Here is a 72,089-nt window from a genome sequence, read left to right on the forward strand (position 1 = left end):
AAAGTAAAAAAAAAAAAAAAAATTAAAAAGCACACACATAACCCCCCCAAAAAAGCACAAAGAAATGAAAGTGGGAAGTAGGGTAGGCAAAAACATCTGCACACATGGAACTAAAAGGAGTGCAAGGCAATGCTGTGTGCTGCAGACAGACACTGGTAGTGTGGCATGCACTGAGTTAAGACTAACAAATAAGAAAGGGCACATGGCAAAAAGCACTACACACAAATGAAATTTAGCAGTTTTCTGCATGTCTGCAGGACACAAGCTGAGGGTGTATGCTGAACTCTTAAGATTATGCACAGCAGTCCAGTAGCATATTTCCTCTGCTGCCTGCTGGTCTGGATCACAACCTGATGATGTGAGTTTCCAGCTCAAACATCATCCACATATTTGCCATGGTTTATATGCCTGCTATTTCTTTCCAATAATAACTTCCCTTTAGGCACGGTTATTAAGACCTCTGTCACTGTGAAATAGCTTGTGTTCACTGAGGCAGTCTTTTAATGGGATGTGATGCTGTAGAGCAGAGTTTCATCTACTACATTCAAGAAGGTAAATGATAGATTGTTTATTCCCCTAATCCATCTAATTATGGCAGTTTACTGAAAACTGGAGAAAAAGAATTTGTGCTGGAGGTGATGCTGAGAGAGATCTGAGAGCATGTTGATTTAAAAGGCCATAAAGGCATTGTCTAAAATATATACAGAGTCGCTTGTTGATCTCACTATAAGAGACAGCACTGATAATTCAGTCTCCCCTGGGAGACAGCTTGTTACCAGATACTGCAAAAATGTTTAGCCTCTTTTGTCTTCCTTTGAAGGGTGGGAAGCTGTAGAGCTGTCCTTATAAAGCTATGACGGCATTGAGCACGATGCTCCACAGGCTGCGTGCCGAGATGTTTCCAGGTGAAGACAAGATGAGAATACTCTTATTGTGAAAGGCAAAAGCATTTATTGCAAAAGTATCTTTGCAAAAAACCAAAAGCACTAAGCACTAAGCAAAAAGCACAAAGCAAAAGCAAAAGCAAAGCATTAAACACAAGCAAAGTCAAGCCAAGCAAAGCAAAGCGAAGCAAAGCGAAGCAAAACAAAGCAAAGCCAAGCCCCTGCTGTGTTACGTAGTCAACTTATATACTTGTCTAATACAAAGCTGTCACATCCCAACTGGCTTGTCCTTCCACTGACATGAGTCCAAGCAAAGCATACAATAGGTTAATATTGACAACCAAACTTCTCAACATATCCAGTCAACTTCTGCCTAGTCTTTCTCTTCAGTTACAAGATGTTTACATTCTTTCCAACTCAAAGACGAAACATAGCCCTCTCGAAAGCTGTTCAAAGGTTGCTCTCTTCCTACATAAATCTGCATCCAAGTATGGAAGGGAGAAGGTGTGGAAGGGGAGTTACTGCAGTAAAAGCAGTTGCAGGACTGGAGCATGCTTGTGTAGAAGCACAGAGGATGTGCCTACCACTTGCCTTCTCTCATGCCCCTTCCCTGGCAGCCGGCCCAAAGTATTACAGCAGCCACTGGAGGGATCATGTTTTTTGATGCCCCACTGATGTCTCCTGGAAACACAGCACTTCACAGAGCAAAGAGAGAACTGGTGCTTTTTTTCTTGCTGATAGCTATGTGAGTAAAGGGAATTATTTGTTCTGGGAGCTCTGGTGCACGTAAAGCATCATGTCTGTAAGGACACCTTTCCTTGACTGCCAACTTTGGTGTTTAAGAAGGCAGAAAGTCTGCCTGAAGCTTTTTGCCAGGCATTCCATGCCTGCATGTGGATTGCCTGGGGTTTTGACTCATGAGACACAAAAAGGTCTTTGCCCCAGACTCTAAGGGACATGCCCTCATTACAGAGCAACCTATTTCAGTGAAACTGGTTGGCACTTGCAGCACTGTGTTCAAAAACTACTGGGGAGTGGAGGAGGAGAGGATACTTCCACAAAGCATGGTGATGTAAACTTCTAATAGGAAACCAGATAAAAATACAATTTTATTTTATTGCACCAAATTAACTGTTGAGATTTAGGACATGCATCATTTATCTAGAATGCTCTCCTTTTTGCAGCCTTATTACTTTCTATGCTACTATGAGTAGCAGATCTGTTGATTTATGTGTTTATTTTCTTAGTGTTGTTGCTTTTTGTTTCTGTCTTCTCCCCACCTCTTCACATTTGCCATTATTGAGCAAGGTCAAGTTCTTTTAGAACTAATTGTATCATAATTATCTACAAAATAATTAATATGTCTAATAGAAACAGCTTGTGCTAGTTTTCATTGGGGTACAGGAGAGCAACAAGGTAGTTTGATAATAAAAGTTTCATTATAATGTTCTCCCCTTTGCATTCTTTCTTTAATAAATCCTTCGCTGCAGAAATGGATAGAGCAGAGCTCCTTTGAGATGAACCATGTGAAGAGCTCAGGATTAGTTTTTCATTTGTTTTGAACTCTTCACAGGGTAGGGAGAGGGGAAGAAGCTTAATTTGAAAAATTGGGGAAAATAGTAATATAGAAAAGATTCTTTCTCCTTACAACCTGCTTGCCAGATGGCCTGCCAGACACAGATAACAGGCTGAGAGAGAACTTTTTTATCTTCTTGTAAATCAGAACTCAAAAATATGTAATCTGTGGAGTGTGTGTGTAAGAGATACCATTTCATTTACCAGGACTTGAAACAAGAGCTTCCAGAAATACAACAGGAAGGGCTCCAGCATGCATTTCCATGACATGTGGCTCTCAAATCCTAAAAAGAAAACTTATTTGTAACAAGCAGAAGGCAGAAATATCATCCTTTCTATTCTGAGGTTGCAAAAACCACCAACATGTTGTTGCTTAGCTTGCAAGACATTTACAATGGTTTCCATGTGCTGGTGAAGAGGGATGAGGGTGCAGGAAACTTTTGCTTTTAGGCAACAATACAGAACTATTACCTGTATTAGGAAAACATCCTACATTATTTGTACATCAGTGAAGCTGTGATAGTTTACACCAAGGTGCAAAAGACCTTTAAGTTCATGTCTGAGCTTAACTACACTTTCAGAATGTGATACAGCCCTTTATCCTGAAGAGTGTTAACCTTATGTTTCCTGTCTTGATGAAGCTGTATCATCCTGCACTCTCCTTTAATTTGGGCTTTGTCCCTTCAGGCATAAACTATGAAGTTAGCAATTGCATGAGGAAGGACAGAAAGGAAATAAAAAGACTCACTGAAGTGCAGCTTTGCAAAGGTATTTAGATGCCTAATGCTATTGGTAGACTATGTTATTATGTCCCCTGGAATCCCAGCTTCCAAATAAATCTCTGTGCCTAGTCTTTAGAAAAGGCAGGTTGTCCTGAAGAGAGGTTTAAGGGGCTTAATTGGAAGTGCTGGGCAGGAGGCCATCTAGAGAAAACCTAGAGAAGACATAAACCAGGGATATTGCATGAAATTCAGCATGTCTGCAAGTGTTTGGGTGAGTTGTGGTCCAACTTTCATTCTAGGATGGCAAACACGAGTAGCAGGAAAATGGAGACACTAGTAAGAAAAAAAAACATTTACTTTTTCCCTAGTACCTATTGAAAAAACAAACAAACAAAACCCACAAAAAAACTGCAACAAACCAAAACCACAAACAAACAACAACAAAAACCCCAATAAAAGAAACAAATAAAACAAACAAATAAACCACAATTTGAGGGAAAGTAAAACTGCTGGCTCACTGGGGGGTTAATGGGAAGGTTAGAGCAAATGAGCTGATGGAAGAGCCCACTATCCCCTGCAAGTCCCAGCTGCTTACTCTCTTCTCTCTAGTTCCTGAGCAGTAAAAGCAAACACAGTAAAAATCAGCAGCTGGGACTTTTTTTTTTGCAAGGCAAGAGCATCGAGTAGACTTCCTCCCTCCATATTTTATAATTTATCTGAAGGCTACAGACATCTGTTCAGATGGCCAAGGGGAAAAAAAGCACGAGGGATTTGGGCTAAATTCAGCACCACTTAGGAAAGATGCACCTGGTCTGCCATTTGTTATGTTCTCTCCTCTCTGCTTTATGATTTATATTTTATAAATCCTTCCCATTGTGGCTCCCTCTGCTTCCCTCCTTCTGTTCCAGTTTGATCAGATTGTAAAGGTTCAAAGTGTACTCCTGTTACTTTAATTAAAGTCACTTCCCTCTACCCTTCCTGTTAGAACAGATGTATTGGAAATCCCCAAGCACCTCCTCCTTGGGCAAAATTGGACACTAAGCCGTAAAACAGCACCGAGACAAATTCCCTGTGCTAGCTGCTTTTCTCTGCAGCAGGGATATGCAGGAGACAAGGTGATTCTCTGTGCTAGCAGATTGATTTTACCCTCTGTAATGAGTTTACGGTAGCTATCAGAATGACTTCTCACAATGTCTCCCTGTTTGCCAAAAAGGCTTAAGATAATAGAAGCTACAACACCCATCTGGCATGATTTGGTACCTTTACTGCTTCTCCCACCCACATCCTGGGGATCCCATGCCACTGGCTGGTTTCTGAATTTACCACTCCATTTTCAGTGGAGAATCAGGCCTGGCACATGGACAGTGTTTAGGAACCCTTATCACTCAACTAGGTTTAAGGCTGAGAGTAGGAGAATATAGCAGAAGGTAAAATGAGACTCGCAGTATAAAGTCATGAGATAAGGAAGGAAAATATATATCTATGATTATGCTGAACAGGAAAGTGCCAACTCTTGCATTTAGCCAGCTCATGAGGCAGTTAATTAGCCTATAGGAGCTTGTCCTGGAGAGCATTTAGAGCTATATCTTTCCTGCTATTAGACTTAGCTGCCCTCTTAGCTTTCCCCTCCCCCTTGGCCCTGCTTAATGGAGATTTATTCTCCATATGTTGTTTATAATCCCATGTTCAGTCTTGATGCTAATTTCCCTCTCTTGCAGCATCTTGAAAACACTGCAAATATTATGCTGTATGCACCTTTCCCATATGCTCTAAAAGGAACAAAAAAGGATTTAGGCACAGTCTTGACATTTTTAGGACCTCTGAGAGGTGAGTTCGCCCTCACAGGAGAAAAAAAATCCATACATCTACAGAGAGCCAGTTCAACCTGGGCAGCAGATGCCAAAAGGCCTCAGCACAAACACCAACTGACCCAGCCACCAACTGACCCAGCCAGTAAAGGAAGCTCTTTGGCCAGCAAAGATTACTTCAGCCAGTCAAAGCAGTGTTGGTATGCTGTGGAGGACACTAAGGAGCTGTGTGCCATGGACCATAAAGCTCTGCTGGTTTTAAAGGAATAACTTGTGCAGAGGTTAAAAGGGAAGTACAAGACTGTGCAGTTTGTCCTTACTTGCATAAATAGTGGCCTTCCACTATCTGAAGGGGGCCTACAAGAAAGCTGGTGAGGGACTTTTTAGGGTATTGGGTAGTGATAGGAATAGGGGGAATGGATCCAAGCTAGAGGAGGGGAGATTTAGATTAGATGTTAGGAAGAAGTTCTTCACCATAAGGGTGGTGAGACACTGGAACAGGTTGCCCAAAGAGGTGGTGGAAGCCTCATCCCTGGAAGTTTTTGAGGCCAGATTGGATGTGGCTCTGGGCAACCTGTTGTAGTGGAAAATGTCCCTGCCCATGGTGGGAAGGTTGGAACTAGATGATCCTTGAGGTCCCTTCCAACCCTGAAAATTCTGTGATATTGTGTCTCTACTGGCATGTCCTGCAGCACTAGTTGTGCTCCCCAGGTGATACTCCCAACCTGAGCAGATTCAGTAATTCTGCATGCACGACAGACTGTATGTTAGTGAAAACTTCAAAACCATCCAACCCTAGCAGCAGTCTCCTGCAAACACCGTGCTTAACGTGTGAGTAGAGCTGCTCCTGGTTCACAGCCACACACCACTTCAGAAAGGTCCATCCCTCTTAGCATCATTGGATCCCAGAGTCAAACTACTCCTTCATCCTCCACCTCATCAGAAATGCAGAGCAGTGTAACTCCATCTCCTCCCCTAGAAATCTAGACAGATTCACAGTAAGAAAGAGAGGTACAATATTAACAAAGACCTTTCTCCCTTCTCTGTGATTTCTATTCTAGAGACAGTTTTCCTCTCTAATTTTACATGGCATGCTAGGACTTACCATCTGTTTCAGAGAGCCCTCAGATGAGTGAAAACCAGGCCATGTCTTATAGCAGAAGATGAAATCTTTGAGCACAACACAGACTTCTGACAGAACAAAGTTTTGGAACACATTTTAATTTAACGTTACGAACAGTTCTGTCCCTCCCTAAGTGCTTCCCACAGAACAGGCAGGTTTTGCACTAACAATTCCCAGGCTTAGCTCCCCAAAGGATGACATAAAGTGGAAAAAATCTCATTTCTCTCTCCTTCACAGCTTTTCTGATGAAAATATTCATTACACACCAGCTCCATACCCATCTCCATGCTGCGTTCACACAGTGGTTGACACCTAGATTCCCAGCCTTCCTATGACAGTCAAAGTATCATTTCTCAGAGGTCCTAAAAATGTCAAGACTGTGTCTAAATCCTTTTAAAGTCTTTCCAGTCTTTTATTAAAAAGAGCTCAGACTGGACTGATCTCTGGTCCCTAAGCCAAAGTCAACATGCCCAGCACCTAGTCTGTACACTTGCAAATTTAAGGATATTCAGACTGTCCATCAATCTTATGCATTTTATATTTAAAACATCTGGGATTGCAAGCAAGCACTCAAGACAACACAGAAAACAATTTTTAATGAGGACTCATAAATTAATGAGATTAATCAAATATTGAAATCCCATAGCCTGAAGATGACTGCTATAATAATGAATAAATATAGTGGAAAATTCAGTCATATATGGTACAAGAAAAATGAACTCAGCTGGAAAAGGTAGTGAACAGGCAAGGGTAATGACCATTCAATGGACAGATATCATATGGGATTCCAACAGGAAGCACGAAATGTGCCATCTAAAAGAATGCAAAGACAGAAAATAAGAAAGAAGGCATTCAGGTATGAATTTTTTACTAGAAATCCCTTAGGCTAAAATAGGTAAGCAATTCCCTGCTGCCAGAAATTTCATAAACTATGGCGTGCTCCACCAGTAACTCCAGGTCAACCACATCAGGCCACAAAACTTCATTGTTGGACATGGGTAGGTCTCTGATTGCTGCTTTTGAATGTGGAAGGTATATGCAAGTAAATTGTATTTTTTTTTTTTTGTTGCTAAAGCCAATTGTCATTCTAGAATTAGGGAAACACAGTCAGAAGTGTGTGTTTGACAGAGAAGAAAATGCAGATGGGGGCATGCTGTGGAGCAAGCACTGCTGACAGATTTACAGGATAACTGATGAGGTTTTGGAAAGCAGGTTGCACAGGATACAAAGGACACCTTGTGCCTGTGAGGGCTGTGAGCACCGATGAGTGTGCTGACAAGGTTTGCACAGCTTGCTTGTGTTTACGTTTGCCTTTGCCACATTCTGTTGGAGGTGAGGAGAGCCTGAGCTGGCATAAAGACATGCAGCTTAAACATGACACAAAAGAGAGCTAGTGGTCATGTATTTGCTGGAGGATGCTGCAAGCTTCAGGCATTTCTGGGCCTGTGCAAACTGATTTAATTGCTACTTATGAATTTGCTTCTTGCATTTTTTTCCTTTGGTTTTGCTTCATGCTTGGTAAGAGATGCTGCTTCTTTTTTTTTTTTGTTTGTTTTTAAGTGAAAAACAAACTCTCAGAGTAATTGAGGTGTCTAGGGGCTGCATTGGATGATAAGGAAGGAAAGTTCTCGTGGGAAGCAGAAGAAAATATTCAAATGCATGGATGTGCAGGGCACTCACAATTTTGCTTCTTCTTCTTTCTTTTTTTAGAGGTATACTAACTCCTTGATGCTTGTTTTCTGCTAAGAAAAGAACTGTGTGCCTTACTGGTTTCACCTACCTGGTGTTGTATAGGTAACAATCATAGGGAATCATTGAAAACTCCGCTTTCTGTTTTAATGCAGGTATCACAGGACTCAATGATGCTTCCAAAATGTCCAGCTTCATGGGCTGAGAGAATTTCTTAACAGAGAGGAAGCTGGACAGAAAGGAGCCACTTGGATTATTTAACATACACTGCATCCTGTGTTCACCACTGGCAACCAGGCTGTAATTTCTTTTTATAGACTCAATGATCAAATAACAATTTTGTTAAGGGTTGAGGGTTTTTTTTTTCCTTTCCCCAACCACAGATGGACTAGGGACCATCCTCCAAATCAAGAGAAACACCCTTTGGGCTGCTTAAGAATTACGGAAGATCTATATCCTCCCCTGGAAGACAAATCAGAGCCGATCTGTTGGCTTTACTAACTCTCATTTGTTTCAGCACATGATTTATCACCAGGGTCACCTCTCACATTTCTGAAACAAATGCCAGATGCTTTCCACACTTACTTGTTTCTCCAGCCACTTCACATTCAGCCAGCATCAATTCCAGTAACTCTGGGAGGGCCCTGTTTGTGCAGTCTGACAACAAGATCTGTATCTTTATTCATAACATTTAGTGAATTCCTAAAATGAGGTCAATGGCATCCTAATGGCTATTTCATCTCTGGGTCAGTTTTGAGCAGATCCTCAGAGTACAGATGGATGCATGCCCTAGGGAAGCCCTGACCCCTATCACCATGGTGGCAGAGTGAACAAGTGGCATGCAAATTAGCAAATGGGGCAAGAAAGCTGATCTGTAAGCAAATGGTGCATAAGCACCAATTCTGACTTTCCTCTTCAAAGAGGTGGAAAGAAAAAAAGGGTTTCAGCAGCCTCTCTTTCTGAGTTTTCCCCCATCAAGGTGGAAGGTTGGGAATTAAGTGCTGAAGCAGACTGGGATTGGGCTGAGAGGTGCAGTCCTGTGTTTCCATGGCAGGAACACAGTAAAGTGTGCACCCTTTAGAATGAGGGACTGAGATAAGGAGATTTTAGGAGTAACAGGAAGGACTAGGAGCTTGTAGCCTGCTTTCAGTGTTGTGTATCCTATTCAGAATGTGCCATGCACGTGGGCCTGTGAAGCTGTGCATTCAGGCTGGGCTCTCAGACTTCCTTTGGGTCTGAAAGCATTCTGTGATGGCTGAGGGAGTGCTACTACAGCAAGGGCAGCCTCCCTTCCACAGCTACCTCTTCAGTAGCTGTGGGTGTTACAGCCTCTGTCAGATCTCCTCATCTCTCTTGCACTGAAAGATGCAGTTTTGAGATGCAAAGAAAGAAAGGATCCTAAGGGAAAATAAAGCCTCCTAGGGTGTGAGGGCACATAAAGGTAGTTTCAGTTGTATAATGACTCCTCATGACTACCCCTACATGCTTCCTTTGTGCTATTCATCTCCTGGCACACCTTATGTGTGGGTTTTTAAAAAAATAAATTAAAAAGTCATAAAATGTAGGATTGATTTTTGGAGAGAAAATAGGAAGGAAAAGCAAAAGGCAATACATCAAAACAAGCAGACACTCCTGAAGGAAAGCCCTCTAGAAGGCAAGCAGCAGCCAAGCTTCCCCTTTGCTGAGAGTGAATTGAGTGAACAAACCTCATATGATGACACCACTAATTTACCAGAACTTTTCAGCTTGGGAGCTGACAGTGCTCCGAGGTACAGGCTATGAAGACATGCCAGATGCAAAGTAGCAAGTGGGGAACTTCTAGCAGTGTCAGTAAGTACAGTCTCTGTTGCTCCACAGCTCCTCATCTGCTCTACTGGCCTCTCTAAGCCACCATCCCTTTGTTTGACCACTGTCATTCCACTAGGAACAGTTCTTTTCGTAGTGTCTAATCATAATTTCCTTTATTGCCTCAGAAGTACTGAGCAGAATGGAAAAACATCCTCCCTTGACCTGCAGGCTACGCTCTCACTAATGTAGTCCAGTGTCAGGTTGGCCTTTTCCACAAGGAAACACAACTGACTTGTGCTCAACTTGCCCATTGAGATGGACACAGCTCCCTCCTTACACCAGGAGATACAGTTTAGGGTACTCATTTCTGTAAAGTGAACAAGGAAAGGTTGAGTAGGTGATAAGCACCTCTTTCATGTTTGTCCTGTGAGTTTGAATCCACATCCCCTAAAAGAGAGGAATTACCTTGTTCTTCTGTGTGCTCTGAGAAAAGATTTCAAGAAACTTTGTTATGTTGCTCTCGTTACAGATCTGGAGGATTTATACCTTTAAATGCCTTTATGTAGGGGGAAGAAAAAGGAAGCAACAATAGCGTATTTTTAAAGACATTGGAGTGCTCTTTCATCTCCATTACTGAGAAGCTGAGTCATCTTTGCTCTGTATAAATTCTCTCTCTGAGAGCTTTTGTTCGAATGATATTTGCTACTTAACGAAACTTGATTTAGGGAGGAAGTATGCATAGAAGAGATGGAAGGGAAATATTAGCATTTTATTGGAAATTTTAATATTGACATTAAATGGCACCAAATCCAAGACAAGTTGGTGCTTTTATTAACTTAGACTCCCAAGGATTAAATGCTTTTCTTCTACCATGGCTGCTTCTTTCCCTGCTTTCTTATTACTCTGACTGTACACATCGCCAGCGCTTTCTCCTGTCTGGGATCTCTAAATGGTATCATGCATCATTTTTTCCACAGTATGTACACTGGTTTCATGGGCAATGTGATGTCTATGAAAAAATGAAAGACAAATAGCAATGAGTACCTTCAGGCAGAAAGCAGATGAGGCTTTCCCACATGGCTACAGAAGGATAGTGCATACCATACTGATGAGATGAGAGACTACCATGAGCCTCAGTCAAGGCAAAATCTGTTACTTCTGCCTGTTCTCTAAGAACTTCATCCAGTCCTATTGGTCCCAATTCACAGTAAAGATCCCAGTCAAAGGCTCCTTTTCATCTGCATGTGTCCTAAGGGTCACCCAAGAGCACGTATTTGGAAAGAGCACAATGGACTGTGAAGCCAAAGTTCATGTGAATGGGATTGGGAATGTTACCAAAGTAATGCATAAGAATGATTTCATTCCCTGTGAATGAATAATAATACATTTCATACCCTATTCTGATCAGCACTTTCATCTTGGTGACCATAACTTTTTTTCATCCTGGGGGAATTATAAAAATGTGAGTTTGCATAAAGTGAAGCAGCAATATCAGGCCAATACCAATAGGGAATGAATCCGTGTGAGACTATTAGGAATCACCAAGTTTGACATAAAACTAGAGATATGGAACTTCTCTGAGCAGTCCTGGCTTGAACTGAGGAAAACTAAAATTGAATTTTACTTCAAAATTTGCAGAAATTAAGAAATTACCATCAGCTTTGGTCACTGTTCCCAGCTGATAGCAATCCTCAGACTTCCAAGCTACCATCTTATTTTCAACCTGACTGTATTCACTCCCTGCTTCCAGCCAACAGAATTTGGGGTTTCTGCATGAAACCTAGTGAGAAATCCCTATGCAGGTATTTTCTCTTTCTCTCAAAACCAAATACTTTGCTTCTCTGTTTCAAGCTCGTAGGGAGAAATAGACCTTTGGACACAAATGAAAAATGAAAAAAAAAAAAAAAGAAAAAGAAAAAAGCCCTCTGTTCTGTGTTTGTCCTTTTTGAGTTATTTCTTGCTGCTCTGCCAGGACTCAAGATAAATTCTCCATCGACTGTGCCCCCGAGTCATTGATCTTTATAGCAGTTTCACCCACAACCTGTTGTTGTCACTGAGACACATTTACATCACTGGTGAAACAGCTCAGTAACTACTCCTGAGGGAGTCAATGATTCAAGGTGTGATACAATGGAGGAGATTCCACTTTTAAGTAGTTTCCAGTGTTCACTTAGGTGTCTATGCTAAGCACTACTAAAACTGAAAAGATGCTGAAATTTAAAAGACAAAACTGTAAAAACCAAAAATACTGGCGTGGGGAAAAGAAAATAAAAAAGAAAATGCATTCTTTAAGAAGAAAAAGAAATCAGAACAATAAACAAAACACCAGAAAAACAACACAAAACCAAAAGATGAAGTTAGAAAGTAAGAATTAACAGGTTCAAATCAGTTCTCCAGCGCTGTATAGTTCTCCATAGCTCACTATCACTTTATTTACACCTCCCACACTGCCTTTCCTTTGCCTCTTCTTTTGTGCTGAAATGGAAATGCACTGTTGGATTTCTACTGTTGACTTTTTATGTTGTTTATTAAGTGTGTAGAACATATTTTGAAAGAAACATATCCCAGGGTACATCAAGCTATGTCAAACTGTGATAGGTTTTCTCAGACTGTGCTAAGCTGGTGAAGCAGAAGAATTTGCTTATGGAGAAGGCTAAAATGATTGATCTGTTTTGTGGCTTGAAATGTGTTGATTATAGGGTGTTGTAAGCTTGTGTAGGTGTGTGGGCAAGTTCCTAGCTAGCATTTTACCATATTGTATAAGCTTATAGCATAAGCAACAGGAATATTTTTAGCTTGTACAATTATGTCTGTTTGAACTTTAGCACATTAAAATCCCCTCTTTCCTGTTTAAGGGATCTATTTCTAATCACCTAGTAACAGCCTCTTTTGATATCCACACATCATTTAGAATAAATTTGAGAATCAACACATAATAGTTGTACTTCTGAGGTGAAAGAAAAATCAGACTAGAAAGGATATTTTTAAGGCACCATGAAACGAAGGTAATTAACCCTTAACCACTTTCCACTTAACTAATTAATTACTTACCCCTGAAGTATTTATAGAAGAAATGTGGTAGAGCCTCTGGTGATCTGCAGATTTTAAATTGCATTCAAAAGCCTTTCTAAGAAGTACCCTCCAGGTAATCAAGTAGCTATGGACTTGCTGAAGGAGGTGCAAAGACAAATTCCATATTTAAGTAGGAGTTTAGGGAATCAAATAACATTCTCTGTAATTCTATCATTCAGAACTGTCAAACAACCCAAGAGCTTTCTTCTGCAGCTCTTCAAGCACTTAAAAGATGAACACATTAAGTTTAATCATGAACACATCATCCTTTTCTCAGCTGGGCAAACTGGGGCACAATGAAGTTACAGGGCTGGTGTTTTTAAGTAGTGGTTTGGAATGCTGGGAGCCATCTCTTCATTATTTGGTCTTTGATGCATAAACAGGGATTAGACATCTCATAGTAGTGCAGTGGAAGAATACATGGCAGCAGAAGGCTGATATTCTCACATAAAATTCTTTTCTTTTTTATTCTTCTCCTACAGTGATACACAGAGCTTAGCACACTGTTCTGTGTGCTGGAAACTGTGATTCCAGATGACTAAGTGGATATGCCAGTGTGCTTCTCAGCCTGCTGAAAAGAGAGACTCTGTTCAATGGGTAGATCAAAAGCCTGCCCAGTAGACTGAGGAAAGTCAAGGAGAGTCACAAAAAGTAGGAGTGCATTGTGAGGTGCCAAAAATGTGGTTTCTGCTGCCAAAATCTAAGACAATCTTCCCCTTTCCCCCCTGCCTTTTAGCCAACAGCAATTCACATATCCATAACACATGAGGCTGTGCCAGTCATTAACCTCTGGAAACACAGAAATAAATAATGGAATAACCTGGAGTCCTGTCTAGTTCCATGCTTTGACCTCTTAGCCTGTCTCACAGTGCTGTCCCCAAGCACAGACAGATGTAGGGCTGCCTGCATGACATTTTTGGCTTTCTCCCCTGAGTAGCCGCTCTAGCCAAGTTTTCTCATCAGTGATCAATGATCACCAGACCAGCAAATGGAACACATGCACCCAGCAGCAGATGGCAGTGACTGTACTCAAGCCATGACAGCTCTTTGCACGCAGAACTGGCTGCAGAGGGAAGCAGACTGTTCAGGCCACCTAGATACAATTCTCCCACTGTTCTGAGCCTCAAGTAGAAAGCACTTTGCTACCTGCTAAGACATCTGAACATACCACTGAAGGTCTGGAGCATTCTTTGCTGTGTGCTAGAAATGTGCCTAGGAAGCTAGAAGAGTTTCTCTGGAGTTTCTTCATAGATGCCCTTCAGTTGAGTGAATCCATTGCGTCCAGCACATGTGAGCAGTCAAAATGAGAAGCCTGGCTTCTGTAGAACTATCTCCTATTCAGCCCAGAGATACAACATCAGGAGAAGTAGACATATCTGTGATCCTACTGGAAGCACTATCCTTTGAAGGATCTTCAAGATGAGAGCTGCCAAAGGCTGTTTATGTGCTCTGTAGTATTCTATTTGTTCATATATCCCAATTCCAAAACCTCTTGGAAATTCTCAAGAGCTGTCTTCAGCATGTGCTTCCATGTTTCTCTGAAGGGGCTAATCAAGCTCACTACTAAGGGAACTGTTCCTTGTCTTCATACTAGGACATTCTGAGAATCATCCACCATTTCATCCAATCATACTCCTTTTGAAAGTGGTAGATAATTCCTCCTCTCCTAGTGCTTAATACCTGTGAATATAGTGGAAGCATTCTCTTTGTTTGTTTTAATTTGGGTAGCAGCTTCAGATAGAGCCTAGAGTCCTGTTATTCAGGGAGTTGTAAAAACAGCACTCACAATAAGCTTGTAGATGGTTACCACAGGATCACAGAAACACAGAATAGGAGGGGTTGGAAAGGACCTCTGGAGGTCATCTAATCCAATCCCCCTGCCATAGCAGGATCACCTAGGGCAGGCCACACAGGAACATGTCCAGAAGGGTTTTGAAAGTCTTCAGAAAAGCAGACTGCAGCCTCTCTGGTCAGCCTGTTCCAGTGCTCCATCACCCTCAAAGGTGAGAAGTTTATCCTCATGCTGAGATGGAACTTCACCTGTTCTAGTTTGCCCTTTGTCCTATCACTGGTCACCAGTGAAAAGAGATTGGCCCCATATTCTTGACACCCACCCTTAAGGTATTTGTATACTTTGATCAGATCCCCTCTCAGCCTTCTCTTCTCCAGGCTAAACAGCCCCAGGTCTCTCAGCCTTTCCTCATAAGAGAGATGTCCTATTCCCTTAATCATCCTCATAGCCATCCATTGGACTGTCTCCAGTAGTTCCCTGTTTCTCTCAAACTCAGAAGCCCAGAATTGGACACAATACTCCAGATGAGGCCTCACTGGAGTATCCCTCAGGTTATTACATCCCTCAGGCATTTGGAATCATATTCTTTCAAGTGGGGGAGTTTCAAAGCAAAGCAAACTAATCTGCCTTATGATTCATAACTTTAGACAATTTTGGTGAACTCTCATAACAATAAAGTTCCAGAGCATCCCCATGGAAACAAAATCTGGAGCAGCTTGTCTGCATGCACCTCATAAGAAGATATCCAGAACAGTAGCCAGAGTTCTCAATATGCTCTCTGCAGCACCTCTCAGGGTGTTGCTAGCTCTGCCCTGTGACACAGCATCTTCATTTGTCAGGTGTTTCCTGACATTAGCAAATAAGATATGAGTTTATATTACAAATATTGGTGCAAATTTCATTGTCCCAAATTTAGATAGGCTCTCCCCTTCTCATACCTGCTGGAAACTGACATGCAAGTGAACTACATAGCTACACTATTTAAATCAATATGTTATCATCTGCCATTAACCTTTGCTTTGAGTTTCAGCATTGCTCTTTGGCAAGCCTCTTGGAATAAGGTTTGTGCATGAGCTTTCCAAAAGGAGTGCAACAAACTTTGTGAAAAGCAAGCAAGAATATGTGGTGTGGTTCATCTCCTCATAGGCCTACAGTTATTATGACCAAGAAACTGGCGAGGTGCTTACAGCATAATATTTGGGAACACTGTGGGGACTTGGGAACTTGCAGTAGCCCTGTGCTTTTCATCTTGCCAAGAGGAATAAGGGATCCTGGTTTGGTTGAAGATGAGTGTGAGGTAAAGTGTGAGGCAGTTCTGGTCTTGTAGGATGGGAAGTAAATCAGAGAGATATGTATTCTAGTTGGAGTTTAGAGTCTCCTTTCAAAGAACTTGGGAAGTTTTGTTTGTTAGCTTGCTTGGTTTTGTTTGCTATCTTGTTTGGTTTTGTTTAAATGTACATTTGCCTTATATAGGACCTCCTATGACAGAGAGATCCTCTGTTAGGACTCACTGCAACAGAAGTAATCTTCCATCTGCAGAACAGGAACATAATACAAAACAGACTGAGAATCCCTGCTGTAGGATTGACTAACTTGGATGCATCAGGGTTATTTTGGTGATCCATCTGTATCATCTGTAGTGATAGTTTGTTATCCAAAGGCAGATTAACTTAAACTTCTCCTCCTCCCAAGTGGCCATTCCTTATATAACTAGAAAACAATCCCAAAGGTAAAGGAATAGAATATAAGACTTATTACTCACATTTTTAACTTTTGTACAAGCAATAACAGAGAACAATCCAACTAGAGAACTGAAATGTACATTCCAGTGTGTGCAGAGAGACACACTTCCACTTTAGAGGGGAGAAAATGTCTTGAAAAATAACTGCTAAAACAAAGCTTATTGGTCCAGATGTAAAGTAGATTGCAAAAATAATTCTCAATGGCAATAACATTGCTTTTATTCAGAGTATGTAAGTAGGAATTGTATATAAGAGGTAAAGTTGTGCCTACAATCTTGTTCCACTTGATATGGTGAAAACAAACAATGGAGACCCTCTCTTCCCAAAATCTGCAGTTTAATGGCTTTCTCTGATGGAAGGCATAGTTAATGATTTGAGACACATCAAAATTACCTGGTCAGTTTCTTAAGCTAGTGTAAATGGTTTAACATTCTTGCATGACTGCCCTCAATCTTGTCCCAGTATAAAACCCCAGACTCAGATTCCTACTGTCTCCACCAGGAGGAACAGGGAGATGATCTATATTCCTTGGCAGAAGCTCCACCTACTTATCCAAACAAGGACAATACCCAAGAGATGAAAAAGCAAAGCCATCAGTCAATGTCTTACCTCAGCTATAAAATTGCTTTTGAAATTTGCATTTTCAGTCTTATAGAAACATTTACAGGGTGGACAGGAGAAAAGAAAAAAGCAGCTGAAATGTCCATCTTAACAGCTTTCAGAGCTTGGGAAAATGTTTTATTCTGACTGTGAAGCACATTTCAGTACTCTCTTGAAAACTGCCTTTCATGATGTGTTCCTGCTAACACCATAACAGGGTTTCAGTTCTAAGACAAGGTCCTGTTGTCTTGTCCTTTTGGAAAACTGCTGTGTTAAATATTTGCTTCCAAATTGACATTTCTTTTAGCTTTTTCTCAACACACTACTCCTGTGTCATCCTCCTCATTTTGGCTTTCTAGAAACAGTATGTACAGTTTTGCCTAGCTTGCTTAGGTCACTTTTGCTGTCAGAATCTACTTATTGAATAAAACTGATTTCCCCCCCCCCCTTCCCCCCCCCTTCTCCAAATACAGTGAAAAATGTACAAGAGCTCCCAGTACAGGGATGCTGGTTACTAGGAAACACAGTCTCCAGAGAGCAGAGTAGGGCCACAAGTCTTAGACTACAAAGATTTATTTTGGGGAGGATTCTACAGCACGGGTTGGAATTAAAATAATAGTAACCTACAGAACGTCTTTGCCAAAAGACAAGTTTAAAGACAGAAATGGGTATCTGTAAGAGTCTTACAACAATTTTTTTCCTCTTGTTCTAAGAAGATGATTTATGTAATGGTCCAAACTTCTGTATTTGTCTCAAGAAAAAAAATTGAAAACACTGTTAAGTAGAGAAAAAAAAAATTAAAAAGTAAAGGTCTAGGGATTCCACTTAGGGTTTTTCTGTTCCTTGCCAGGAATAACTCTGCTGCTCAGATCTGTGCATGGTCATGAGAAATACAAGACTCTTTTTTTCTTCATGGGCTCATGCTGTTTAATACCTTCAACCTGAAGTGGTGAATGGGTCCTTGAATGTGGCTATAGAACATGCCCTTTGTCAATATTTGTGATTTTCTTGCTCATTGTCAGATAATTGCCAAAATAAGACTCCTAGGGTAGAGTTGGAAAAAAAAAAATAAAAGAGGCAAACCCAAAACACAACCCAAAAGAGACAACCATCCAAGAAGGATAACAGGATTTTATACAGCTTGCAATTAATGTCCACTCAAAAAGTAGCAATATAAGTTAAGTGGAGCCTTCTGGGAGGGCAGGGATGTGGATGGGGTGATCTAGACTGGGGTGCATGGCAGGTAAAGAAAATAAGGCACACAGGAAAGGGTTCATGGAGATACAGCGAGACAGATGAGAAGAACATGGGAAAGAGCCACAGACAGGCTTCAGACATGATGGAAAGAGACACTTCTCAGGCACCAGAAAATACTGCAAGATCAGCTGTAGATACAGAAGGTATTGTGCAGATTGAAACCAAGCACTGAAGCCAGTTCCTGCACTGCAAAATCCCCATGATCAAGGAGGTGGTTGGGTCTAAGCATTTCTAGGCAGTTCTTCCTAGTCACTGAGTTAACTGTGTAACTGTTTTGATTAATAGCCTAATAAAATCCAATTTCCTTGAGTTTAAAAGGTGTTTGGTCTTTGGGATGGCTTCTTACACGGAGCAGTTCTGACCACAATTGCATCTGCCTGTCTAGTAGCCCTCTCACAATTATGCATTTGAGATACATTATCCAAAGCTTTTCCTAAATGACTCTTGGCTCCTGTATGAAAAAGCCCACAGTGGGCTGAAATTCCTCATTGCACCCTGAAAAATAAGCAAAATAGGAAACAATCCAGCCAGGGGTCACTGAAGACAAACTTAATCCAAAATATTTACATTACTGGAGCATGACACAAAGCAATGATGCTTCTGTATTACTTTAGATCAACATATTTTAGGACAAGAGCAGCAGGGGAAAGAGCTTTTAGCTTCTTGTAGATTCAGCCATTTATCACCAAAGGGCATAGTACATGTCCCAAGGAGATCTGAACTGTATGAACAGTGCCATGTTCAAGTTGTAAATGCAATCAGAGTAATAAGTAAATCCCTACTGGACTATTCCCAGAGTGGCTGTTAGTTGATAACCTCTTATGTCTGGTCTGCAAGGACCATGTGAAAAAGCACTGCCTCTGGCTATTTGTCTTAGATGTAATTAATGTGTGTGGGATGCTTCCATGTTCCAAAACACAGAGCAGAGGTAACTGCAAGAGCCAGCTGGAGCCTGGCCTGACAAGGTTGGTGCCAGGCAGTTTGAAAAACTACTTTTTTCCCACCCAGCAGTTTCAGTGCTAAACACATCAAAGACAGGCAGGCAAGCAGCCAGAAGCAGACTCATGGAGGTAAACACATATGATGGTATGATGTGCTAGATACCAGAAAAGGAGGTAGTCTTAATCTTGACAAATGGTTCTGAGGTGAACAGAATAGCAAGCTCTCCTACTCTTGATTCACAACAAGATGCAAATAAGGTAATGGAAAAAAAAAAAAAAAGGAAAACAAAATTTTTAAGTCTGTGATCACCAAGATAACAGTTCTGAAGATGTTCATGAACTCTTTTGGAATAGAACTTTGAAGACTATATCCTGTGAAGGCCTTGTGCATCCTTTGTGCTTAGGAGACTGAAATGCCTCTAGAATGACAAGAGGTTTTTTTGGACTACGACCTCAAAAGAGAATGTCTGGAGGAGTCACAAGAAAGATGGGTTTCTACATAGCACTGAAGACTGGTGATGCACTCCAATAGTAAAGAAAAGTCCACAGTGGCCCCATGAAAATTAAGGGACATCAGCAGGGCAGTTATGCTTGGGTCTGTTGTGGTGTAGTTTATCTCTTGGATACTTGCAAACATGCTTTCTTGGTTAAGTCAAAGTACCAAATTGTGCAGGAAATCTGAAGGATGTGCAGCTCAACATAGAGGCCAGGAAAGAAAATATCCTTAAGAGAGGGACTCATGAATATGTAAAAGATACAGTCAGTGTCCCATGTGCTCACCTCCTGGGGTCTCCACAGAAATGGCCTAAGTTAGCACATACTCAAAAGTTAAGAGGTACAGAAGCATGCAATCAACTTGCTAAATTCCAGCTTTGATATCAAAAGTGAAGTGCTCCTTTCCCAAGCTTTCAATCTGATATTTCATTCATTGGTTTCCAAGCTTGAATTTGAAGGCGAAGTCTGCCAGTTTGGGGAGAGCAAAACCACTGAATTAGAGTTTTGCTGGTTGTTTGACCCTGCTAAATAGTTCTTGCTACAATAAATCAAGAACATCAGCATAGTAGAATAATTTTTCAAACTCTTCTGTCTCAACACCATGAACCAAAGGAGGGCCACAAAAATGGTTGCAAGGCTGGAGCACCTCTCTCACAAAGATTGGCTGAGAGAGTTGGAGTTGCTCATCCTGGAGAAAAGAAGGCTCTGGGGAGACCTTAGTGTACCTACTAGTGAATACTTGGTTTAGTAGAATATGATAAGCTTCTTTTAGATAACTCTGAAAGCTTGAGCTGCTTCCTGTGTCCATCAGTCATGGACTCATGCAGGACACATAAATGTGAAAATCTGAGGTGCTAAAATACAAAGGGAGATCAAGAGATGGCTTTACCAGCTTGCACTTGTGACAGCTTACTGCCATCAACTGTCATGCACAGTGCATTTTGAATAGCACATTTGCAGGTCACTGTGAGGAGCTGGCATTTACATGGTGTTGTGGGTGGACTCTAAGCACACATGCAGCTATTCCTGTCTCCTGTGAGACAGAAAGAAAACAGAAAGGAGGTGAGAAGGCTTGTGGATCAAGATAAAGATAGCTTAACAGGTGAAGCAGAGGTGTGAGTGCAAGCAAAGCAAGGGAGGATTTGGTTCACTACTTCCCAGTAGCAGGCAGATGTTTAGCTACTTTCTGGAAACCAGAGCCTCTTTGATCTAGCAGTTATTTTGAAGGATATCTCAGAAGCATTCTTCCTTTTCTCCCCTTCTCTTTGAGCTTTGATTACTGAACATGGTGTGATGGGTGTCCCCTCCCAATTCATTAACCACTCCAGCCTGCCCACTGCAGGAGCTGGAGTGGGAGAAAGACAAGTACTTTAACTCGTGCAAGCACTGCGGCAATAGTGAAACACTGGTGTGTTATCACCACTGTTCTAATCACCACTGATCCAAAACACAGCACCAGGCAGGCTGCTATGAAGAAAATTCTCTCCATCCCAGCCAGACTCAATACACAAGGATTCATAAGATTATCCTGAGCAGGAGAAACAAGAAGAGAACAACAGAAATTGTAGTTGTCAAAAGGAGCTAGTGAGGAGCAAAGTGTTAACATCTTCAGTCCTAAACCAAACACTATAGTGTTAAGGCCAGCAAAGAAGACTGGGTGATAATTACTTACAAGATACGGATTTCAGACCTTGAAAATGGAATATCACCACATCAAATCATTGTAACAAGCTACAGAATCAGGACTCTGGAATAGGACATCCTGAAAGAATTCCACTAGTAACAACTGCATTAACTGCAGTAAGTGAATGTTTAAACATCACCTGCCAGCGGTGTTCTAATTTTGTGCTTGTTTCTATGCTGGGAGGAATTTTCAGATCATGGATGAGAAAGCATTGCACTGCTCATTTGGTGGAGGGTCTTGCCCAGAGAGACAATTTACTGTATCTGCTGATGTATCAGTACCTACAGATCTTCTCCCATCTTCATCAGTTAGGACTAGACATTATTCTGTGAGTCTTGTCTTAGTGATAGCATCCAGAAGTTCAAAAAGCCTGACAAATTATTGTTAACAACATTAAGGCTCAGTGATTGACTTAGCAGGTCAATGTGATAGCCAACACAGTGCTATATTACCAGGAAAAGCTGGGAAATTGCAAGGATTTAACATCAAAGTCTTATCAACCTTGTCAGTCACTTGCTTTGTCCTCCCAGAAGGAATCAGAGTAAAGTGGCATGAGTCCAAAAACCAACTTACTTTTGAAACTTCTGTCTGTCCTAGACAAGGACAAGTTGCCAGATTGTTCAGCTGGAGGTCTGCTGTACTGCACAGGCATTTGACATGTCCTTAAGTGTGGTAAAAGTAAAAATAATGTGTAACATTTTATCTAATACACCAACTGCTTTGGCTTTTAGTTTTCTTTTTTTCCACCTCACCTATCTTCTCTGCACCCAAGTTATCCACAGCTTTATTGCTTTCCTGCCTGCCTTTCATGGATTATTTCTGCTGCTATGTAGCCTAAGAAAAAGCCCAACAAAAGTTGCTAGTTTTGGAAGGTGGACCACTAGGTAATTTATTCTTTCAGTCCCATGTGGAGTTTGTGAACAACTTGAGGGACCCTCTCAATAGACTCTTTCCTGTCAGCCACTCATGGAACATGAAGTGGCTTCTCCCCCTTGGTTTGTCCTTCATGCATTAGAAAAACCTTGGCTTAGTTCTTTAAACCTCACTTTTCCTGCCCCCAGCACCCTCTTTTTCCTTGTAGACCCAAAATGTCCCCAGGAAATCCCTACACTACCTCAAAACCTTAGACAACTCCATTTCTGAGAGCTTTACCTAAGCTCCACCATTCATAATATCACTGTCATTTTAATATTTAACTACAAAATTTTGCAAGAAAATAATTGATGAGCCTTGGAGAAGCCATTACTTGTCATTAGGAGAAGGAGTATCCTGAAAAGAAGACAGTAAAGACTTCAAAATTAATTCAGGAAAGCTCAGAGGGAGTGGCCTTAACAGGTTGAAAATAACCATAGAACCCAGAGAAATATTAGAATCATAGAATCATAGAATCAGTCAGGGTTGGAAGGGACCACAAGGATCATCTAGTTCCAACCCCCCTGCCATGGGCAGGGACACCCCACACTAGAACACACTATTCTAACACAGAGAAGTAAGGTAGGTATAGATAAGTGATCAACAAAGGTTTAGACCAGTTATGCATGCTCAAGATCTGAAACCAAGAGAAGGGGACCCATTTGGGGCAGTTGTCAGGAACCTCCTTTTCTGCATGTGCTGTATTGCTCCCTCAACTTTCAAAAGGTGCCTGAGCTGTTTGTTAGCTGAGTCATGGTAACTGTTCATGCATATTCCTGCCCTCTGGCAAATGCAAGTCCATGTGCAATCTCTCAGCCTTCACATACTGAAGCAAAGCTCCACTTATTTTTCATGAGCTGCAGGCTAACCATGCACACAGATGATAGCAAAGGGATCCTCTAGTGCTATTACCTTGTTCACAAGCCTGGAAGCGTCCATTCAGGCACTTAAAAATAAAGGCAAAGTGACAACTGTCAATAGTTATTAGTATCTGCTTTTTCAGGGATGATGATGAGGTGAAGAAGTCAGATGTCACAGTACTAAAATCTCAAGTGAGCCACAGGTTTGGATAAATCATCAAAAATAAATCAAAACTCCCCATTTCAAAGCGAGCCATTTACAGACAACTGCATCTATGAAACTCATTGGAAGTACCCAGATTGAAAGTCCTTTGGACTTTGAAAAAGGCTATTGATTTTTCCAGGTGGCTCTAAACCTCTCAAATAATAGATCAACACAATCTCCTCCTGTACCCTTGACACTCATGCCAAGAAAAGGCAGAGGTTCAGAAAATGTTCCCTAAGTGAATGCTTACTGAACTGCATGAGCTCCTAGTGGGTCCAGGACAGACTGAGGCACTGCTCTAGTAGATCTCTTACAGGCTAATGATTTTGCATCATTAAGCAGTGGTAGACTGAGCCTGCCCTGAAGATCACTTTAAACATGGCCTGATGAGACTATTAGCAAACACCAGCTGAGTCCTTAAGCTGTACCATCACCTTGTCCTTCTAGGGAGTGGGTGTGAATGATGCTCTGCCAAGGAGGGTCACCTCCTGTTTGATTGGTGTCCTGAGAATCCTGAACATTCCTAAGCAAGGCTGAGGATATATTGCATGAGACCATCATTGTAGAGAAGCACTTATTCACACTGTTTCACTTGCTATGCAGGGAAGGGGGATATATTGGTGGGACAGAGCTGGGGTAATGGATGTGAAGCTGCTCCTTATTTGAAAAAGCTGATTGTGGAATACAGGTTCTCTGTGCATTGCTGATCACTGGCTGTTGCAATAGCCTTCTGATTTCTGCAGTATGATAGAGCAGCCCTTTTGATTTACACTTATGAGGGGCTGGCTGTCCACACACACTATCTGATGTTCAGAGAAGAGTCCTTTCTTATATATTCCTCCTTTCTTCCTAATATGCTCCATGCCCCTCAGCTGTAGTCATGCAGATGAGGACCCTCTCTCTAAATAGAAAATCTTCAGGGACCTGTTATAAGCACATAAATCAACAAGCAAACATTACATGGTGTAGAGTATTATATGTACCTGTGTGTACATGTCAAAGAGAACACAGCTGGGTTGGATAATCTCTTCTGCTCCATAAATCTATGAATAAGAAGCCATTGACTTCCCTTTCCCTAGCAACCCCATTTTTTTGATGTCAGTAATGAATCAATATGGATATGGATCCCTTAAGCACTGACCCTTTGCACAATTTAATCACTCTCCTCCAGCCCTTTTACTGTTTGCTTTTGCACAGGGATCCCAATCAGGGCTCAGATGTTGCTTCAAATACATTCAGGAATTTCTCACCAAGAAGTGTGGTATGTGATTTATTTTTCTTCATGATCTGTTTTCACCAAAGTCTCATTAGAAGTGCAGCTTCCATATCTTTCAGACACTGGTTCAGCTGACTTCAGTGGCAGTAGGGTTTATGGAGTTGTTCATTACAGAGTGAGGAATGCTGGAGCTAGTCAGTTCTTCAGATTGCAATACTGTTGCTCTGTTCTGTGTTGGAGACATACTGGGCACATTGCAGAATACCTGAAATCTTACAGAGATGAGCAAGGGGCTCCTGAGGTAATAGGAGCCGAGAGAGAAACACCAGTGAAATACCTCAAAGGAACTAAGGAGACTGCCTTTAAGAAGGTGACATGACTGACAGTCCAGCTGAAGTGCTTCTGTACCCCAGGACACATACCATGGACAGAAAACAAGAGGAGTTAGAAGTGACCATGCTACTAAAAAGCTATGATCTAGTTGATTTTACTAAAACTTGGTGGGATGAACAGAGATGGAACAGGTTGCCCAGGGAGGTGGTAGAAACCCCATCCCTGGAGATTTTTAAGGCCAGGCTGGATGTGGCCCTGGGCTCTGATCTAGTGTGAGGTGTCCCTGCCCGTGGCAGGGGGGTTGGAACTAAATGATGCTTGAGGTCCCTTCCAACCCTAACAATTCTATGATTCTATGATCTTTAAGGATGGCTTCTACAGACCGCAAGAACTTTAGGCCCCCAAGGGTAAGAAATCAGGCAAGGAAGTCAAGAAGGTTGTCTTCACTGATAAACCTCTCTTCTCACACCTTTTGAGTGGATGGACCACAAGATGGGGAGTGGGGAGGCAAAGTCCCTCCCATCGTAAGACAACATCCTGTTCATGATCACCTGAGGAAGAGAAAAATAAATAGATCTATGGGACCTGATGAGATGCATCTCAGAGGCCTGAGGGAATTGGCTGCTGAAGTTGCCAAGCCACTTGCCATGAAATTTGCAAAGTCCTGGCAGTCAGGTGAAGTCCCTGCTGACTGGAAAAAGGAAAACATTGCACCCATTCTTCAAAAGCATAGGAAGGAGGACCCTGGAAACTACTGATGTGATACTCACCTCTGTGTCTGGGGAGATTGAGGAACAGATAGGATGAGTGGCAATGGCTTCAAACTGTAGAAGAGCAGATTTAGATTGGATGTTTGGAACAGGTTCTTTACCATTAGGGTGGTGGAACACTGGAACAAGTTGCCCAGGGAGGTGGTTGGGGCCCCATCCCTGAAGATATTCAAAGTGAGGCTTGGCAGGGCTCTGGGCAGCCTGATCTAGTTGAGGATGTCCCTGCTGACTGCAGGAGGGTTTGGATTAGGTGACCTTTGGAGACCCCTTCCAACCCAGATTCTGTGATCCAGAGGGTAGTGCTCAATGGCTCAATGTTAAGATGGAGATGTGTGACAAGTGGTGACCCTCAGGGGTCCATACTAGGACCAGTACTGTTTAAAATCTTCATCAATGTCATAGACAGTAGGATTGAGTTCACTTCCAGCAAGTCTGCAGATGGCACCATGCTAAGCAGTGAGGTTAATGCTCCTGAGGGACAAGATTCCATCCAGAGGGACCTGGTCAAGATTGAGAAGTGGGTCTGTGTGAGCCTCATGAGGTGCAACAAGGCCAAGTGTAAGGTCCTGCACCTGGGTTGGGGAAACACCCAGTATCTATACAGGCTGGGGAAGGAAAGGACTTGGAAGTACTGGTGAATGAAGAGCTGGACATGAGCCAGTAAGGTTGGCTTGCAGCCCAGAAAGCAAGTTGTGTCTGAGGCTGCATCAAAAGAAGCATGGCAGCAGGTCAAATGACATGATTCTGCTCCTCTACTGCGCTCTGGGGTGATAACCCACCTGGAGTACTGCATCCATCTCTGAAGCCCTCAGTTGAGGAAATATATGGCCCTGTCAGAAAGGGTCCAGAGAAGGACCACAAAAATGATGAGGTCCTTTCTGACCTAAACTATTCTATGATTTTTAGATAAGTTTTTCATCTGGGACCTCCTCAGCTGTATCAGAGAGCATGAACTAGATAGCTGTCATTAGGGTTCCCCTAGGTGAGGAACTTGTCTGCATGGGAACTTGGAGTTCAGTAGACAGTCCAAGGACTGCTGTGTTAGAAACAACAGCAACAGCTGCCAGCTCTCTTTTGGAAATGGGAATGAGTTGATACAGCTTTAAAGGAAGACACCATCCAAGAACAGGTGCTCAAAGAGCTTTAAGATTGCCTCTCTAATTTCAGCTGACTGAGATGATGTTCAAACTAAGTCCAATTCAAAGCCACTTTAAATTCCTTCAGACTTCTTTCACACTATTTCTTGCTCAAATTACTTGGGAGAAGAGAGTCAGAAGCAGTTTGTGTTTGTGAGGATTTTTAAATGCAAATAGACTTCTTTCTGGAGTCCTTGGAGAATTCTAACTCTTTGTGACAATTACTCTGCAAAATTGAAAATTTTAACTTATATTTTCTTATAAGAAAATCGTGTGCTCAAATGGCAAATAATTACCCCCAAAAAACCCCATTGGTTTATTATTGTAGTCCACCAGCTCTAGCATAATATTATCTCATTCATTTAAATCCTTCCCCTCAGAACATCAGTGTAAATCAGGGTTCATCAGCTTCAAGTATTTCTTTTAGAGCTGCAAGAGCAAGTCATCCCTGTGTGCTTACTTGTGACACCAATAATCTCAAGCAATTCGTACCTGTGAATTTCAGCTTCCCTTCAGACTTTATCACCAAAGATTGAGATCGACTGCCTGACGGGGTTTAAAGGATGTAATCAGCCCCTTTCCCCCTTCTTCTCAAGGGCACCATACAGCAATGGCTCAGATAGTGGCTGCACTACATACAACTGCAAAGCAAAGCCTGTACAAAGCTGCATACCTGATAACAGGAGCATGGCACAAGCAAGAAGAAATGTTGATTTTTTTTTCCTAACTACTAAAGAGTAATCTTCCATATCAGCACAAAGCCAGTGAAGGGAGTGAGTGGCTGAGAATTGAGTTTTAATTCAAACTTGACAAATGTCTGAAACTTTTTACCACTAATACTCTTTTGCACTAATGCTTTTTAGCACTCAAACTCTTTATGCATTAGGTAGTTCATCACCTCAATGCCAGAAAGCCCTGACCAGTTTAACTACTGGGTCTTTTACTCAACAGAAACAGTTTTATGCCTGTATTGTGGGGCAAAGCTAATCTGAAGGTAGACTATGAGTCTTTTTTTTTTTTTTTGTTTGGATGGTGAATCCTTTATACACATAAAAAATATTATGATATTTACAGTCTGCCTAGATTATCCATGCCAAGGACATGGCTGGGCAAACAGCTGAGCCATCATTGTACCAAAGGATCCCTCGGGTGCTGGGAAGGATGGCTGCAGGGGTTTTGCTGAGTGGGATGAAGACTGAGGAGAGCTCCAAAGCTGATCCAAGCCACAGGATTGCTTTTCGTTTCTATTCCCTGATGGCACAGAAAGAGAGTTTCACAAATATTTTAAAACACAGGAAGCTGGCAGCTGCTTCAGTGTGTCAGCAAGTCTCCCACCTGGAGGGACAAGTCATACCGAGGATGGGCATCTGCCGCACAGCAGGTAGGTAGAGTTTTGTCTCCCTGAGCCACCTCTGTGCTTCAGAGGAAGGGACTGTGTCAAAAAAGGGAAGCAGCATCTGTTCAGTATCAAAGCAGGACTCTCCAAAAGAGAATACATGTCCGTTAAAGAAAATACAGAAATTTTTGTAAACAAGAAAGATCCAAGCCAAAGAGTCTGAATTTACAAATAAAACATCAGAGTAAAGTTTGTTTTCAGCAAAGGAAATGTATCCCCCACCTTAGCTGTGTATTAATTAACCAGGTTTTTTTCTTTGGGGAATGAAATATTGCCCTTAGCTGTCTGCAGCACTTTCTGTTAACCCAGTCTCTTTGTATATCCTGAACCCATTGAGCAACTAAAGCTTTAAATTGACTGCTAATTTTGTGTTGGGTCAAGTTAATTTTGAAACGAGATTAATTAAAGCAGATGAAGCTTTGTTTATCCATTATTCATGAAGCTCATTGGAACAGGAGAGAGTGCATTAGCTTTATTTAGGATATTACTTTTCCTTAATGAACTCTTTTTTTTTTTTTTTTTCCCCTCCTAATGCTCCTTATGAGAAGAAGTTTAGCTTTGTGTTGTTGGCTGTTTTGTTTCAGGTTTTTTTAAATGATTTTCTTTGGTGGTCTAGTGCAAACAGTGTAATTAGCAGATTTTCTTGCTCCAAAAAATCTGCAGCTGACAATCTCTCATCCTCTCCTGCTGCACTTGGAGGCTGCAGAGAGGGGTGGATATGCTCACTCAGCATCAGAGCCACAAAATCCACTGATGGTCAGAAGAAGCTGCTGGATAAATGAACTAGAATCACCTAACTGTGAGCATCTAAACATCACTGTGGATAGTCCAGTGAAGAATTCTTGTCCCCACTGAGCAGTCATCTATAAAAGCCAAGCTAGACATGAGGGAGTGTGAAGCATGGACTAGAAAATACTACTGAAGCTATTATAGGGCTCTTTGCACAAATGGTGTATCCCCTCTAGGTATGGTTTAGTTCTAGTAGCTCTGTCTGTTGAGACCTGAGATACTACTTGTCTCAGAAACTAATGGCATTTATGAATAAGTGGAAGACTGGAATTCTTTAGAGAAGGAAAAACAGAGCTTTGCTCAAAACCTGCAACAACATCATATTTGTAAACAAAGTTAAGTAAGCAAATGTAACTTTAAACAAAGGAAATATTGTCTTCACAAAGTGGACACCAAATTGAATTGGACTACACTAAACAAAATACCACACTGCCAATTAAACAAGATACAAAGATACATCTACATACAAAAATAGAAGTACAGTTTGAAAAATTGGAAGGCAAAACCTTTAAAGCTGCAAACCCCCAAAATCTTTTTCCCTGCAAAACAGCAAACCAATTAACAGACCTCCTTGCTGCAGTATATGAATGAAAACTGATTAAAGGCAGAAGTGGTTTACCTATGTGACTTCAGAAAACATCCAAGTACGATGCCAAGAACATATAAGGGATCCAGACTTCTATTTCAGGTTGCAAAACAATAATAAAAAATTAAGATGAAGGTTTCATAGACAAGAAAAATAAAGATCTATTTCCCTCTTACATAGCTTTCCTGAAGAATATGATATTAGCTACAGAAAAAAAAAAACCAAACAAACCAAAAACCCAAAACCAAACCCAAGACAATAAATCAAACTGCAATCTCTCGATCCTATTAACTGCAGTACCTGAAGATCTCATCATTTCCATGTATTTATCCTCACAATCCACTTATGGGTGGGGAAAACTATTTGTCTTTTTAAAATGAGGAACTGAGTGGAAAGAATCTAAAGCTGTGATCCTCAGAACTGTTTAGGTATCTAATTACTGTGGTTTTGCAGGAAGGAAACTGATACCTAGGTACTGCTTTGAGCTCTTTTTTCAGATTAGGTGGTCCAAACTGACTGTTGCAGCAATTACTTTTTGCATCTATCAACAAGAAAAATATTTTCATTTTGCTTTGGAAGAAAAGGGTGGTTGCTAAGCAAAAGAGTACCCAGCAAGGGGAATGTGAAGTGGTTAGAGAGATCAAGGCAAAAAATCAGAACGATGAAGTGGGAGCTTATGTTCTCTTTATTCATGGCACTTTTATTAGTGCTGTATTTTTAGACAGCTAAAGTGCTGTTGTAACAGCACCACAGAAAGTAACCAGGACCTGAAGAAGAAGCAGGGAAGAACAAAAGGCTGTAAAGTACTGAAGAGATGGGATAAAACTTGCAGTAAAGCTGCTAGATAGACTGGTGAATGTCGAAGACTAAACCCCATTTAATGGGACTATATATCTGTTTTAGTTATTGTTATGGTCAATGCTACCCAATAAACTTTTATTTAGTAGCTCAGTACCAGAGGGTATACTTCCTGTTTATGAGCTGGTAATTACCACATCTTAGGCTAAATAAACATGGAAGCTGAGGGCTGAAATTTTTATGGGAAATAAATTCTTTCAGCCTTGGTGTTTGTTAGCTCAGAATGCAGTGAAACCAGGCTAAGCAGGGAACACCCCAGCACGTATACAAAGATGCTTACCTGGCAGCTCCAGCAGGGCTCTGCTGGCTCACACATTGTTTCCAGACCCACAGGGAAAAAACCCTAGAGTCAAGCTAATTTTATTTTGGAAGCGTTCTGCACAAGTTGTAACAATGTTTTCCACCTCCTTGAACAAGATTTTGAATGCAGCCCTCAGTTTAGCAAGCTGTCCAACCTCCCTGCTTGCAGTCAAGGAAGGCTGAGGAGGCTGATGGCCACTGAACTGCCCAAAGAATTTTTTAACACACTTTAAAGCCAGTTAAACAGAATTCTCTTTGAAACAAGCCGGAGCCAGTAGATGGGTTCAGCAAAAGTGGGTCAAAGCCACTGCCTAACAATCTGACATTTCATTTATCTCATAGCCCATTTTGGTCAAACCATCTCCTATCACCTAAGAGTGGGGTGAAACCTGTGGTGGAGTGGTGGCTTTTCTGAATTCCAAAGGAGTTCCACTGCTGGTTTTAATAGATGTGAGGGTTAAATCTGTGTGTCTGGCTGCAAGAATCATGAGCAAGAAGCGGTTTGGTTGGCCTGGGCAGCATGCAGGACCAGAACAAATAGATTTTTCACAACAGTGACAAGGAACTGCCCTATCTCTATGTAAATCTCAGCATGTTGATTGGCTGATGCTTGTAAATAGCCAATTAGGCAGCACGTGTTTGCAGATTAATAAATGGCCATTCCATGGTGGATAAGCTGCATAGCAACCCTCAGTGTGACTTGCTGGGAACATTTCACCACTGCTGACTTTAATTGTTATTAGTTTGCACTATATGCTAAATAAGGGAATAATTTAATAGCTGTGAATGCAAAAACTGAGTGAATAATTCATGGCAAATTATTTATTCGATAAATTTACCCTCTTTTTCTCTTCGTTTTTTTGGGGAAGACATTTATTATTTTCTCGAAAGAGTGGTTATTATTCAGAATTGCTTTCTAATCTGTTTATCAAAATGTTCCTTGCTCTGCATATCCCCTGAGTAAGCTTTTTTCTGTAAGCCACACATTACCATTGCCTCCCCTGCTGTGATATCTGTTACTCTTTAGCTGAAGTTTCCAACTTAGGTTTAACCAAAGGCAGCTTGGCTCCTCTTGCTCCCAATATGCCTGATGGAAGGTATGATGCCACAAAACTTTCACCTTCATGAAGGCTGGCGTAGGAAGGTGGTCAACGTTCTGGAGGTTGTGGCAATATCAGGACTGAGAATTTCTACATTACTGTGATGAAGAATATATAGAATTGTCCTGTCCTCCCCTGCTTTCACACAGTGGGTGCAGAGTATAGGAGGTGCAGCATGGACCACTTCATGTCCAGGTATGTAGAAGCCATTATAAACTGGTCACCAAGAACTTGCATCTCTCTCACTAAGCATCAGAAGACCTCAAAACATGTGCTGTTATGATTTTTATTTTTTTTAATAGTTCAAAGCTAAAGGAAAGCAGATGAAGGGAACCATAAACAGGAGGAAACAACCCCCACCCCCACACATATCATCAAGCTGCTCTCTGTGTACCTCTCCTGGCTCTGTCCTTAAGAGGTGAGCAGGTTATAGCTCTTCTTTTTCCTCTCAGCTGGCTTCCCTGGAGCCTATTTGCAGCGATGCTTAGATAATTTTTGTGGCAGCCATTTGTGCCTCAGATCTGCACCTCATGCCAGGTGTCTGCCTCAGGTATTTACATGTATACATGAGATCTGAGAAGAGCAGAGCTAATCAGTGAGCCTTGATAATTATTAAGCCTTGCAACCTCACAACATTTCACGTGGCTCTTGTGCCTTCGCACAGGTTTCCCTGGGTTTGTTCCTACTCCTGGTGAAGTGTGCTCCACCACAAGGGCTCTGGCTGAGGGTAGCTTCTCTGTCCCTCACAAATCTGTGAGGCAGTACTTCATCCCTCCTCTTTCCAGTTACTAGGTGGTCATCAGCATAATGGTGTTTGTCATCAGCACAGGAGGGTCTACTGTTTCCTGAAGACCAAGTGGGAAAGCAAATGGTTTGGGTAAGCTCTGCTGACCATAGATTACAGCTTTATTCAGTAGAAGTTGTTTCATACAAACAGCATCCCAAGGTACTTATCAAAGTTAAATAAATCATAACAGCAGAGGGAGAGAGGAATTAAGAGGCACAGGCATGGGAGCAGAGATGTTTTCAGATGAGATTTGAAAATAGATGGAGAAGCAATGAGGCAGAAAGAAACAACAGAAAAATTCTGTTCCAGATGGTGGGAGATACAAGGGGAAAAAGACTTCAGCAACAGCCGTGGTTTGAGCATAATTAGGCACAGAAAGATGACCAGTGCCATTTGTAGAGAAAAATGAGAATAGGGGAGAAGGAAGAGGAGTTCCAGGAGGTAGAGTGGGAAAAAGTCACAGAAAGCAAATAAAGAAATGAATGGGGAACTGTGGGAGTTCCTCTGTAAATGCCTTGATAATGATTTGGAATGCCACTGCACCTGGAAAAAGACAGGTGTATTCAGGGTGGCTGGAAGCTGCTGACATGGACAAATTGGACAGAGAGCCACTCTCATATCCAGAGAAGACTTTGCTCCAGAGAGCTGCTTTTGTCTAACCTTCTGCAGCGGTTTCAGACCCAGGTAAAATCCCAGAATCTATTGCCTTCCCTACTCCTTCCTGCCAAAGACTATGTTGCTTTCTCCTTCCTCAGCCGCAAGCAGAAATTCCATTGCAGAATTGTTGCATGGTTTGTTGTGTTTGTTTTTTTTTTTTTTTTTGACAGAACTCATTTATTTTTATCAAATAACTTATGAGAAGGAGCCAAGGTATTGCCACAGATATGGTGGATTATGGTAAAGGAATGAGGTATTTTCTGTACCCTATGACCTGAAATTATCTCCATTTTGCTGGATGGAAGAAATATCAAGTCAGGGTAAACATCTCTAATAATATTATGGAAAAAGAGAGGAATTCTGCAGAAGGACACTCTGATGTCTAGGCTGCTTCTGCCTAACAGTGCTTGAGAAAAGGCTATACCACGACAGGATTGAGCTGTGAGGCAAGACATGAAATGAAGATATCCCATTAGGACAACTCCTGCATTTCTGACCCATAAAGTCTTTTGTGCCAGATGTGCAATGGTCATGCTGTTCATACAGAGACTGAGGACCCCAGTGAGCTGTCCTTCAGAGAAACAATATAAGATTACCCAGTGTTTTATGGATTGTCTGAACCTCCTGTGGATAGCTGTGTGGACTCTGCTGTATGATTCAGGACTGCTCATGTCTATATTGGAGTGGAAGGAATATTTTCACTACTGAGGAACCCTGAGTGTGTGCATATAGAATGATAGAATGGTTTGGGTTGAAAGGAACCTTTAAAAGTCATGTAGTCCAAGAGTTCTGCAGTGACCAGGGACGTCTTTAATTAAATAAAGTTGCTCAGAGCCCCTTCTAACGTGACCTTGAGGGTTTCCAGGGATGGAGGTCCCTTTACACTTTGATAATAGACATTTCCTAAGGGGGAGGCTATCTCATTCCTGTCCTTTTGTCTCCAGCTCCTTGACAAGAGGAGTTTGGCTCTCTGTTTTATAATGAAAAAAAAAAAAAAATTGCATACTCAGTGCAAAAGATTTATGTGCCAATAAGCCAATCTGTGTAATTATCAGGGCAGCCCACTTTGCTAGGAGGTATTCATATTTTATTTAAAACTCTTTAGTGCATTGTGTTTACCATATTAAACGACATCAACAGATAGTGCTTCTAAGTGCCAGCAGCTCCAGAGAATTAAATGAACCCTTTCTGTGACTTCAGCTTCTGTGTGCATGGAGCTGGCCAGCCTTCCCCAGGCTCACCAGTGGCCTCTTGATTCTCTAAGGTCTGTTGCCTTCCTCAGCCCTCTCACACCATTGATGAGGCTTCCTGACACTGACAACCCACATCAAAAAGTGGTACCAGCTACATGGCAAAGAGCCCTCCCATCCCTCTTTGGGACCAGAAGCTACCCACAAAAATTATATGTTACCTTGGATACAGGAGAGTCTTAAGCCTTGTGAATGCTTGCAAGAAGCACACTCGTGTTTGACCATCTCTGTACTGTCACTAGCACAGGGCCGTTTCCTCAGCCCTGCTCTTGTCACCTTCAATCCTGCTGGTTGGCGATGCAAGTTTAAGCTACACTTTGATTATCTGTTTACAATACCATACCATGAAGGTCTCCATGGCATTTTGTCATGGCTTGTGGGAGTTTAGGACACTCCCGGTTCAGGGTAAGCTGTTTGCAAGGGCCTCAGGGTCACACTTCACTGTTTATGTTAACAAAGGATTGAGGAGAGAAGGAAGGGGCAGAGCCTCAATCCCAGGTGAGAGGCAGATGAACCAAGAATGACAGATGAGCCATGAAGTGAAGAAAACATTGGATAAGGCACAGACAGCACATTCCCAGAGTACTTCAAACCCTCTACAGCATGTACATATGCTAAAAGGTGAAACAACACAGAAATTGAAACCTTTTGTAAGACTACTTTTGACAGAGCATTACTAACTGTGTGGCACTTTTAGGGATGGACCTTGTTCATGGAGACTGCTAACCCAGTCAGTAAGGACAAATATAGTATCCTGATTACACTATTTGGTCAAACCTCAGCACAGAAGAAAAGGACAGGAAGACCCTGTGGATGATTAAAAGAGAGAAGAAATGTGACATGTACCCTCACCTTACCCCACCCCAACAGGTTGTTAGCACCTAGTCTGCTCACTTTATTATTTAACCTTCCTGTTTCCAGCTGGTCCCAACTTCTCCTGCCCCATTAAGTCTTTTCTCAGCAAGACTAAGCTGCAGTGGGGTATCTGTCTTGGAGATTTTCCTTGACCTTTCAACCTGAAGAAGAAAATTAAAAGCTTTCTCATTTACCTGTTTGTATGTTTTGCATCTGCTTTATTTTGCTTCAGTCAAAATCCTCCTTAAAAACCAGGCACTGCTTCCCTTCCACTTAGGGGCAGGAGGCAGCAGCTGCCTGGCCTTGGGCACAATCACACTCCAATAGCTGAGGATGTGAGCCAGTGGCAAACTCATTCTGCCCCTCAGCTTTCATGAGGAAAACTTCATTTAGCAGCTGAGCATGGGGGGCTCTGCACAGCCTCCCCCTTTCCAAGGAAGAAAGAAGCATTTGAAATGGCAACAAGAAGAATATGCAGATACATTCCAGTGGTTCCCTCTTTTCAGTTACTGCTGTCTGAGTTTCCCCATGCCCTCTGCAAACACATCTTCCCCTCTCTGTATGTACTCCCACCACACTCAGATGGCTTAACACAGAACAGACACTCACTTTGTTCTCTTTGTTAGGCACTTCTTTTCTTTCTATTAGGGCCTTAGTTTTCTAAGAGGGGCTGGTGAACCAGGGGACTTGTACTATATGACTGAGCTGATTATAGAATCACAGAGTGGTTTGTGTTGGTAGGGACCTTTAAAGTCCAACGCCCCTGCTGTGGGCAGGTACATCTATCACCAGATCAGGTTGTTCAAAGCAGAGCTCAGTCTGACCTTAAACACTTCCAGGGATGGGTTATCCACAACCTCTCTGGGCAGCATCAGCTTCATAGTCACCAAAGAGAGCATGCTGCTTAGTGATCACCCAAAGTCAAAAAGACCGATCGAAGTCTGACACTTTCAACAGCAAACTGCTTGAAATAAAAAAGCTTGCAATAAAAAAAAACCCAGATAGCTTGTTCCATCATCTGTTGAAAAGGAATGGCTCTTCCATCCTCTTCCAACCAATGGCTCTCTAATCCAACCAAACCTGCCTGTCAATCAAACAGGAAAGAAATATAGTAGAACTTATTACAAATCAACTAACAACACTAACCACACAAGTTCAGGTGTCTTCATGATGCCATATGTGGTCTGGGAGTCTCCCCATATCATTCCCATACCAGCTTCATTGGCTGTGTTAGCTACTATACATACTTGATGTAGCTGCCTAGTGTCTAAGTCCCTTTTGTCCCAAAGGATAAAATCTGATAACTTCCTCCTTTCCACAAAGAGAAGGACTGTGTTTTCTTCACATGCATGCACCTATCTGGGATGGAGTGGCAATCTTCTGTGACTACAGAGATGTCTCCCATCCTCACAACTATTCAGGAAAGATGTTTCCCATGGAGGATATGCACAATAAAGAAATATTTATGCCAAGGATTCCATATTATGTTAAGCTTCTTGTATTGTTTAACCTGTCTCTCTGTAAAAGTATCTGCAGCCCCTGATGACTCTGAGCAGTTTGATAAACATCTAAAAATGGTAATTCTTGGACTTTTAGAAACCAGATATCCCTACACAACAACCCACAGTGTACTATTATCATCTGAAATTTAAATGCAGATTGAATGATTTCCAGCCTTTTCAACAGGCTACTGTTTTGACACATATTTTCATCAAATTACTCTATTTGAAAACAAAAAATCCGGGAGTCAGAGTCACATGAAAGAAACCTGTGTTTCAGTGCAATCTATTTAAACTCATGCTGCTGACCAGAGGCTTGCCTTGAAACCAATGGAACACATGTACTGTGTTAGATAACATAACTCAAGCTCCTATTCTGTCTGTTGCAGATTCAAAAGGTGGACCAAAAATGTCTTGATTGCAGTATACCCAGAAGATGGTGCTTACTGTCTCTAGGACACACTACAAGCCACCCTTCCAGCCTGAACTGATGCAGGATGACTGCCTCAAGAGTGGGAGTGACTGGTAGTGCTGCTGAATGAGTGCTTCAGCAGGTGCACTTGTTCCTACAAACTTTGGCTGGAAGGGTTCAGACAGCAACCTTTGCAAAGAGAAAAGAATAAGGGGTGGAAAAAGAGACTGGTCTTTGCTTAGCTTGTCATGAGGCTGACATGAACATATGTGAGACTCAGAAGATTGCCTGCTGGGCTTCAGCCTGCTGTCTGGACTGGAGATAGAGAACTGAAGATGTGCGTGTTCAGAGTGAGTGAGTTGCCAGTCCAGTTTTATCTAGGCCTTGGCAGTCCCAGAGATTAGTGAAAATTAAATCCATAGCTGGACCAGCAGCCAGAGAACACAAACAGACTGTAGAAGCCTGGTGCAAATAACACAGGTGAGGTTTTTGTTGGAGGGCTAATAGTGATGATGAGCCAGGTCCTGTGAGAGAAAATAGTCTTACCACACGTTTGTATACTGTTGAGCTCTGATCCTGGCTGTGACTTCCAGGAATGCTAATACCCCTGGTGATAAGTTCCTTCCAAATTTACTCACACTGCACAGTTGCCTATAAGATCCATAAACCTTATGGATCTCTGCCAGCATAGAGGGGACTGAAAGGCAGCCTGGGTCGCTTTAGGGAAACAGAAAACCTTACAAATGTCTACTTTGTCCTCTTTTTCTTCTTTTTAAATGTTTGGTTAGATTGTTATGCTAAAAACTCATCTTGGGGGAAGGGGAGAGAACAGGACATATCCTATTTTCTGCCTGAAATTGTTAATCTGATGGGAACTTCTGAAAGGTAGCAATGTAATGGTGAAAACAAATGTAGTGACTCTTTTCAGGCCATGGACATCAATCATGTGGTCTCTCTGAATATCTCTACTGACAAGTAAGATATTTACTGTCAATCATGAGGGGTTGTACAGTGGAAGAATGTTGTAATAGGGTAGTGCTTGGTCCACTCTTGGGTTGTGCTGAGGTCTGGGAATAAGATAAGGACGCAGGCTCCTTGTCAGGTTTGTTATAAAGAACCCTCCTCTGTCCCTGGAGGCTGCCAGGAACTGATCTTGCATCCTGCTACCAGAAAACAGATTATGCACAAAGGTCTGCAGAGTTTCTCTTTGTTAAATAAGGAAATATGTAAGTATTTTAATGATACCCTATTCAATGCATGGTGACAATGGCTGAGACTGGAGCATACCATTCAGTGGAGCACAGACAGTGGGAGGCAGGTCCAGTGTTTGTCTACAGACTAGTTCCACTTGCATCACAGCCTGTTTGGCCATAAACACTTCCCATTTCTAGGGAGCATCAAGTAAAACTGGAAGGCACACACACACACACACACAAGGCTTCAGAGCCTTGCAGGCTGCCATATTTAGGCAACTGGACTAGATATGCATCTAAGATGACTGTACAACTGCCAAATAAATAGTTGAGGCATATTAACAGATTGATATTAATATCATATTGACATCATCAAAACATTAAACATATTAACCAAACACACACATACACAAAACAACATTACAAAGACCACTACAGACAGCACAACTCAAAGATGAGAGAAAACTATCACCCAGAATGACCCTTGAACCAGAGATACTGCAGGGCAAGAAGACCTATGAGGCTGTAAGGGTGAGGCAAGAAGGAGGCTCAAAGGGAGCCCCAGGAAAGAGTCAAATCCAATGGCCTGTGACAAGAAGTTACTGTCAAAAATGAGATGGTGGATGTGTAAGAAGCCTGGCTTCAAGACCTAAGAAAGTAAGGATGCAAGGAAGAAATCCCAGTCTGTGATAACAGATGGGTAAAGAACAGAGCTTCTGGTGCAGCCTGGAACAATGACAATGAGAGGCCACAGTTAAACATTCCCTAAAGGTTACTCTGAAGAGGTCTGTAGGTATATAATCCAAATCCAGTCTGAATGTTTTTAGTTTTGGTGAAAGTTTGGGATCACTGTTACAGCTGAAGGATAATTTGAAATGTAGTTTAGCCTACTGATGCAGAGAACTAACTGGTGTGCAATTTTACTCTGAACTACAGTTTCCACTTTATAAATTCATTTTTTTTCCAGCACTTAAGACTAAATTTGTGGTTTACTCCCAGCAGCACTGAGCTCAGCTTGCAGAGTTGCATTCTAAACATCAGAAAATATTATGGCTTATTGTGAGGACTTTTTCTTCGATCCAAGCCATATTATTTTCATCTGAGATTTGCTTTCAGATTTGGATTTGTTTGGAGCCAATGCTAGAATGATAAATTCAGGCAGAGTACATCTGAGAAAACTGCTTCTAGTGAGAGGAGAGTAGCTCAAAAACAAAGGAAAAACTGTCCAAGGGGGGAAATGTTTTCTAGACACCCTCCAAGTGTGAAGTTTATCCTGTAGGAAAAAAAAACCCAATAAACAAACAAACCACAAAATCTCTCTGCAATTTTAATGCCACATGCAGAATATGCTTCAATTTGTTTTTAATTATGTCTATATAAACATAGATATTCAAATACATTATTATTATTTGCTATAATCTACAGATTTTTGGCACTAAGAAGGAAGCCCCAAATGTAAATGAATGATGTCATTAAATAATTAACTATAATTTTGAATTGTTTCCAAATGAAAGTTGAGTTGAGGAATACTGCAAATAAGTAGATCCTCTCCTCCCCTCCTCTCCCTCTCCCTCTCCCTCTCCCTCTCCCTCTCCCTCTCCCTCTCCCTCTCCCTCTCCCTCTCCCTCTCCCTCTCCCTCTCCCTCTCCCTCTCCCTCTCCCTCTCCCTCTCCCTCTCCCTCTCCCTCTCCTCTTCTCAGAATTGGCTCCTGAGATGGTTCTGCTCTAACAAGACAAAGTGAAAGCTGGTTCTGTGGCTGAAGAAGGACTCACAGCACTGGCACCATTCATAGCTGCTGGAGTTAAGCCCCTGCTCTCATGTCTGAGGCTTGTAATGCCCATCCTCATGTGGTGCTTTGTTCTGACTCCATATTATGTATGAAATTGCTGTGGCTGCTGCAGAAGACTAATTGTGTTGTGGATTTATGCCCTGTCCTTTTTTGCTGACTTTGGTGTCGTGGCTTTTTTCCAGTATAACCCTGCTGGCTTGACTGGAAATTTTCCTGATGTTTAAGAACACAAGGAGGGTTCTTATTCAAAAATGTGGATATTGATAGAGTCATTGAAACCTCCATAACAGGAACACAGGAGATCTACTACTAATAACCTGCCCTCTTTTAGTCATGGTGCTGCTACAATTATGATAATCAGTTGGACAATTTAAACTTGTGATTAATGCTGTGAATCACTAATAGTTAACAGTAAAAGTTATCATTAGTGAACTTACTTTTTTTTTCTGGTTGTCAAGATCCTATCAAGGAGCTACCTAGATCAAGTACTAAAAATATTTTTGAAATGGAGGGACTTAGGCCAGGTGTAGACCAATTCTCACAAGATTTTTCATGTTAAAACTTTGCCAAAGTTACAAACCCAAGAAGAGCAGGCGGCTGGATCACTGCTAATCACTATAGCCAAACCTTTCATTTGTAAGTGTAGGTATTCACCCAAAGCTCATGACTAAGGCTGGGAGGGTGTGGCCAATCTATTTTTTTGGAATTTTCAACCAGATTAGTAAATTTTCCCTAGGGAGCCTACGGGCTCAATGGTTCTCCAGTGAAAAATCTGGTGGTGATATTAATAAATACACGATTAAAAGACAGAATGAACTAACCCAAGGTGAGCCTAGACAGAAACCAAGGCTATTGTTAAACATGGAATAAATGGCACATCCAGAGCGCAGTCCTGTTCTCCCACAGTGCCACATGCATGATCAGCCTCCCTGGAGCAAGGGTTTCTTCAGGAGTGATGACTGTAGTCATCTCCTCTTCCCCTGTAGTGATTCCTCCTTGCCTGTTGGTTTTGGGTCAGTTTGAGTTCCTCTGCCCTCCCCAACCTGTGACTAAGCATCTAATTTGAATCATCTGTGGGAGAAGAGAGGCTGAAGGTAAAGTAGTGCTTTTTATTATTCAGGTTGTCGTTAATTGCTGTTCTCAGCTCGCAATATTTAAATGAAATATTCATGCAATTGGGCCAGTTGTAATTCAATCAAAACCCTATCCAACTACCCTGAGAAATCCCACTGGGGCTCCTTAGGCAGCAAGAAAGAATGTTAATTAGAAATTTGAAATAAGCTTTCCTCTGCTTTTGTGAGAAATGAAATGGGCCCATGCTCGGTGCCTCCGCTTGGGGAATTAAAGCCTTTAAAAAACCCCAGCATTTATAGAAACATCTAGAGTTTAAGATTGTGATAAATGAGTCTTTATTTGCACTTTCTGCTAAGTCCCAACACAGATTCTGAATGTTTTGCAAACACATTTCTAGGTGCAAAGTACACTACTGCTTCTGGTGCTAGTATCTGTATTTTAAAGTTGTGATTCACCCAGCTGAATGCAAAACTATCCTTGAGGATGCAGCTAATAGAAAATGGAAGGTAGAGAGCAGTTGGAAAATTACTATTTAGGCATTTAAAATAGTTCTCCTGGTATTAGCCCCGAGAGGTATTTTGAACAGTTTGAAGAATTCTGGTAAGACACTTGCAAGGGCAAGAGCTGCAGCAAGGGGGTCAGCTCCCATCATTCAGGAATCATGAGTCTGAAACCAGGCACTAATTTTGAGGTTTGTGACTGAACTTTAATAATCTGGAGGAGGATAGCAGTGGGAAATTACCTGACTCTGCATTAAGTTGCTGTAAAATAAGTCAATTGGGCTTTCTGCTCTTTGACAGCTGGAAACTTCCTGAACAAACCCAGTTCTGATATTGGTGCAGCATGAGGCATCTGCTGTAAATCTGAGTATGACAGAAGAACTGACTTCATGACAGCAGCATCTGGTACCCCAGCTCCTGAGCCACAGTAATCCAGTCACAAGGTGGTAGGTAAGTGACAAGGAATGTCATTTTGGGTTTTGAGGGAAAGGGGGTGGTGTGGAGGGTGTGTTTTGGGTGTTTTCAAAATGTTTTGCATGTTTGGTGGGTTTGGGGTTGGAAATTTTTGTTGTTGCTCAGGGATTTTTGGTTTGGGGTGGTTTTTTTGTCTAACTAATCTGTTTAAAGAGAGCTTGGAAGGAAATTAGAAAGCCTCTTCACCTTCGAATACTTTTCATTCTGTCTTCTGACTTTTGCATTCATGACTTGTTCTCCCTCTGATAATCCCTTCCTTAAAAACTCCTTTCAAAGAACACAGAGAAAAACACAGAAATCTTTCCTCCATCTTAAAGTATAATGGCATAAGGTTGACTTTTACAGACCACAGTCCAGAACATTTTGCCTTGCTTTGCTACCTTGAGAACCTAGCACTTTGTATCTGTACCATCTGCGTTTAACTGGTGTGATGAGCTCAGTGCAGTTATATTTTGGAGGATTGCCCAGACCTTTGGCTAGATGCTATTCAGCTGGTTGGTGAGATAGAGGCCTTACATCTCACTGTTCTCATTTACAAAGCAAACAATTGTACCAGGTTCTCCAAAAGGGCAGGTGGGAAAGAAAAACACAGAATTGTAGAAGGGATCCTTAACTTAAACCGGCAGCAGATCCATTGGCCAGACTTAAGCTCCCAGTGGTTGATCTCTGATGCACTGTCCTGATTGAAGCCTTAGCCTTAAGATGATCCTTGTGGTCCCTTCCAACCCTGACTGATTCTATGATTCTATGATTCTATGTACATCTTTCTCTCTGCTCCAAAGCTTTTAAGCATCTGAAACTGAGATTCTGCTTTAAATATTTCTCTCCTTCCACTTAGCATCCTTCTAGTTCCACTAGAGTCGAGTCCAATTATATGCAGGGTGAGTCTGAACATACCATTAAACCAAAAAAAGGTGATTCTGTAATTTAGAATCATAGGATCAACCAGTTTGGAAGAGAACTCCAGGATCATTCAGTCCAACCAATCACCCAGCCCTAAGCAATCAACTAGACCATAGCACTAAGTGCTTCATCCAGCCTTGTCTTGAATGTCACCAGCTTCATTGCCCTTCTCTGGACACCTTCCAGTACCTCAACATTTCTCTTGAATTGAGGAGCCCAGAACTGGACACAGTACTCAAGGTGTGGCCTGACCAGTGCTGAGTACAGGGGTAAAATAACCTCCCTTGTCCTGCTGGCTACACTATTCCTGATCCAGGCCAGGATGTCATTGGCTCTCCTGGCCACCTGGGCACACTGCTGGTTCATGTTCTTCCTACTATCGACCAGCATCCCCAAGTCCCTCTCTGTCTGGCTACTCTCCAGCCACTCTGTCCCCTGCCTGTAGCACTGCTTGGGGTTGTTGTGGCCAAAGTGCATAACCCTGCACTTAGCCTTGTTAAATCTCATCCCATTGGCCTCTGCCCACCCATCCAGCCTGTCCAGGTCCATCTGCAGGGCCTTTCTACCCTCCAACAGATCAACAGCTGCTCCTAACTTCATGTCATCCAAGGTTCGGGGTAAGTACGGGCTTGTTCATAAATTTTTTCAGCTGGATTTTTGGGTGGAGTTCTCCACACACAGACCTTTCTCCATGCTTTGTAATACATGCTGGTACTCATGCCTCAAATGCACACTGGTTTGATGGAAGTTGGGAGCAAGGATTCGTGTTAAAGCATGAGGTATTTAAGGTTTGTTTTCGTGTTTATAAAGAGCACTTTCAAGTACAACCAGAGAATTGAGCCGTGTGTTAAAAGAACAAATGTGTTTTATGTAACACATGGCTCAATTATTTTCACAAGGATCATGCAGTGTGGTTTTACAGTAAAACAATAGTGGCTAGAAAGCAGTTAATTTCTTCACAGAGGAAATGAATGCATTTGTATGCATCTACTGACAGAACAAATTTTCCTTCGGGGCCTTCTCACTGATTTTCCAACTGGTTTCACATTTGATTCAAGTCTTTTGGAGCCTTATATCTCAGGTATTTCGTGGAACTGACTGCAAAATGTTTAGCAAGTTGTGCTTGAAAATCAGAAGGTTTAGTTGTCCCTGTTTCCAAAGACTTCAGACCACACTGAAAGTGCAGTTAAATATAACATTCTTTACAGTGTTCTGCATGAAAGCAAGGGTCCCAGTCCAGTATGCAGAACAGAAGGTTGGGATGCAATCACTATTTTACTCCAAAGGTTAGTTTTAATTAATGACAGCAAAGTCATTTTAACGGAAAGGGGACAGCTTATTTAAACAAAAGCTCTTTATCCAGAAAGAGTTCAGACCTTATAATCCCAAGATTACTTCTTAAGGAAATAATGAAGAGAACAAAAGGTTGAGGCTTTAAGGAAATCTTCTACTGAAGTACAGCACTCAGTAGAAGAAAAGAAGTGACAGTCATGAAAGTGGAAGTTCTCTACCTGTTCTTCCTTGACTGAGGGCCTCTTTTTCTGTTCTGTCTACCAAGCATTGTTGTTTCTAAATTGTGTAGAATGGGAATTTATTTATCATGGTCTGTCATTGCAATGGTCAGTCCAAGGTGATTATACTAATGATTTAAAGAATAAAATAATCCTTACAAAGGATCTCTGACTGAGGGAATTAAATACCTAAAACATGGAGATTCATATCTAACTAAAACTGGATTTCTGGTCTTCTTTTCTTTAACCTTTTTAGCTACAGTATGAAATGGCAATAGACAGAGTGCTAGAGCTAAACATGCTGTCCCTTCCATATGTGTTAGATCCATTTTCCCTCCACCTTCAGACATCGATGGCTTTTCTATCCTGCAAAAGGAAGTCAGTGTTTGCCATCTATATGAAGCTGCAGGATGTAACTACAAGAAAGGCAAACGTTATCAACACTTTGGGATCACTACTTCTTTTCAGATAGGGTGATGACATGAATACTTGCTTCATATGCAGAGAAAATGTCACTTAGATTCTCTGCCAGGTCCAGGCTGGGCATTAGCTGCAGCAGCAAACCCACTTTTTGAGACTGAATGTGAAGTCTTTTCACTTGTTTACTCAAGAAACTTTAACTGGGGGAGTAGGTTTTTGCTTCAAACTTTCCTTAATGTATGTACAGTAATAATAGGACTATGCCTAGAAATTGTCCCCTAGTGCTTCCTTTGCTAGCAGGGAACAGCTGTGCTATGAAGAGAGGTGGTGCAGAAGCAAGGCTGTCTGCTTGTTGCCTGCCACGTTATCTAGGTACAAGGATGGATTGTTTGAGAAAGTCCATCTTCCCATTCTCTTCTAGAGAACTGAGAAAAGGACTCTCTTATTCAGAGGCCCCATTGAACTGAGCAGATAGGCACTTCAGGCTCACTGCTCTGGTCTTTCATGAAGACAGAGTGATGCTAAAGCAAATGACTTCTATGACTCTTAAAAAGAGAAAAGCAATCTCCCCCATTCAACCTGATGTCTAGTCATGTTTGATTTGCCTTCTGATTGCACTAAACCCATCTTTAAACAGTGTATAATGAGCACAGTGTGTTTCTGCTGTCTTGTAATGCACGATTAGTTTGCTAACAACTTGTTTGAGTAGGCATGTGTGTTGCTTCATGTCTTTAAGATTATGCCTGAGCAGGAATAAAAAAAAAAAAAAAGAGAAGTTTAAAAAAAAAAAAAATCACAATTCTCCTCCTGTTACTCCTACTCTAGCCTTCCTCTGGAGCATTCTCTCTCTCTTATGTCTGTCTTAATTAGATCATGCCAGTCCTAATTTGATAATGCAGATTTTAAGTGCAGAGAGAGAGGAAGAAAACACACAGAAAATATACTAATTTTAGACAGAGACAAATGTGTCTTTTTCCATTAGGGAGAAAGGAAAGCAAAAAAAAAGATAAAAAAGATAAAAAAGAAAAAAAAAAAAACAACAGAAGAAAACCTGTAGATAAAAATTGTACATTTTATCTGTAGTGGTGATTCTACTGGGGAGTTCTAGGAGAGAAATCCACAGCTGTGACAGTGCTCTGTTACAAACCCTAATGGCCTTCTGGCTCTTCTTGCTGAAGATATACTACAGAATAGCATTGCACATTTCCCTTCCAATACACTCCAAACATTTTCATAGCACTCAGAAACCACAGGAGAAGACAGCATTCATTTAGACTCTGTACCTTCTCCCCTGCCCACCCACACTAAAGCTCAACATTACCTGTGGCTATTGTCTTCTAAAGGCTTTCCCCATGTACATGTGTGTTTAGGATAAGGTTCAGGGTTCCAGACTGTGGAGATTCTTTTGTGTAAGCATGGATTTAAAGGATGATGCCTAGCACATGCTGGATGTAAACAACAGCTCCCCACCAAGCAGACTTTTGTTACAGCCTAGGGGAGGGGGGAAGCCCTCAGAGTGATAATTAAGAAGTGCTGGGCTTTGAATAAATGTTTGTAAGAAATTCGTTCTGTGGCTGTGTGTATGAGGAAGGATATTTAAGACATGCAATGATTGTTGTTTGTTGCGGTAAATGATTTATTTCTTCCTTTCTTTGACTGCCCCAATCTATTGATGTAAATTATGCATGTGTGGAATTGGGATCTGAGAAATACACTAACAAAAGGGATTATATTTTAGTCCCCAGAATGATTCCTCCTGCCGATTCACTTTTCATTTTTCTGCCTTATCACAGGATGATCAGCTCTGAGCCAGGACATTCCACTCTGAAAAACCTAGGTGAATGTCTGGAGGTGGAGTTGTGGTCCAACTAATTATGGAGAATAAACTGAACTGGTGGGGGTGGCAAATGAGGCTTTATGTCATTTAATGTCAGTGATTTGGTTTGACACCCCCTGTTTCTGATAGCAGTCTTGTCCTTGTCTGCAAACAAATTATCCAGCTGCCTAGTATGATGCATTGAGCAGGTGTTGTCTGCTTCTGCCCAGGTCAAAGAAGAAGTCACACAAGAGAGTGTAACTGGTCCAAAGACCAAATACAGCATTGGCAGAAGCACAAAAAGTAAATGCAGTCCAGGTGAGTGGTGCCTTGTCATGGGAGTGACAAAACGTGCAGTGTGGGTCTTTCATGAAGTGTTATGTACTACATGCCAGCACCAGGCAGACAGGTGCTGTGAAATGTAGAGATGGCCACATGGGCCACCACCTAGCACAGCTTGTTTTTAAGCCAGGAATCCTTCTTTGCAGTGGATACAAATAAAAGGCAGGATGTAATTTAAGAAAAGAGGTAAGTTAAGGTAGAAATTGTGCCTTCTGTAGACAAACAGGTCCTAGAGTTCTGTGTTTGGCTCTTTTCTGTTTAAGAGGCTGTCTTTTCTGCTAACCACTGAACTCAAGCAGTGGAGAAGCAATGTGAGTTTTAGCAACTTAGATGCTAATTTGCAAAAGCTCAGCCTGTGGTTAAAGCACCCTGCCAGGGACTCAGCAGTAGATCCTCTGGAGGCCATTGCACAGCCAGGAGTAGCTGGGTCACAGCAGAACCTGCAGTGCTGGCAATTCTTTTCTTCTTTAGGGAAGCAGTTCAATTAGGCTTCGTTACAACTGCTGGAGGTTTGTGAAGGGGATGCAGTGGAAAACTGCTCAAGGGTGTTCAGCTGGCTTTTCTTATACTTCAATTCATAGTTTAGCAGTCTTGAAGGATTCCCAGGTAGCAGCAATTTCTTGTGCTGTCGGTAAGGAACAAGTGACCTTTCCTCTGTGTTGCAGAGCTCACAGCAGTAGCTCATACCCTGTGAACAAACTGGTATAACACCTCCTGCTTGGGACTTCACCTCTGAGATCACTCCCAAACATGAGTTGTCTGCTTATTAAATAAAGGTCCTCACAAATGACATATTACAACAACAGAGGTCAGAACTTCAAACATAAATGCAAGCCCCTATACCCCTCAGTTTCCTGTGGGTGTTGCAATCTTTTCTGTTGGAAGATTTTTATATGTCAAATAAGATACAAGCACAACCTTAACATCCTCAGCAAAGTTCATAATAAAAGCTATTTATATATCAGATAATCCAAAAGGGAGAAAGGGAGAAGGGGAGGGAGAAGAGAGCAAGGGAAAGACAATATTTTACCTTTTCTCCTCCTTTCTTCTCTTTGTAAGTTTTCAGCAACTTGCAACTTCCTGCATTTTTTCTCATACCAAGACACAAATTTTCTTCGTACTCTGAAGGCAATGCTTTTGAAACCAAACACTTTCCCTCACTGTGACAGAACAGCAGTCAGGAACTGCTTGCTTAAAATGGCACAGAGACCTTGAACTAAACAAATAACATTTGTGTAAAGTCTTCCATGTGGGCAGGGTCAGAAGAAGAAGAGGGCTCAAAATTAGCATGGTAGGAAACAGTATGACATGATGAGTTCTAGGCTGTGGCATTATGAAGCCTGATGATAAAAAAGAACACTACAGAGAACAGAAGTATTCTGTACTGGCTTAGTGTCCCAACCTGTACCTTCTGTCACAGCTCCACTGCATGGTCTGCTCTGCACAAGTTCCTGACTGTGCCCATAGTAACAATTCTAAGCTGGCTTCTAAAAATATATGTACATTATCTGGCATGGACCCTGGGATTCCCATCCTCTATGTGCTGAAGGACTACTCCTTTACCATTTATTCTGACCTCTGAAATGCTCAGAAATGGTTTTTCTCCCCTCAAAGTGGGTTAGGAAAAAAGCAACAAAAGAAACACAGACAACACCTTCCTAAAAAACATTGATTCTGACTCAAAAGACCCCCCAAAAAAGAAGTTCCACTTCTTTGCCCAGTAAGGTACTTTAGCTGACCTCGTTGCTAAAAAAATGTTGAAGTTACTTTTAATCCTTGAAGTTAATCAATTCCAGACAGTATTTTTTATTTAGCTCCATCATGAGAACTTTTTACATGCATGAATGCCCTTATGAAATGATCCTAAGAACATGTCATTGATTAATCCACAATGACACACTGTCACCCCTGAGTATGTGAAGGAAAGAGTGGAGTAAGTGGATAAACCATTATCCTTCCTCCAGTATATCACCTCAGTTCTGTGCACCAAGGTATGGAAGGATTTCCCAGGAAGGAAGCTGCTTCCAGATCTTTGTCTGCTCTGGTAAAACAGAGATGTTCACTTCCTTAAGATTCTCATTATGAAAACTTGCTTTTCCCTGCCACTGGGTAACTTCTGTGACTTTCTTCAAGTGCCTTCTGCCATTTGCAACATCCTGTCATGAAGAGTGTGCACAAAGCCCATGCTATTCCATCATGAAATAATCTTGTCACGAGGCTCTGTGACATGCCACAAAACCAATGTCCCTGTGCTCCTGAAGCTAGAAGTACATCAGTGACAGGGCACTGGAACGCAACCCCCCTGAGCAAAAATTGAATGCAAAGCTACCTTCCTGGGGATTCTTTCAAAAATACAGTGAAATATGTTAAGTTTTGGGCCTATCAATTCCTTTGTTGGAGTATGCAAGCACTATGAAAGGCCTGGTGACTTCTGCCAATTTAATTTCTGATGAGTACCTTCTGAAAGAGAATTGGAATCACAGTGTTTTTTCTGACTGGTGGTTTGGGTGCTATAGCATGGGCTGTATTTCACCATGACCTACCCCTTAAAACTAGTTCTCTTGCTTGTGCTTTTCATTTCAATGTGTGCTTGTGGTTTAAAGCACACTATATCAGATCAAAAGAAACAAAGCACCTGGCGAGGCTGCATTATTGCCTTTGCTTTGCTCCAAAGCTGAAAACTGTCCTTACATTGTATGTATTTTGCCCTCCTCTATCTTCTTTCTAAGGAATGAGCGGCAGAAGAGCTTCAGACTCTGATTCTCTCTTAACGAGCAGCATTTTGGTTCTTCTAAACACATCACAGCTTGGACCTTGTTTTCCTTGACACTTTGCCAAGACTATTACACATGTCTGAGCAGCCAGGAAAATAGAAGAATTATGATTTCCATTTGGCTTCTACTACTGCTTAGGCTAATTTTCACTGGCTTTCTGATACATCAATTGCTTTTCTTCTGTTTTATTTTTTCCTTGCAAGTTTGCCATTTTCCTTTTTCTGTCAGAAAAAAACAAACTACCAAAAAACTGCTAAAATGAAATCCTCTTCCCCTGCACTGCTTTTTCATAAAATAATGACTTATTTGCTCCAGAATAAGATTTCATTATCTGAAGAAGTTTTGTGTTTTTTGGTTTGGGGTTTTTTTTGTTTGTTTGTTTTTTGGGTTTTTTGCAGGAAGAAGTGTGCTAATGAGGTCATATGTAATCAGAACATATGGAATTGCCTTACCATTATCTCTGTTTCAACTGCTTTGGAAGAAGGATGACAGTAGGATATGTGTGCTTGTGAAGAGAGCATGTACCTCTGAAGCAAAAGTGTTTGCTTTTCAGAAGAGTCTGTGCAGACTAGAGGAATAATCCACCAGAAATATCATGAAATTAGGTAGGAACAAATGCAGTCTTGCATCCAGCTAGGAATAGCCTCTTGCAACAATACAGTCTAGAGACTTGACTAGCTGAGGAGCATGCTGCCCAGCAGGTGCTTGGAGGGGAACATAGCTGGACACAAGCAATGGAATTTTATGGATTTGCTAGGGATAATTTATTCATGGGTGTGTTGGAGAACACAACAGAAAAGATGCTCTGCTTTGTATGCTCCTGAAGGATAGGGAACAAATGACTGTCTGAACTCCCCAATTCTATCTTATTCAACACTCATAAAAGGTGTCACAGGATGGAGCATGAGGGATGACAACAGGGATCTTCACCCTACAACAGCTACTCCAAGAGAAGACTCAAGAATGGTGATCCTGCCTGTCTTCCCCTAGCATGGGGAAACACTAGAAGCCTTTTCCACTATGACTGCTTTGGCTGTGGTTCTGGCTCTGCGAGGCAGATGGTGATGGTGAAATGGAAGTGTCCTTAGGACACAGAACATCTAGCAGTGAAAGTGTCTCAGATGTGGAGGGAAAAGTTTAAGGTTCTCAGCCATGAACCTGGAATATTGTGTCCAGTTTTGGGCTCCCCAGATCAAGAGGGACAGGGATCTACTTGAGAGGGTCCAACGGAGAGCTATCAGGATGATTAAGGGACTGGAGCACTGCCCGATAAGGAGAGGCTAAGAGCCCTGGGGCTTTTTAGTCTGGAGAAGAGAAGACTGAGATTTAATAAATGTTTATAAATATCTGAGGGCTGGGTGTCAAGAGGGAGGGGACAGGCTCTGCTCAGTTGCATCTTGTGATAGGACAAGGGCTAATGGATATAAACTACAACTCAGGAGGTTCCACCTCAACATGAGGAGGAACTTCTGCACTGTGAGGCTCCCCAGAGGGGTTGTGGAGTCTCCTTCTCTGGAGACCTTTAAGACCCATTTGGATGTGTTCCTGTGAGACCTGTGCTGGATTCTATGGTCCTGCTCTGGCAGAGGGGTTGGACTTGATGATCTTTGGAGATCCCTTCCAACCCCTAACATCCTGTGATCCTGTGAACTGGCACTATGCCTTCATGACCATCACTAGACTCAATTTTGTGAGTCTGCATCTTTGTTAGAGTGACTGTGGCCCTGTGGTCCTCTTACTGATGGAGTCATTTGGTGTAGGCAAGACCATCACAGGCAGAAAAGTGACTGGTACTTCAGGGATATTCTTCAAACCACATTTTTGTTTTTTCCCCAATTGAATAAGAAGCATCAATAAGATTTATTCAGGAATTTAGTCAGATTGTGTTAGCTGAAACAGGTATAGATGAGCACAGGTGATATTTTGAACATTAAGTGGCGGTTTTCCTCTTGGAGTGATATAACCAGTTCCCCAAAGCAGGTGGAGGTAATGCTATCTCATATTTATTAAGGAGTTGTCCTATTACTGCTTTTCTAGTGACCATAATTGCTCTGAGGAAGGTGAAGATACAGAATCAGAGATAAAAAAAAAAACCCAACCAAACCAAACACAACAACACATGATACAAACCAAACAAAAGGTCATGAGAAAAAAAGAGAAGAGTAAATAGAGATTCTGGTCATTGGGCCATACCAGCAAGAAGAACATAGCAGATGTCAGGCATGCAGCGTAATTCCATGTCTAGGTTCTAGAAGGAACTGAGAAGTGTGTGTTTGGGAAGGGTGTGGGACTGCTGCTCTACCATTGCTGAGCAGAAACTTGGCACAAATTCACAAAACTTCCATGAACAGAAAAAGGAAAAAGCAACCTGTTTTGAGGAAGAACTTTTTTAGCTGACTTAACTCTAGGCGATTAACTTCTTTTAAGAAGAGACCTATTTTGCTCCACAGGGGAGGAAAAAGTATCCATGCCATAAACTATGGAGAAGGCTGAAGGAAATTGAGCTGAATTTACAAAACAGACAAGCAAAGGGGTCAAGTGAAATTGCTCCACAAAGTATTCATTTCTGGCCTTTCTGCAGAGCTTCAACCAGCACAGCAAAAGCTGTGGAGTCCCATTATCCTTACTTCAAATTTTCTATTCTCAGCATCTCTGCTCCCACAAGGGTGACAGGAAGCCTTTCCTCAACAATTAAAACAACAAAACAAAACCCCAAAACCAAATCCTGAAACTTGTCCAGTTTAACCCACCCTGTTCAAGGGCAAACAAATCCTGATTTATTTTTTTTTCTGTTTCTGCCTTGCAGGGCATACTGTCTCAGGACTAAATGTTTTCTCTTGAAAAATAAGACAAAACAAAGAGTAGATTTGTATATTTGATGCTTCATTTTCTCTCTTTTCCTTTCCCATTTTTCAAAAAGCAAACTCAGATCAACACAGCTGATACCATAAACACACCCTGCCAAGATAAGCAGCCCTTTTCAGGTCTGAGGAAATATCATTTAAGTCCTTACAATCCAAACAATAGAGTAAAGGATGGAACTTCAAATAAGAACTTGATTTCCTTTTTGCCCCATAAGAGGGGTCATTTATTGACTGTAACATTGGAGTTCCTGTGCCCAGTGTGCAGAGCCATTAAGAGTTAGAAGATGTCACCCTGAACTGCATCTTCAACAGCTCTCTGCTTAGCAAGCTGAGGACTTAGCAATTTCTTCCAGCAACAATCTAGCTGCAGCAACTGACAGTCATCTGATTATTGATTATTCAAAGAATGCCTCTAACAGTCTTACCCAATTGGATTAAAGTCAACAAAATATCATTGTTCATGGCCAGGTCTAAGGATATTCACTTTTCCCACAAGGCTCCCTTTGTAACACAGAACAAATTTATCAGCAAGCACAAATGAGCTAATCATGCAGAAAATGCTGGAGACAACAAGCTCGGTAGAGCCTGGGAAAGCTATCTTGTCAGGGTTAGTAATTCAGGAAAAAACTATGAGACAGGGATGAGTTGCGTGCCACAAGAGAGATTAGAGTTAGCTGGAATAACTTTCTTTTTAGACCTTTGAGGGTAAAAACCTTAGGCAAAAGAAGTCTTTAGATTTTAATCACAACAGATTTGTTTCTTGTTTTGATTATGGCCAGAGGGCCATCTAGTATGTTTATTTCTATTTATTCCGAGCTGTGTGCTATGCAGAACTGTAGGTTAACTCTATAATTTAAATGCATTAGGCAACAAATGCATGTTCCTGAGTGTTATTACCAGTGTTGGGCCTATAATGTTTTTTCTCAGAACCTCAGTGCTCATCTCATAGCTGTTGGTGACTCTGAGGATTCAAGTTTTTTAGTGTTGCCCCTTTTGAAAGAAGCATTAGACCGGATTCTGAATTATTAAGGTTAACATAAAAATCTCAAACAGGTAGTATCTGAAGAACAGTGGAGGATCTATCCAGAAGTGTGCCAAAAGAATCATTGAAGTTGTTTCATCCATCAGGCAACAACTTTTTCTACAGACATCATTGTGATTAATATTGACCTACATTTTAGCTCATTTATATTTCTGTGAGGGATTCAAGAAACCTTCAGTTTTTCAGGGTTAGGCATAAGATTCAGCATGGCAACTGTAGCTACAGAACAAAGAGTATACAGAAAAAGGTTAAATTCAGAGGAGGTTGTGCTATGTAAAGGGGGCTTTGCTGTGCAAGTGCTCTCAATCATTAGCAGTAGAAACATCAGTTCTACCTGTCCAACTTTCAATACAAGAAGAGGTTTAAATCTTCACCACAATTTGTCTCATAGTATGCAGACCCCTCCCATCTGTTCCTGTAACTGATCACAAACCAAATCTTAGCATAATTGAAAGAATAAGTCTAAAATATTGAGCTTTTTTCTTTGCAGGATGTAGGAGCAGTTGAAAGGATTATAAATTTATACTCAACACTTAGCTCTCCAACCTCCCCTTCAGTCATTCATCTCCAGTCTATTCCTGCAGCAGGTGCTAACTACACAGATGATCCATGTATGCCACTGCTCATTTGCTATGTGCTTTGTAAGGCATTTATCTCTGCCTTCTAACAACAGATCTTCCAGCATTTCAAGGAAGAGACATGAGGAAAACTGAGGGCAGAGGCTAAGCCTATGACCATTCAATTCATCACTTGGGAGCTTAAAACTGAAAATATAATCCACACATCATAAAAGTGATCCTTAACAGAAACAGACCAAAAATCAGGAGTCATAAGTTCCAAACATTTTCTTAAAAATTCAAATCTACAGCTACATTCTGCTTTCATGGTTTTCTTCCAAAGAAAATGTCAGAAGTAACTAGCAAGTGTTGAAAACTGCCTTCCACATTTTATTTCCACCCTGAGCCAGTTGGGTACCGGTCCATATTTCTGTCAGCAATTACTTGTAAACCTTCCAAGGTGTAAGGGCTACAAAGAGGAAACAGGTGAAAAAAAAAGAAGGCTTAATGGTAAAAAACGTACTTGGCCTACCATGGATTTAGAAATTATTTTTTCCCTAATCATCTCATGCAGTGAAGTCACTGTTTCCTTATGCCAACTGCATAACCAGAGGGATTGTATAGATTTATCCAGACCTTATTCATAGCTGATGGTTGTGGTGGATTTGTGGTTTCAATTATGCATGTTCTGAGAGTAGAAAGCTGAATTTATAATGAAGTCTCAACGCCACCAAGGAAAAAATCAACTTCATTTGCTGAAGTAATGTATAGAGTATTTTTGTCTTATGTCTGCCTACAAACCTGTTTCTAAAGACAGCAGGAGAAAAACAAGTCTCATATGTATAGAAAACAACAGTACACTTACTGTGTGCCTCTCATACTCATCCACTGTTGCAAATTGACTCTATAAAACACACTCCTCCACTGAATAGCCAGTTCAGCCCCCACTTCCTTCTCACTGGGTAACCTAACCTACTGCCTGACTTCTTCACCCCTCCTCAGTAGCTCTCAAATGCGCTCTGCAGACATACATCACTTCCAGGGTATGGTGTTCAATGTGTCTTGCAGAGAAATTAATTTTAGCCCCCAAATAGACTGAAAGATTTGAAATATTGGAAGTGTCATCTTCTGCTTAGAATTCCTCTTTCCTTCTGGTGTGGTTGCCTTTACTCCTGTTCACATACAACAGCAAGGTACTCTATTGCAGTAGAATTGGCTGGATGACAGATAAGGATAAAGTCAGGTCAAAGCAAAATCTGCAAATCTGAGATTATTTTACTTTTCAGACAAAAATCCATTCTCATGACAGGATAATGACAGCACACATTATCTACCAAAGAAATTAGTGTAGATCCCAGAATAAGCTAGATAAAGCTTTGTAGCCACATCTCTTCTAATAGCCTGATTTGAGGCATAAGCTTGACAAAAACTGTTCAAAAATATGGTCAACATACATCTCTGAGTTTGTTTATTAAGGGAGAAGGGGGGGGGGGTGGCAAAAAAACACTGTCAAAATGCTTTTCATTCATGAAGGCACCTTTCATACTGTTATCCACACAGCGAGACTTGCTGTGCTTCCTTTTTTCCCCCTTTTTTCTTTTTTCTTTTTTTTTTAAACCTAGTGAAAACAAACTCATCATTTTTTGACTTTTCTCTGAAAGTTTTATTGACCAGAAATGTGACAGTTTTACAAGGCACTTTGGACAACCATTGTGCTGCTGACAGATGAGAATAATAAAAGTACCTTATAGAAGTGAAGTACCAAGATGATGTGCATTAATTAGCTAACTTCAATTCTCACTATGTGCTCCTCATCTGATGAGTATCCCCTTATCTCTTCATCTCACAGAACAAGGAACAGCATCACAAAGTCATAACAAGCTTGAAATACAACTTGAATTTGAACCCAGGGCTCTAATGTGACCACCAGGCTTCCAAATATATGATTTCCCTAGGAGAAATGAGAAAAAAAATTAAAAACCCCAAAGCACTTAGTCACTTTGAAATCAGGTAAAAGTCTTCCTGGCGCCAGAAGGAGAGGACTGAATAGCAATGTGTCCACAAAGCCTTTTGTTTCCACACTGTAAGCTTTGATTCTCAGCTTGGTCAGTCTGATGGCAAGCAAAAGAACATTTCTTGGTGGCCTGCACAAAACAAATTGGTTGTTATCTTGATCTCGCACAGAATGGAAACTGAACAAGATAACCATTACAGCTGTGAGAATAACTTACAGTGATTTATATACTCAGTGAATCAAAGCACTTCTAGCAAAAAAAAAAAAAAAAAAGTCAAGGCTTGCACTACAGAGGTGTCCATTGGAATGGGATATGGGATATGCCTCATTCTTTCCCAAATGCAGATCTTTTGTTTAGGTGGGTGAAGACTGCTGCCTACACAATGCAGTATAAACATAAGCAAAACAAGAGTCATCTGTTTTTGCCAACGAATTTGATAGCCACTTTAGAGGGGAGCAATGAGCTTATATTAATTTCAATAGAGCTTGGAATTAGGCATCCAACAAGAATTGTTCTGATGGTGTTGACATTCAGTATTTCATGACTGATCAAAGATGTCAAAAGGATAAAGGGAGTCTCCCTCTGAAGATCTCTTGGTAAGGTTTTTTTCCTTCAAGAGAGTAATATTAAAGCATCACGATTAAAGTGCCAGGTATTTACTTTTTTACTCAGAAGTTCTGCAAAGCACCTTGAAATATTTATGCCTCCTTCCTGTAACTTGGAACTGAGACAAGAGTTCAAGTCTTGAAATTGAATTTCCATCCTCTGGAGAACCATCTGTATTCCACACTGTAAAGAGGGTGCCTGAGTCAATTCATTTTTAATAGTTCTCATTAGTTGTGTTTCTTGATTCAACAAATACAACTCATTTAATTCAGAAGGAAGGAGAAAGAAAGAGTAAAGAAAATGTGCTAAGAACCTTTAAACCTTCCATGGACCACAGGAAACTCGCCTTGGCATGCCTTTCAGTCTCCCAGTACCTTAATTTTCTATAGGTGGAAGGAAGGTGCTCAATACTTTAGTACCCTCCTTCCTGAAGGAGAAAATACATGCTATGGCATGCAAGGAGTGCCAGCTTCCCTTTTATTTTTTTTCCTGCCTGACCCTGGATTGTGTTCAAGAAATCCTACCTACTGTTACATTAGGGCTATGTCTATAACAGTATGTTCAAATATGCCCAAACTCTTCAAGGTCTGGACCAGGGCTGTCTACGACAATAAGTTGTCAAGCAGGCTGTTCCCTGGCAAGTCTTGGCCTGTGCAGGTATTTTCCTGGAATGATTGGTCTGATTCTATCCAGGCCCCTCGAAGAGAATGTGAAAGATGGAAGCAATCTTTTAGGAAGGTTTATTGTCTCTTCTCTTGGTGATATCCTTTTCAAATGAAATCCTAGGAGCATAAGGAATGACTACAGAGCACTGGAGGTGGGAGTGAAGGGCGTGTGAGTTTAGCTGATGTTTTCCTCAATCTTGCTGATGAAGGAGAAAGATAAATGTAGAAGTAAGTGTTTTGCAAGTCAATAGCTAGTAACAGAGCTAGTGTTGCAGCAGTGTTGCAGCTTTTTTGAGTACAAGACTCTCTTCTAAAGAACAAGGACTACTCAAAAGACATGGGATCAACCTGATAAATCAGGATGAGATCACCTTTGACAAAGTGCTTTCTAACCTAGCAGGGAAAACTTTAAACAAAGGGATGAAGTCCAAAGAGAAGCAAAGTCACAGGTAAGTGTCTATAAAGGAGTGCTCAAGGGACTGTCTGATTGGAGAAGGAAGATATTTTTCAAGAGAAATGAGTGTGACTGGGGGACAATGGAAGTGTCTATGCATAAGTGCACAGGTGTGGAACAAAGGCTTCACTTGTATAGGGAAAAAATTCCCTACCATACATAACTCTTCCATACCCAAAATGGCCTTATGTTTTGATGACTTAGTGTTCTGTGTGGGTCTTTGCTGAGGGAAGAAAGTTTGTTTGAATGCCTGTCTTTGCAGATATGAGTATCAATTGTTGCAGTTATAAGACCAAAGTGTGTAGAGAAAAAGTAGGGGAGGGCAGGCAAGAATCATACTTGTTATTTATGTTGAGGTGTCCATTCTGTTCAAGTTACCCTGCTGAAAGCACCTTTGAACTGAATCTCTAGGTACTCATGTACTTGGCCTTTATACAATACCTCCCTTAAAGCAACTGGGAAACTGAAGCTTCAGGCTTCTGCTCTGGGAAGATAAACTGCTAATACAGGAATATGTAACTTTGGGCTAGTTGGCTCATGCTTGTGAAAATTCATAGCTGAAAGGCAGATGAAGAGAAATTTAATCCAAACTAGAGCAGAACTGCTTGCTCTGATAGGCTTTCATGTTAGGAGTGGCAATGCAGCTCAACACCTTCTAGGCTTCTGGCTTTGCAATTGCCTTATGTGAATATGATATACCAAATGGTAATAAGCACAAGGTTCTCTTAAAGAGGGTAGTATTACTCCCACTCATTCCCAGCTGTCAGTCTTGGTTTAGAGGCAGTAATTTCCAGACTGCAATTGTTCTGGCATTACTACTGTCAATGATCAACACAGCAACTCAGCTGGCCATGTACATATATGGAAAGGTGTTAGGAAAATTATTCAGACAACACCTGTGTCTTACTTTGAAGTAGCTTGCCTACAGCTTTGCACACATCTGTTTAGGAACCTCAGATAAAGGCATTCCCATCTTTTTCTGTTTATTAGAGAAAGAAAAAACTCTGCTTAGATGCTTTATTCTCTCAGTGTTCTTATAGCTTCCTCTATTTTTCTTTTAACATTGATTTGTCTACAGCACTATAATGGGTCATGAATATACTATTATTCTGAAATAAAATATGAAAGTGCTTTTGATTGATTTAAATAAATCTTTTTTTTTTTCCCTTCAACTGACACATTCTAAACTGTTAAAAATAATGGAGCTTTTGAACTGTGTTTGGGGTCAAAGAATACAGATGTAAAAATAAATAACAAAATCTTTGTTTACACTACTTTGGTGATGTCAAATTAACAGATGCTAATGTCTGTACAGAAAACTTTTTCTTGAGATTTGGGAATTTGTGTGGAAGAGAAAGGTCACAGCATGTAAAGGGAAAGTTTCACTTCAGTATTCACTGCTTGTGCCCATTTTTAGAGCTTTGGATAAAAGTAGGTGCCTTCCTAACAATCCCAGTTTACTAATGCAAATGCATTAGAAAGCCAAAGACATCAGAACTCCAATGGGCAGTTCTACAGTAGGATTTTTCCTTAGATGGAGACAGATACAATGCCTGCCTTGGACAGATGCTGCACTTGCCTTGCAATCTGTCCACCTTCCAGAACAGAGCTCCAAAATCAGCTACATGTATGACTAGGACTAAAGAAACTTATTGACTATGGGAGGATAACTATATGCATTGCTAAATGCAGTATCACCGCCCCCATCAGCAGTCATCCTGAAACACTGACTATGATAAAAATGTCACAATTTAGAAACATCAATAGCCTTTTAACATTTAGCTTGACTGTGGCACTGATATGGCTATCTTTCAGTCTATTTGATTGCTGAAAATTTTAGGTGGAATTAAGCTACTAGTAGCAATCACTCAGAGACTGAGATAGAAGGATTAGTTTCCTCATTTTCTTCTCAGTTAGAAACCTTCAGTCTGTCTCCTGATGATTCTTGCAAAGGGTTCTGTATTATGAAGAATGAAAAACCTGCAGCTACAAGGGGGAAAAAAATAAATGAGGGTAAAATAGATTGCGTTTAACACCGACGCAAATTCAAGGGCTACTGCACAATGTGTATTATTCATTTTCATATTTAATTCATTAAACTTCATCTTTTTGAAATTTAAATAAAACTTACACTATCTATTTTGCCTAGTGGCCCAGAGCATTGCAGGTATTCCAGATGTCTCAGAAAACTTACATTCTCTTTGCTGCTCCATATGCAGTCCCTTGAAACACCACACACGATTGCATACACACAGAGGCATGAAATATGCATATTTTCATGCATTTTAGAGAAAGTGGTGAAAAAGTACTGTCCCTTTATTGCCTCTAATATTGCTTTTCTCATTTTATTTCTCCTTCCTTTCCCAGACTTTATTTGCTACAACCATCTGCTATACCTTCTCTCTTTTCCCCACAACCTTTCTCTCCTTCGCATTGTTCTCTACTTAGTATTTTGAAGGGCCTAGAGAGCAATATCCCCTCCAGAAAAAATAACTGCTCAATCCTATGGATTCTTCCTCCTTGATTTTCTTCCTCCTTGATTTTCTTTCTTCTCTTTCATAAACTTTTCCCTGAATTTTCCCTTTTGCTTCTTCCTCACCACAACTTCCTGCCCTAGATTCTTTTCAGCAGTAAGCTTAAATCTCTAAGCCTCTACCAGTACAGTGAAATTAAAACAAAACAAAACAAAACTAAACAGAACCCCCCCCCCTGCATCTGTTATCACTACCTCAGTTTATAAGGTGTCCATGCTAAAAATAGCATTAGTGATTAAAAAAAGGTAACTGAGATGATCATCCACAGGATTAGCACCTCAGGAGTAGGAAGGTTCAACATAAGGTAGACAATAATCCATCCTGAGTTTCAATATTACTGCTGCAAAAAAATGTGAGGAAATGAGAACATAATATGTCCCCTTGTGACAGTACAATCAAAAAGGAAAAAGATCTTTGAAGGGAGTGGTCACCTTGGAAGGCAAGGTGGATGTGCTGTATTTTATCCCCAGCACATGGACTTAAAGAGACATAGTGTCTCAAATTTAAATCTGGAAGGCTTTTTAGGAAGACCCATGCAGACTCCCTCATCCTGTCTCTCATGTACTTCCTACTCTGGGAAAGGCAAATCCCTATTGACACAATGGAAAGCTGGGAAAATGGTGAACCCATTCTTGGTGCCAGGTTCAAATTCAAGATATGGTTCAGCATTTCCCAGAGGATATTTTACAATCTTTTTTTCTGTGGTGTGGGCTTCAGAAGGGCTTCCCACACATAGGAGGCTATACAACCCAGGTCTTCTCACCTCATCTGCAAAATTACAGCACAGCTTTCTCCTTTCTTTCAGAAGCACTTTTACAATGTTTATTGCAACTGCACTCCCTGGTTACAGTGAAAAACACAAGTCAAGAACCCTTCCAGTTTTAAAGCGAGTTAGTGATGTGTGAGCAGATGGCTGTCTACTGAACCCCAAGGAGCTAACAGACTAGAAATGAACCACTGTCTTCTTTAGGAAGTTATCTGACTCTTGTAAAAGCCATCACCAAGAAGAGACAAGTCAGGCTACAAGGATGAGGACAGTCTTTCTCCACACAAGACCCATTTAGTAGGGGATCAGGATGAGTTTTCACCCACAGATCTCTTTCTTTGCCTCTGTCAAACTACTCTAGCTCTGAAAGTCTTAGGAAGGCCATTGTTATGTGGGTAAGTTGACTTTTTCCATACAGGTCTAATAGTGAGGACTGTGAAGTGACAGACTTGGCTTCATGAAATTCTCACTACACTGCATGCCCAAACAGAACAGCTTCCCCCATTGCTGCTAATGAAGAAGGTCAGTAAAGCCATACAAGTTTCTAGACCAAGGTTGCAGACTCTTTGGTTGTGGTGCAGGCACCTTTTATCTATTTTGTTTATTCATTGGAACTCTATAGAAGACTAAACTGTAAGCTCAAGGTGACTCAGAGAAGGAGGAGAGCACCCCTTGAAAGAACAGATTTGGAAGCGGTGAGTGAGGAGAGACAAGGATTTTCATCCCTCAATATGCCATGCAGGAAGGTACAGGGGGTTTTAAGCGAAACTGCCTGACACAGAGAGCCTCCTTCCTGCTCCCTTGATGGCATCAGTTGAGTGAAGCAGACTCTTACAGTGTCTGAAATAGGGAAGCACTGGGTTGAAAAGTGTGCTCTCATATGGAAAAGGGGAAAAGCAGTTTTTCATTCACAGAAAATACCACTCTGAATGAAGCTTTCCAGCTTGCTTTCAGATGCAGTCACCCTGGAAACAGCCATAAGCACAGTTTGGCTAATACCATCCAAATAAGCACAGTGATCAGTGACCTTTGCCAGGTGTTTTTCTATTGCCACATTTTCTGACCCTTCAGCAATGACATCCAGATCTTGCAACACTCCAGACACTTTTCATTGTAGCATCCATTGAAAGACCTATATATTTTTTAAAAAAGCTGTCAAAGCAATCAGTGGTCACAAGCATCACAAGAGTGGGCTGGGGTCTAGCAATAAAGAGAAGCCTTCCATAAGACACATAGGACTCATAAGGGAGTGAGTTAGGAACAGCAGTATGCTTTGCTAGCTCTTTGTTTTCTACTGACTTTGATAAGGAGGGACTTTTTTTGCTGTAGCAGCTGTAGAAAATTCCAGAAAGGAGGTCTCAGAAGGACAGAAAAACTCTGCTTTTTTGTAAGAGGTACGGAAGTACAAGGACCCTCTTCAGACAAGCCTCTCTTAGCAAGACCTTCTCTTTAGCAAGGAAAAGGGAAAAAAACTGTCGTTCCACAAGTACAGAATTTATCACCACCTATTTTTTTTGCCTTCAAATTTATATCTCACAGCAAAAAACTCATGAGCTAAAACAAATTTTGCACTTGAGACATTAAAATCTACCCTACAGTGTTTCTGAGGCCACTTTATGCCTGACCTTCAGTCAGTCTGCAGTCAAGGAGCTTCCAAGGTCTGCTAGCAAGCAAGTTTACTTTCAAAAGCTAGTATGGACGTCTGGACCCACCAAAGCTGATGAGAGCTGTCAATGTGTTACCAGAATTATTAGGCAGCCTGATATAGTTGGAGGTGTCCCTGCTGACCTTTGACAGTCCCTTCCAAGCCTATGTAATCTGTGAATCTGTGAAAATGAAAGAGAAAAAGGAATAATTGAGTATACACAGTAGGTTGGTTTGCAGAAATGGTGGGGTCCAGGTGCCTGCATTGCTTTTCCAAATGCATGAGGATTATGAGCAAACTTTGATGTGAATGAGGTTTTCTAAGCAGAGGAAAATGCAGTGAATTTCTCACAGCTGACATGATCTCCCATCATCCATGTGCTCTACTGCATTCCAAACCCAAATTCCCATAGTATTTGTGCACCTAAAAGTACACACTAGTGGAGCTCCCAAAAGTGCAGATGAAGTGCTTACATCCTTCTGAAATCACCCTTCTCTTTAGTTGCTGTAAGTGCCTCCCTTCACCTGCAGGCACCAGAACTAGCTAAAATGAGGCACTGAATGAAGAGTTTAAATCACATCAAATTGTCAGGAGTATAGGGGTCATATTCAGAGTGCCTAAATTAATGGTCAAAGATGGATTCTGATGCCTGCTGTGTTGTCTTAGCTTGAAGCAGGAGTGGAACAGGGACTAGTCCCACACTTCTGCTGCTAAGTCCTCATGTTGTGGCTGTGACTGCTGCAGTTCATTCAGCACATCCAGGGGTTTCACAGCTTTGAATAGCTCAGGACTGTTTCACTAATCAATATCATGGTTAGGAGCAGTAGGTTGGGTTGGCAGTAGGTTGGATTTGCAGCAGGCAAAGCAGCCTTCACTTGACATACAATCACAGCTCTGAACATAGGACCTTTGTATACCTGTACACATTTCTTGGGGCAGAAAAGCCAGTCAGATAAGGAGAACCAGTGCTGTGGGAAAATATCCTGATCTAGCTCTGCATGGATATGTTCCTGTGGAGGTTCACTGAATCTCTGTTGTCATTTAGGCACTTTTGAAGGCACTATGCAGAAAGCTCTTGGGTTAGGTGGCCTTTCCTTAGCTGCCTTTTCACAGAAAGGCTTTCCAACCCTTCACCACCCTCCCATCAGCTTTCATTTCCCTCCACTAGTCCTGCTGATTGCTTTTTGGATTTTATGAACTAGCTCGAAAGAAAAAAAATTGTTTTATACTAAATTCTAGGGCTGTATGCAGCTGAAATCAGTGTCCATTCAGAGTAAGTTTATGAAGAATTTTGGTTTGATTTGCAGCTTATGTAAGCATACATCAGCCTTGCAAAATAGAAAAGATTGCTTATTGTTCTAGACGCACAGAGCACGACTGCAAGACAACTTCATCCTGTGTATGTACAAAAAAATGTATATGAACCCAATTAATTTTATTTCATTCTGTATTATTATACAGTCTTTGTGCTGTGCTAGTTTTGAAAATAAAGGCCCCTTCCAGAAGATTTAATGTCTTTTTCAGCTTGTTTGTGTCATTTGTTTATTTTTTGACAGTTCTCTCTGGCGGGACAATGAAAATACGCTTGGTAGTTTCAAGTTTAATTTATAAATCATTATAGAGCTTTCTTATAAAATCTAACAGGAAATGGTAATTTTCCTGTTTGTCTTGGGATCACCCCATAGAAGATGCTAATGCACAGTTGCTCTGTTCTGATAGATTTAATCTGTTGGGTGACTGAAGCAACCTGCATAAATACAAGTCTGTGTCGTTGACGTAGCTACTGAATAAATGCAAAGAGAGCAATTTTGCAGCTTCCTGATTCCTGACACATTCAGTTACTGGGAAAATTCCCACTGGAAAGTTAAAACTGCAAATGACCAGCCTGATCCCAGCAGACTCCCATCCTCTCTTTCTCTGAGGTAAAAAAAAAAATAATCAAATTGCAAGTGAAGTGTGTATCAGCTGGTTCCTCACAGAGAAAGGGTTAAGCAAGCCACAGGGTTCTTTGTGGGAATTAAAGTTAACACAGGCTGGGAAAGCAAGGAGAAACTGGGAACACATTCTGAGGAAATACTTCTATATATTTAGGTGGTTGTTACAATCTCCTCTTGGGATCTGCTATTAACTCCTCTCAGTGGCAATATAGTTTTTGATCTGACTTGGCAAGGATGTTCTTAAGAAGGAAAACTTCCTAGAAGAAATTCTGAAAGACTTGCAGAAGGACCTGTAAGCTTTTGTGAGTTCAATACAGCCCAGTGGGAGGGAATATGGCATCTTGTTAATTAATGGGCTGAATTGTTAGGCAACTTTAAGCTCTCAATAGGCTAGTCAACTCAATTAATCAGCTCAACCCTGCATAGGTCTCCTCTAATACTGCTGTTAGCGTCACATTGTATTAATAATTAAAATCCCATTTAAATGATGCTTTACAAGTTTGTCTTTCCTATGTGCAAATGAAACCTCAAGCTGCAGTGGTTGTTGTCTCACCTGTATAGGATTTTGAGGTTATTGATCTTTAACACCTGTTTTGGAGTGAAGTTTCCCTGTTCAAAATCTCCTTGTAATCTACGACATACAGGAAACACCACCTTGAGTTGTTCTATTGTTTCATTTTCACATATTTTTATAATTAATATAACAATAACAAATACATTATTTTGATCAGCACTCAGGCCTCTCTGAACATCCAGGGGTTTAATTTCCAGGTGGTATCACAATCTATTTTGTAAGAACAGGTCCACCATTTTTCTACTTTTTGATGCACTTGAAACCTGAAACTCTAACCGATGCTCCCTTTAAAATAGTGCAGTCAGCCTGGTTTGTAAATTGTGGAATCTAACAAAAAAACCACAAAACCCAACAACAAAAAAAAGTTGTCTAGGTTCCCTTCCAAACTGCATGCAGATTTGGAGTTATCAACTGTAACCGGGTCAGTGTCTAAGAATCCAGAGCACATCTTAAATTTCTGATTTGTTTGCTGTAGGGGTGAGATTTTGCTGGGAATATCTTAACTAAAGCCCTCTGCCTAACACATCCTTCAGGAATGGTTAATAAGTAGCTGAAATTTGAGCCTCTCAAATAATCTTTGAATCCATAAGGACATCTATTAAGAGCCTTGTGATGCCCTGTGTCACCCCAGAATCTTTGTAACAGGACTTCTTTGAATGGTTCACAGAGCCACATCTTGGCACAGAAGGCAGCAAGACATTTCTGTCTTAGGCTATTCAATATCTTTCCTCTAATATTCACAGATTAACTACTGTATATTAAAATTCTATCTTAATTATGAGTTCTGGCTCAGACTACTCAGTAACTAAATTTTATGATGTTGGATTTAAGAAATACAGTAATTGTCTATTACTGAGACTAAAAATTGCAGTTGTCATCAATTTTTTTACAATATCCTCATGCTCTTTCACTGGCTCTCATTTGTCACATGCATTCTTTAGCTGTGAGCTGCCTGGGACTGAGAATATATTTTGCTATTTCTGTCCAATGGGTTCTCCACTGAGCATTTTGTATGTACTATGGTGAAGCTGGGGTATATGTCCATGAAAACTCTAGGGAATTTATTATAGAGATTGGCTGCATTTTGGAATTGCTGCTTCTTTTGTTGGTTGTGTAACCAGTTGCTCACCTGGCTGGAGTCATGTTTTCAGTCAGCAGAGGTTTCCAAAGCCAGTGAGCTAGGCAGAGAGCATTGTGCCCAGTCTTTGCCAAGCACCAACCACACCTGTCCCCTGGTGTGGAAACTACCCAGTTAGCAGAGATGTATTCATCTGGGTTCAGGACTGACCACTGCACAAAAGGAAATGCTTTTACAGAGAAATGTGAGACCAAGAATGCAAAGAATGCAAGCATGAGAACAATGAGACAGAGAATGCAAAGAATGAGAACAAATCCTTGGGTTAGTTTGACTGGCTCTGTGCTTTAGCTGTGGAAGGCAAGTAATTTAAGTCCTGCTGGTTCCAGAAGCACAGAATGGGGCACGTCCTGCTTTCCTAAGGCAATGGGAAGTCCTTGAATACCATATGGTTGACTTCATAAGGAGAGGCAAAATCAGAAGCCATCTTTTGTCCATCACATTAATGACCTACCAGTTTACAATCTCTAAGGAGTCAAAGGAGAATATTTGCTCCGAAGGGGAAGAACTATGGAATGGAACAAAAAAGTTCACAGGAAATGTGTCACTAATGTAAAACAACTCATAAGCTTTGCAGCCAAAGGAGCTATACTGATTTACTCCACTGGAGGAATCTGGGTTCAGATTTTTGCTTTGTTTGCTCTTAAGGAAATCTTTGCAATTCATTGTAATGCTACTGTTGAAAGAACAAGTTGGAGGTTACATCTGTGGAGCCATGATGAAGTGTGATGTACTTTGTACCTGATAAGAATAATGTGTTTATTTATTATGTGGGTAGAAAAGAAGATTTATATCCCCTAATGATACATTTCAACTGCTTTTATGTATTTGGTGTTTTGCAAATGACAACTTTGTAACTGATATAACTTGGCTTAATTACAGCCCAAATCCTACAGGGATGTATATTTTCAAGGGTACCTGCCCTCATGAAAAACGTGAAGGGATAAAAATTAACTGCTGCACAGCTAAAAAGGCAAAGATATTGTAGTAAAAAACAAATTGGAAAGTGCTGGTTTTGCCTTAGAGAAACCAGTGCCACTCAATGATTTTAAAGGAGTAAGGATTAGATCTTAGGAAGAAGTTCTTCAGTACAAGAGTGGTAAGGCTCTGGAATAGGCTGCTCAGGGAGTTTGTGGATGCTTCCTCCCTGGGGGTGTTCAAGGTCAGATTGCATGAGGTCTTGAGGAGCAGAGTCTAGTTGAGAGGTGTCCCTGCCTGTTGCAGGGAGGTTGAAGTAGATGATCTCTTAAGGTCCCTTCCAACGTAAGCCGTTCTATGATTCTATTAATTAATACAAGGTTATTTTCTTTTCTTTTTTTTTAATTAAAAATTCAGTTAATCATTCAAATATGCTAGACATGGTACAATTTATGAATTTTGATTAATATGTGTCTTCAGTAGGATTCGTGGTGTGCCAGATGCATTCGAATATGAATGGACAATGCAGAAGCACTGAAAAAACTCAGTGGCTGGGTACAGTTAGCAAGCCAAATACACTGACACAGGCTTCACCACAGGTGACCTAGGAATACCCAGAATACAGGATAATGTCTAGTGGCTGACTCACAAACTTTACTGCCCAGATACAGCAGTGGCTCAGGGTTTTGAACTGCACAGAAAACATCCTTCATAAGATGCAGACATTCCAAGGATGCAAAGGGAAAATATGCAAGGGCAAATAAGAGGAATCTGAGTGATGTTCAGTACATTGTTAATGCCACTAGTGATGAAGCTCTTCAAAAGAGGTGCAGGAGCCCACAGGATCTGGTACATGAGTTCTGTGCAGGCAAGACATCATTTGAAGAAACCTATTGTGATGATTTCAAGTGGCATTCACTTCAGACCAGCTGGCCAAAGAAAGATCATGCAGGGTTCTTATAGAGGAGGAATGGTTTTCACATTGCACAACCTACTTGGAGTATGAATTCCATCCATAAAGCCACAGACAGCATGTGTGAGTATAGGTTCTTTTGTTCTCTTTCCCTCCTTTGACAGAAACAGTTAGAAAGCATTTTTTTTGACATTACTTTTTGTCAAGAATAACAAAGTCCTATGGAAAACACTCTGCATCATTTTGGACATTGAAATACAGCAACAAGGCTTGATAGGGAGCAAAAACAACAACTAGGAGATGATTAAATTATTACACGCAATCATGTGAAGGAATCTGAGAAAGTGTTGGCTAGATCTTATGTGATGTGTGTCACTACAGCTCTGAGCTGGGATCTTATTAACATGAAACTTCTCCTCTCTGCTGACAGCATCAAATAGCATAGCATTGTTAGTGTAGGGGGGGTAGAGTAACTAACTAGTGTTAGTTAGTTACTCTGGGGGTCTGTAACTCTAGCAGAGGTGCTCTGATGCTCCTGGTCAGTGGGGCTTGTAAATTTTCTGCCACAGCTTCCTTAAAACTCTCCTGGTTTTCAGTTGTAGTTGTGTTCTTGAAATCCACTTGTCATGCTAAGTTTTCCATGCTTTGTCTCTGACCAAAGATAAATCTTTATCTGATGTCTAAAATGTATTACAGAATCCTCATATCCACAGTTCATTTAATCAACATTAAAGATACGTTTGGTTACTTTAATTAAAAACTGTTGTTATGTGTAGCACTCAAGCATTTAGTTAGAGCACTTTGCTTCATCACACTGGAGTGATTACTCAAAGTTTTCATTCAGGGTGTCTAGGATAGGTATTGTATTATTCATATTATAGCTAATCTCCTTCTGACAAGTATAAAACCTCACATTTGCTAGCACTGTGATGCTAACACTCATTCCACAAGTAGTTTCTACTAGACACTCTCATTGTTGCTACAAAACTCTCAGGGGTCAGATGGGAACAAACAGGAGTGAGGTTTTGTCTAGACTATCGAGACAGACACAGATATTTGCCTATACACTGCACTAGGAAGATCAGTTCAGCTCTGGTTCTCAAACTTCACCTGTGAAACCACAGCCCCAGACCTGATGTGATATTGCTGGCCTCTTGCAAGGATGTATTAGTTGAAGGGCAGCAACCTACTAAGGTGCTGTAGTTATTGGTAATTTAATCCTGCATCACCTCTGAGTGGTAAGACCACTCTGATCCCTCAAAGAGGAATGCTGTTGTCTCTGGAGCAGTCTGGGTTCCTCAGGTAAAACAGCTGAGATGTGGGCTTGCAAATTTTCTTATCAGGCACAAGTGAAGGAAGGTACGAACAATACCAGGGAGTTGATGTCACCTATCCATGACCCTTCTCTGACCCCAAAGGAATTGTTTAAATCCTGGGAAACTACCCATCAGACTTACAACTCTGGTTAGCAACCAAGCACTGCTGCCCAAGAATGAAAAATCCATGCAAGGCACAGAGAAGAAAAGTTAATGTAATATTAAAACTAGAAATATCCATTCTGTCAAATGACATGCCCTGCTGTTTGATCTCATTTAATGGTGTAAGGCTTTATATCAAGGCATCTTGGGTTTTAAATTACATGTCAGATATAATTTTGCGCTGTAGATGTGAAACGTCCTTTAAGGGAAGAAAAGAGCAGCTCAGCTCAAAGTAGCTGACTAATAGGGAGCTCACTTGCATAGTGGTTCCAAATATGTCAGCTGGCCACAAATGTGAATGAGGGTTTGGAAAGTGACCACAGACACTGGCAGCAAAGTCCAGTGCTGACTCAGGTATCTCCACCTCCCCTGGGAGGCATCCCTGAATTGTGGAGGACCATGCCAGAAGGATACAGAATGCAGAGCATCTCAGTGATTCCTTTAGGATCCTGTGATGGCACCAGCAGTGAGCTCATTTCAGGGAGAAGCCACAGTGTTGTGCAGGAAAGAACCTCTCTGCTTATCAGGCAGACAGAGGAATAGGAATCAAGTGACTCACTTCCTCGTGAGTTTTCTGAGATACTTCAAAAGTCAACACCCTGTGAGCATAATAGCACAAAGCCGCATTTCCTTTCCTTTCTTGTGGTGCTTTTCTGAAGATGTATTGAAACTTACTTCAAGAGGTTTTATTCCTCTTATAAGGTCTTTGTCTACCTTATTTTATCATCCAGTCTTATTGTATCCTTGCTGACAGTGTGTCTGTGTCTATTGGGACATGGAGGCAGCATTAGAGCCTGTGTTTCTATTGTACTTTCTCTCTCTCTCTGCCTGAATTTTCATGCTAGAAGACATTTTAAGGGTGATTATCTACCTTAGTGATGGGATGGGAAGATTCAATCATTCTGTTCTTTCAATTAAAAGCCTTGAATGCCTAGAATAGAAGGCAGTCCCCACAGGCAATTTTTAATTAAGTTTTCTCTCATTGGTTATCATCCAGAGCACTCTAATGTATGGAGGTCTCAATGCAGATCTGGGCTGCATTGTACAAGGTGCTGTGTGAATCTGGGGGAAGGGATTGATCTCAGCTGATTTTAGCCATCTGATAGTGAAGCATCTTTTGAAGTACAGAGGGAAGCAGAAATCAGACCTCCTGTCTCCTTAGTGCAGTGTTGAGTCACCAACTTGACTGGAGATTCTAATAATATCTCCCTGGCTCAATGAAGAAGAAAGCTGGTTCACCCAGGCTGAGATGGGATCTCAAAAGCCAATATTTGCATGGGTTTCTATGCAATTGTGTCTTACTTTCCCCATGAGGGACACAGAGCTTGAGGAAGCCTTGCAGACCTTTGCTATAATCTCTGATTCTCTATCTACAGAAAGCTCGTCACATCAAAAGGGTTTTACTTTTTGGCATGTTGCTCTCCACGTGACAGTCCAAATGAAGATTTTGATTTTGTCACAGTTTGATATCTGCATCAGGCACTCCGTCCTCAAAAGCTTGTTCTTGACAGCTTTTTAATCAGATGAATGGTCAATTACAGAGTTGGATTGAGTGAATTAAGCACAATGGATCTTTTTTTTTTTTTTTTCATTTCTAATCTTTTTTTTATTTACAGATTGTCTGGGGATAGATGAGGATTTCCTCAAATGTATTTGTTATTTGAAATGATTCATGCATTTTACTAGCAAATAATTCTTTAGCCTGGAAATTGTTCACCAGCGATTTGTTGAGGATATTTGGAATGTATGCAATGTTGGCTAGATACATAATTCACTTCAAATTGTTCCTGTGCCCTGATTGTACAATTTATATAACAAAATACAGGGCAAATTATGAATTTTACAATTGCTTGCACAATGAGAAATTTACTCTCAGAGAATATTTGCAGAGTCAGTCTCAACATTCATTTTTCATGAGCATTCGTTCTGGCAAAGCTGCTTTGCTAAAATGTTTCTGGAAAGCAAACACCAAAAGGATCTTAAACACAGACAAAAGAGTGGGGGGAAACAAACAAGCAATCAATGAAAAGCACTTGCTGGATTCATCCAGGACTGCTGCTGTCTTGTTTTGCCCAGTCCTTCATCCCACTGCTGGT

The sequence above is a fragment of the Indicator indicator genome, chromosome 14 (genome assembly GCF_027791375.1).
Source record: "Indicator indicator isolate 239-I01 chromosome 14, UM_Iind_1.1, whole genome shotgun sequence".
NCBI lineage: Eukaryota > Metazoa > Chordata > Aves > Piciformes > Indicatoridae > Indicator > Indicator indicator.